This window comes from Zingiber officinale, chromosome 2B (assembly GCF_018446385.1).
Source record: "Zingiber officinale cultivar Zhangliang chromosome 2B, Zo_v1.1, whole genome shotgun sequence".
Lineage (NCBI taxonomy): Eukaryota > Viridiplantae > Streptophyta > Magnoliopsida > Zingiberales > Zingiberaceae > Zingiber > Zingiber officinale.
In genome coordinates this window covers 57,752,073-57,824,161 of record NC_055989.1, presented here as the reverse complement: position 1 = coordinate 57,824,161, position 72,089 = coordinate 57,752,073, and the positions used below count along the sequence as shown (strand labels likewise).

The following is a 72,089-nucleotide window of genomic DNA, read 5'->3' as shown; positions in this document are numbered from 1 at the left end:
TATACAATCCTGTGCACAAGAACTATGCAATTCTAAGTGGTGGATCATGTCTATCACAAGTTCGCCACTAATTTTTTTGACCATTATGCACAGATTGTAGACAAGCATGAAAATAAGCAGAACCATAAATATAAGCGAATAAAGGATACCTTTCAATCTTCGAAATCTTCTTTTCTGGTTGGCCCGTCTCCTTTTCCTCTCTTCTTTTGTTAACTCTGCCTCTTCTTTGATGTTTCCTTTTCCATGAAAAATCTCCTCAGGGGCAAGCATAGCCGCATCTGAGACGGCCAATGGAGCAACCTGCAAAACCATTGTATTTCAGTGACTCGAAACTGTTTTTACCATAAACTAAAAGACAACTCCAAAAGATATTTTTACCTCTTCCATTGCTAGAGCAGGTACATTGACTTGTATAGACATATCCTCAATAACCTACATCATAACTTATGGTCAATCAAGAAATAAATACTAAAAGAATTAAACACTTGATAAGCTTTATTGCTAACTGGCTTTGTAAACGAAAGTCCAAGAATAAAAGGTTGTAAAGATAATTACTTAACACTTCTATTAGATAAAAAAATAGAAATTAATTCCATAAGTTTGCCTAAACATAATGCTAGAGCACCGAGAAATGCACTTCCTAAATGTTGTTAAATTGTAAAATGAGTGATTTTAGCAAATAAACCTACTCCTGACAAACTATATGTATTATCACACATTTTCAGTAAAAATCTTACAACAACTAGCACATTTAATTGCTCTGCTTGCACTATTGTACAGTCACAAAGAATATTCTTCATCAGGCTGAAATCTAACTTTAGAATATCTTAATCATTTTAGTAAGGACTGAAGAGTGAAGAGCATTAGTTGATCATTAGTTGTTTTTGTTGTGTCCAAAAACAATTGGACCAATCACACTGCAAAAATTGTTGTAGAATTTAATATTCATTGGCGTGCTTAGCCATTCAAGGACTTTAATGTTCCATGTTCATACAATAAAAACTTCTGGCATGATGAAATCAAATGTAAAGCAACAATATCTTTATGCCCTTCACAAGCCTAAAGCAACAAACAAGCAAACATATCATCCTTTGGCGCATACTCCATCTTACATTTTATAAGTATAAAGTTGGCAAATTAAGATATGACATACAACGATTGTACACACCAGAAGCTCTACTGATCTGACTAATCATGTCCACTTTATCAGCATCTCTACATGATGATGCATTTAATTAAATTCCAGATTCCACCCTAGTTCAGTAAATATTCTGAAACTTCCTACGTCTACATTATAAATTTTTCTTTCAACATTATAAGAATACTTTATAAATCTGACAACAGATACTTGGAGTAACTTGCACCAAAATACCACTGATTTTGATCAACAAGAATTCTGACAATAGCAGAAGCTTCAACAAATAAATGTTTATATGAGTTAGAAAATACTAGCGCCCTGCTGGATAAAAGTTTCAACAAGGAAAAGGGACATGGAAACACTAGACAGTGGATGCTATTATAAACACAATGTTCCAGATTGGGCCAATAGAAATTATATTAAGAAGATGGCAGTAACTTACATAATGTCTGTCTTCTGAATGTTGAGAATTCAGAGGTTCACAAAACTAGTAATCGTATTAGATAGCTCTCCTTGACATGGCAATGAAATAAGGAAACATTGGTGTATCAATTTACAAGGGAATATTAATGAAGATAATCTAAAATTTCCTTCATTCACATCTAAAACTAGTCTGCTATTGTTATGAATTCAAATAGCATTAAATGTCATCACTCTGAGAGAAATAGCATAACATATCAAACCACGCAAAATTCCTTCTGTCAAACAACCAAACAATATTAAGATGCAATATTAAATGAACCAGGTTTGTACCAAATTCTAACTCAATGTATGAAATTGAACTCACAGTAACTTGCAGCTCACGACTTACCTTCATTTAATACCTGAGCTTGATAATAAATAGATTAATAGCATTCAGCTGAATACATTGCAACATATCAAGTTTCTTTCGTGGAAAATGTTGAGTAAGGATGGAATATGTTGAACTGATGCCAATTTACGAGTTATGTCCTTTTTATAAAATTAAAAAAAAAATGGAAAATATTCAACTGAACCTCATTGAGTTATGTCCTTTCATGAAAACATTAATTATCCACCCAAATCAAGATAAAAATCCTGTAGAAACAAGTGCAAAAATGCGAAAAGATCAAACCTTTTTGCAAATCCACGATCTGCAACATTGCGATTACAAAGTGGGCAAGTGATGCTTGATTTAAACCAGTGGCTTCCACCAGTAGTCTACGAATCCCTAACACAGAAGAAGTCAAAGAGGGATAGTAGTTCAACTTCAAAGTAAAATGTGTAGAATTCTTCTACCAATTTAATAGAGCTAGCCATAACCAAAGACTTCGTTGCCATTGTAAATAGTCTCCGACGCTGTGAAATGTATTATGTTGATTTAAATGACACCGACTGCTTGCTCCCCGTCATTCCCCGCTGTTGGAGCGACGACTTCCGCGTAGTCTAGGAAGTCCGAAGTGAATCTGAAAAGATGACTGCTTTTAACAACGCTAGAATCATCAATAAGAAACAACTTAAACAAATAATCAAACTCCAGATGGTTCGGAGATGCCAATTCCATCGTAGTGAATGATTCCAAAAACCCTAACAAACGAGATTACAACCCCAAAAACAAAGACATTAGAGAATAGGGAGAAATCAGGATCAAATGAGACATCAATCCACTGCAAGAAAAGCTTCATCCAAACCTTAAAAGTACATAATCGGGAGGAGGAACTTGATATCTCGGGCTTCCCTCTTCCTTGCTTGCTGTAGAGAGAGAAGAAACCTTACTGGTATAGAGAGGAAAGAAAGAAGGTGGTGCTGTGGAGAGGGAAGAACCCTTGCTGCCGTGGATAGGAAAGAAAGAAGGCGGCGTTATAGAGACAGAAGAGGGCGGCGAGGAAGGAGGCAGCGAAGAGGGTGGTGAGGAGGGAGGAGGCGAAGAGGGCGGTGAGGAGGGAGCCGGCGAAGAAGGCGATGAAGAGGGTGGTGAGGAGGGAGGCGACGAAGAGGGCAGTGAGGAGGAGTCGGCGAAGAGTAGGGTTTTGGGAAAGAGACAGAAAAAACAAGGCGTAAAACAGACAAATGACGAAAGAGAAAAAGTAGCGAAAGAAAAAACAATTGCATTTAACAACACTTAATAGACAACGATTTTTAAAAACCGTTGTCGTAATCCCAAAAAAGCGCACATAGACAACAGTTTTAAAAAACTGTTGTCGTACCCTTTAAAAACCGTTGTTGTATCCCCAAAAAAATATAAATAGACAACAGTTTTTAAAAACCGTTGTCATAGGCCAAAAAAATTACTAAAAGACAACAGTTTTTGTTAAAACCGTTGTTAAAAGGCAAAAAGACAACGGTTTGGTATAAAACCGTTGTCGTTTGAGTGTTGTTGAATGACGTTTTTCTTGTAGTGTGCATACTTTTATGCTATGCTATGTGACTAAATGATGCATTTTTATACATGCTACTTTACTTTGCAAGGCTTGTACCAAGGGTGGACTCCTAATCAGTCTATAGGCCTTGCTTTGTGATCTAGGCCAATAAGGGATGAGCTCCTTAGTACGCCCCTAAGCCTTGCTTTGTGATCTAGGCTAATAAGGGATGGGCTCCTTAGTACGTCCCTAGGCCTTGCTTTGTGATCTAGGCTGATAAGGGATGGACTCTTTAAGTATGCCCCTAGGCCATGCTTTGTGATCTTGACCTAGTTCCTAGAATGATTCAAGACTTGCTACCTTGGATATACTTAGGACGCGCGCATTTATGTTATGTATGTATGGTACAAGCCGGGGCCCTGAATATGTTGATATTATGTTCAAGTATATATGTAAGAAGAAATGGTTTAAAGATCATAAGACATACACATGTTTTCGGATACATGTTTTCAAAATCATATTGCATATACTTTATGATCATGTTGTGATGATGCTATGATTTATGATATGCCATGATTAGATATGACTATGATATGGTTCATGTATGCTTTAAGAGATGATATGCCATGATTAGATATGATTATGTTATGTTTCATGCTATGCTTTAAGAGATGATATGCCATGACTAGTTATGATTTTGTTATGTTGCATGATATGCTTAAAGAGTATGATATGTTATGCCATGACTAGTTGAGATTATGTTATGTTGATATATTCTTTGATTATGTAATGATTTTTGGTTTTAGTGAGTAGGAAAGGAACTTACTGAGTCATGAGTGCTCATAGCTTACCTTCCTTGTACCACAGATAAAGGAAAAAGCTGGATGAGCTAAAGGAGCAGCAGGAGAGGCAAGGAGATGTGTGTGGCGGTGGCTAGGCAACCAAATAAGAACCTGCTTTAAGAACTTTTAAGAATTACACTTTGGTTTCATATATTGTAGTACTATATGGTTGACTTGATGTTATGTTTTTATTTAACTTGTTATCATGTTATGGAAACCATATTAGTGTAGTTCGGTTTTTATTAAACCAAGAAAAATGTTTTTAAGTCTTCCGCTGTAATATGTACGTAGAGTATCGTAACCCCATCCCTTAGGGTTAGCAGGGAGGGAGGGCGTTACATATAATCTAAATTAGACTCATTGAACACATGAATCAAGTTGAGTCCAACTCAATTAGCCCAATTAGGATTACTCTTAATTCAATTTGATTCATCACATGAATCTAATTCTCTTGGTTCATCATATGAACCTAATCTCCATCTAATTATCCTTTGTGTGTGACCCAATAGGTTCTTATAACGTTGGCAATGCTCCTAAACCCATTTAGAAGCATAACTAATGAGCGGTATCTAGCAACACATCATTACTACCCAAGTTACAAGAATGTTGAGATCCAACATCACCTTGTGACTACTAATTGTGACTCCTCACAATATATGACAAGTGTCCTTCTATCCTAGACATCTAGATTGATCAATATGAGACATAGACCGTGTCATCCTCTAATCAATCTAAATCTTGAACTCTAAGTAGACTCACTCAATCAAATGAGCTCAATATCTCATATTGACTCATTTGGGCATGGCCATGCACTTCGTGGTCTCACTCTATCAAGAATATCGATGTCGCTCCCGTAATATAGGAGGGATAGATCCCATCTACATCACTCACATTCCTCTGCATAATTCGTTACATACCCAGTAATCGCCTTTATAGTCCACCCAGTTATGGGTGACGTTTGACGAAGCCAAAGTATGTAACTACTTATGTAGGGATCCATGGTGACTTCAGGTCCAAGGACTAGTAGACATACTAATAGCCACATGAGAAAGTATATGACACTCATATAACGATCCATGATACTTTCTTATGGCGGGTCATTCAGTATACATTCTCCAATGCATACTCATGTGTCAATTTGATATCTCTATATCCATGACTTGTGAGATCATGTCATCGAGTTGACCTACATGCTAATCTCGTCGCATTAACATTGTCCCTGAATGTTAATACTCGACTAGGAATGATTAAGAGTAGTGTTCCCTATATCATCTCATTATCGGTTCAACTAACCGATTGATATAGGTAAGAACCCTCTACTCAAGGACGCTATTATACTTAGTTTATTTTGCACCAATACAAGTAATCATAATAACCAAAAAAACAAATGCCTTTATATATGAGAATTTGATACAATGAGTCCATACAACAATCATCAAATGATTGGCTCTAGGGCTTTAACTAACAAGATGAGCCCACCTCTTATCAGGAAGCTGTGATGAGACCAGATTCCGAGAAATGGCTAGAAGCCATGAGATCCGAGATGGAATCCATGTACACTAACCAAGTATGGACTTTAGTTGATCCACCTGAAGGGGTCAAACCCATTGGGTGTAAGTGGGTCTTTAAGAGAAAAACTGACATGGATGGACTTATTTATAAGGGTCGCTTGGTAGCTAAAGGTTTCAAGCAAATTCATGGTATTGACTATGATGAAACCTTTTCTCCAGTAGCGATGTTTATGTAACACCCACGAATTTCTTAAGCTAAGTAGGTGAAGATTTATTTTAGAATAAAAGAAAATAAGATAGAAAAAAATATAGATATATATATATATATAAAAAGAATTAGTCAAGGATTGAACCTTGTACCTTCTTAAGCTAAGAATTATAGAATTACCACTAGACCATCATGAGTTATTGTTAAACAGAGGATGGATATTGTAGATAAAGGTAAGACCATGATTAAGAGAAGAAAGCAAGAAAAAGACAAATTGTCTTCTTCTTCTTCTTTTCATTTTCGTGGATAACAAGAGAGAAGGAGAGGAGAGGAAGTAGGGGGATGAATGAAGACATTTCTTCATCATTAAGAGACTAAAAGATGAGTTAAGAAGAGGGGAAAGGAAAGCCTCTTTTTGCTTCTTACTTCCACCTAGCATAAAGGGAAAAATCAAGAAGAGACTTCATTTTTTCTTCCCTTCCCTCACCTTGCCGTGACCTAGAGCCCCCTCTTTTCTTTCCCAAAAATCTAACTAAGGTTTTCTCCCTAAGAAAACCAAACTACAAGGAGGAACCCTCAAGATCTACCTCTCACAAGCAAGAAAAACACAAAGGAGCACTAGGAGGAGGAGCTCTCTTCTTTCTTTTCACCAAGGGTACCTTCTCTTAGGAAAAGACCAAGCAAGAGGAAGTGAGTATCCCCTCACATGTGGTACAAGTGGTTCTATGGCTTTCATTTGAGTTTATATGAAATTTTAACCTAGAGCTCTCCTTTAGAAATTTCGGTTATGATGCTTGTGAAGTTATGGAAGCTTAAAAACCAAAATCCATAAGTTTAAGTTTTCCTCATGATATGTTATGAATATAACCCTGATATTTCATGCTTGTATAAGGCTTAGGGTTAGGTAATACCCTACCTTAGGGTTCGGCCATGAAGAGGTTTAAAAACCTAGGAAAGCTCAAGTTAAAAACTAACATGTCTATGACCTATTCTATGATGTTATATGAATATTTTCTTGATGTTTGTACTTGTATGTTGCTTAGAACTAGTAGACCCCTACTTTAAGGTTTCGGCCATGAAGGGACTTAATACCTTAAGGAGGTTAAACCTCAAATTTAGCTTGCTTATGTTTCTCTTTATGAAGAGATATGAAAAATGACATAAAGCACTTGGGATTCATGTTGTTTAGGGTTAGGTTTTACTTGATAACCTTTCGGCCAACATGAAATGTAAGGCTTAAACAAGCCTAAATTCAACCCTAACATGTTTATGTTCCTCCCCATGATATGCTATGAAATTCATAAGGTACTCACATGCTTGTAAATTCTAGAAGAGGTATTAAGTATGAAGTTTTTCACCATATGTTGTTAATGTTCTCTTGTTGTTTATAACTTGTATGTTGCTTAGAACTAGGAGGACCCTATCACAAGGTTTCGGCCATGTAGGGATTTAAATACCTTAGTGAGGCTCAACCTCAAATCTAGCTTGCTTATGTTTTACCTTATGAAAAGATATGAAGATAACATTATGCACTTGAGTTTTCAAGTTGCTTAGGGTTATGTTTTTCACATGTTAAACATTCGGCCACCATGAAATGTAGGGCTTAGGCAAGCCTAAATTCAACCCTAACATGTTTTTGTTCCTCTCCATGTATGCTATGAAATTTATGAGTACCCACATGTCTAGAATCCATGCTTTGGTGGCATTCGGCCACTTACATTGGTGAACTTAGGAAGCTTGAACTTTAACCTAATATGCTCATGTGAATGCCTATGATAAATGCATGGAAAAATTTACTTAGAATCACATGCTTACATGCTATATGTAACCTAGTTGGAACCTTGTATGTTTCGGCCAAGGTGGGTTTAAAACCCTAGGAAGCATAGAACTTAAAATCACATATGCTTATGATGTTCCCTATGTTAAATGTTATGGAAATGAATGTGGGTTCATTTGCTTTTATGATTTCATGAAACCTAAGTGAGCCTATGCATGTTTCGGCCACCCTTAGTGGGTTGAGAATTTAGACTAAGTTATGACTCAATATGTACTTCCCTTGCCATGACATGAATTAGAAGAAGTTAACTTGTGAACCATGCATGATTATGTTTTCTTTTTGTGTCATATTGCTCATTTGAATATGCTTATGAACCATGCATGAGAATGATATCTAAAAATGGCTATGTGCCCAAATATGATGGCTATGTGCCCAAGACAAGTATGATGGCTCTGTGCCCAAGTATGCATGGCTATGTGCCCATTTATGCATACCTTATGAATGACATATGTTAACATGATTATGATATGCTATGAATGACATGAATATGATATGTTATGAATGACATGAACATGATATGCTATGAATGACATGAACATGATATGCTATGAATGACATGAATAAGATATGCTATGAACGACATAATTATGTTATTAAATGATAGAGATATGATATGGCATGTATTTTACTTTGAATGGCTTGTACCAAAAGGGTGGGCTCCTCATGCGCCCCTAGGTCGAATTACGGGCCTAGTAAAGGGTGGGCTCCTTACGTGCCCCTAGGTCGAGCTACGGGCCTAGTTTCCTAGTAGGTTCAAGACTAGCTACCTTGGGTCTACTTAGGATGCGCGCATTATGTATGTATGTGGTACTAAGCCAGGGCCCCTTTCATGTTGAGATTATTTTCAAGTACTATATGATATTCTTTTAAGACATCCCACCCATGACATAAATCATGTTTTGAAAGGCATATTGTACATGACATTTCTCATGTTTTAAAGGACATCTTGCATCCATGCTCATGATATGATGATTTACTTATGCTATGATGTACACTTTTGTTATGATATGATCTATACCATGATACGATGATTTACTCATGCTATGATGTACACTTATGTTATGATATGATTTATACCATGATATGATGATTTACTCATGCTATGATGTACCCTTATGTTATCATATGATCTATACCATGATACGATGATTTACTCATGCTATGATGTACACTTATGTTATGATATGATCTATACCATGATACGATGATTTACTCATGCTATGATGTACACTTATGTTATGATATGATCTGTACCATGATACGATGATTTACTCATGCTATGATGTACACTTATGTTATGATATGATCTATACCATGATATGATGATTTTCTTATGTTATGTTAGTGCCTCCATGCTATGATATGAACTATACCATGATATGATGATTTCTTATGTTGTGATGTGATTCATGCTAGGATATGATGTTACATGTATTATGATAAGATTTATGCCATAATATGTTGTCTACCTTACTGTAACACCCATGAATTTTTGTTATATAAATACATAGGTATTATTCTCATTAAGAGCATGAAATAAATAAAAAGGATAAGAGAAAAAGAAGAGTAAGAAACAAAATAAAAATAAGAGGTAAGAGGTGGAGGACAAGGATTGAACCTTGAACCTCCCACCAATAATGGAGAAAGATTAATAGCATGATCACCACTAGGATAGAAAGTAACATATGCATAGGAAGGAATAAAAATATTAGTTAAAGGAGAGAAGAAAAATAAAACAAGGAGCAAGAGAAAACCAAATCGCTCACCTCTTCTCCCTCTTGATTAAGAGAAGGAATAAGAAGAAGCAAGTTGTTTTCCTCACCCTTCCCTCTCCTCATTCTTTTCATGGGAATCAAGAGAAGAATAATGGATGAATTAAAGGGAAAATTAATGAGGGCATAAATTTCTCTCATGATGAATAAATAGAAAAAAAATGAGAAGTAAACCTCTCATTTTCCTCATTTTTCCTCCTCCTTCCTTCTTTTCTTTCTTCACCGAGACTAGGAGATCCACCCACTCCTTGATCCGAGCACTAAGTCAAGTTATTCTCCAAGGAAGCCAATTTTCAAGAAGAAACCTTCAAGTTCTAGCCTCCCCAAGCAAAGGAAATCAAAGGAGGCACAAGAGGAAGAAACTTCTCCCTTCCTTAACAACTAGAACACTTTCCTCCTTAAGAAAAATCACAAGCGAAAGGATGTAAGTTCCCCTCACCTGTGGTACAATAGCTATATGTTTGTTATGAAAAATATTGCTTAAAAACCTATGGTTATTTCATAAGGGTTTCGGCCAAACAAAGAAAAAAAAAGAGAGAGTTTAAAGAACCTTGAGAACCAACTAGGATATGTTCATGATTTTTGCTTATGTTATGTACCTTATGGTAGGGGAGATAAACTAATATTTTCATGCTAGAATGTTTGGCTAGATCATAAATTTATGAACTTTGATTTTCGGCATAGAAGGGACAAAAGAGTTAGAAGAGCTCTAAACCTAAACCAAGCATGCTACCTTGTTTTTATGATATGTACCTAATGATAAGTGGTGTTGTTGATGTTTTTCCCAACTTGTAAGTCAATTTAAACATGATTCCATATTCATGTATATTCGGCCAAGATAGAGTTGAGAGCCTAGAAGGGCTTTAAACCTAAAAATTTAAGCATGCTATGATTCTTATAAGACAAGATATGAAGCTAATGTGACATGCCATGATCTTAGGTTAAGTTGAACAATATTTCTTATATATGATGGTTCGGCCATTTCAAGACTTGAACCCTAGGAAGGTTTAAATCAAGTCTAAGATACTTATGCTCTACTTGATGAAGAGATATGAAATAAATTAATGTTCACATGATGCTTGAAACTTCAACTCTTGTTCTTTAGTATTCGGCCACAATTGTTTTTAAGACCTAGGATACTTAAATTTCTAAACTAAGTGGTCCATGTTTATCTTTGAAATGAATGCTAGGAAAGTTCTTATGGTCTTCATGCTAATATGCCACTAGGAACTTAATACCCATGCTTGCAAGATTCGGCCTCATTAGATTAAAAGGCTTGAGAATCTTGGAACTTAGACTAAATGTACTTATGGTGATTCTCATGATATGTATTGATATGTTAGTATAAAGTTTAACCTTTTCATGTTGCTTGTAACCTAGAAACATGTTGCTAGGGTTTCGGCCATGTTAGGATTGAAGGCTTGGAAAACTTGGAACCTAAATCAAATATGTTTAAGTGGTTTCTTATGGAATATGATATGAAAATTGTTAAGGTTGTTCATGCTTATATGTTGTTAATAACCCAAAAGGAGGCTTAATAAGTTTAGGCCAGGTTATGAAAAGGGACCTAGAAAGCTTGGAACATATACCTAACATGCTTAAGATGCCTCTTATGTCATAAGAAATGATAGATGTTTAGGGTTCACATGTTCTTTTGTTGCTTGATAACCTAAACCACCTCTATATGTTTCGGCGACCACTTGTCACTAAGGATAGAGACCTAATTTTGTGTTCTTCCATGAACTTCACATGCAATGCTTTATGATATGTGGAGAGTATGACATGTTGTGAGGTTCATTTATATATGTTAGGTCCTATTCATGATATGCTGTGTGCTAAGTTTCATGATATGCTATGTGCTTATTTTTATGATATGCTGTGTGCTAAATTTCATGAAATGCTATGTGCTCGAGTCTATGATATGTTGTGTGCTAAATTTCATGATATGCTATGTGCTCAAGTTCATGATATGCTGTGTGCTTAAACTCATGATATGCTAAGTACTCAAACTCATGATATGATATGTGCCTAAACTCATGATATGCTATGTGCTCAAGTTCATGATATGCTGTGTGCTTAAGATCATGAAAGGTTGTATGCTTAATTATGCATGTGTTCATGATATGCTGTGTGCTAAAAACCATGATATGCTGTGTGCTCAATTATACATGCTTTAAGCTATGCCTAAAAGAGTTGCTTCCCTATAAGTGGGATCAAGAGCACTCTTCATGACATGAATATGACATGAGTGATATGGATTATGTAAATATGACATGCTATTTTACTTTTAAGGCTTGTACCAAGGGTGGGCTCCATAAGCGCCCCGGGGTCGATGGACTAAGAAACGAGCCTCGTTAGGGATGGGCTCCTAAGTGCCCCTAGGTCGATGGACTAAGAAACGGGCCTAGTATATGCCTTGTAGGGTTCAAGACTTACTACCTTGGACCTAGTAGGACGCGCGCATGTATGTACGTGGTACAAGCCGGGATCCCCTTATGTTGAGATTATGTTTAAGTATCTATGCTATACGTTTTAAAAAGTCATGATGCATGTTTTAAAAGTTCACCTTGCATATGCTTTATGAATATGTCATGATATATACGATGATCATGTTATGATATGCCATGCTACCTTGTGTTTATGCCATGATTATGCCATGATATCTATGATTGTTCTCATGATATATATGATGATCATGTTATGATATGCCATGCTACCTTGTGTTTATGCCATGATTATGCCATGATATCTATGATTGTGCTCATGATATATATGATGATCATGTTATGATATGTCATGCTACCTTGTGTTTATACCATGATTATGCCATGATATCTATGATTGTGCTCATGATATATATGATGATCATGTATGATATGCTATGATACTTTATGCTTTGATATATGCTTTGTGATTGTTGACATGATATACGGATTTTGTGAGTAGGAAAGGAACTTACTGAGCCATGAGTGCTCACAGCTTACTTTCTTGTACCACAGATAAGGGCAAAGGTTGGATGGACTAGGGGAGCAGCAGGAGGGGCTAGCAGGATGTGTGTGGTAGTGACTGGCTAAAGAAGAAAAGACCTGCTTTCATTATATATGAGTTATGCTTGTTTGATATTTTTATGATTGTAACTCCATGACATTTATCATGTTAGTTTCTATATGTTTTGAAATAATGTAAGGTATGACATATGGATTCTATGTTTCAAAAATTTACAAGTAAGACTTTCGCTGTAATAAGTTAATAAGTTGTTAAGTAGGGTAAAGTAACCCCCGTGGCCTTAGCAGGAGGGGCGGGGCGTTACAGTATGGTATCAGAGCCAGGTTAGCCTCTCACTACACACATGTCAAGCCTTCCTCCTGCCGTTCCAAGTAAGAATTTATATGTTTAAGTTAAATTCTTTTATTATGATGCTTTAATATTATGCATGTTTACTTATTCTGTTTAATTATGATAGTCACAAGTTTAGGATAGGAATGCATGCTGGTAGAATAAGAATGTTAACGAACTTATGTTAAATTGGAGAGAAATAATGATAATTTATTGTCATTAAATGAAGATAAGCATGGCTAGGAGACGCACTGCTCGAGCTAACGAGACAGCGACTCCACCGGATCTGACCCAGGTAGTTACTGACCTCCAGCGCCAGATCACGGAGCAACAACAGCTGATCACGACTTTAATGGGACAGCAAGAAAATCCTGTCACCCCGCCAGTGAATCAGAACGCAGTGCCCATTATTCCAATAGTTGCACCAGTACCACCGATAGCCCCTATTCCGGTAGTCCGACAGGAGACCTACCTAATCCAGTGGCTAAGGTTAAAACCGGAGAATTTCTCAGGTGCTTGCGAGCCATGGGACGCTCAGGCATGGTTCAAGACAGTAGAAAGCATAGTAGAGCTATTGGACTGGCCTGTACCGGAGAAGATCAAATGTGTATCGTTCTGTTTTTCCGGAGACGCAAGGATGTGGTGGGAAAGAGTAAAGGCAAAGAGACAGATTAATCTGATGACCTGGACAGACTTCGAGACAGAGTTCCTTGAGGAGTTCTTCCATATGCAAGTGACGAACCGACACTATGACGAGTTCACCGAGTTTCGGCAAGGTGACCTATCAGTGCACGAGGCAGTTAAACGCTTCTACCGATTTGCACGGCTATGTCCGGAGTTGGTTCGCACAGAAAGGGAAAGGGTCAGACTGATGCTGAAAATGCTCCGACCTGAGATAGCACTGAACGTAGCTGGCGGAGTTCATAGACCGCAGACTACAGAGGAACTAGTCAGCAGTGCCCTGATCACGGAGCACTATCAGAAAGCAATGAACGAGAATAAGAGTCAGTCCCGAACAGACGGACAGAGAACCTCAGGCAGCAAGACAAACTAGAAGGGGACCTCTACCGGAAAAAGGAAACAATGGGACAATGTTAAAGGTGGCCCAATGAATAATCAACCGAGATACCCCCAGTGACTATTTGCGGGAAGCTGCATCCCGAAATATGTCAAAAGGGTTCAAGGAAGTGCTATAATTGCGGAGGGGAAGGACATCTGGCTAGAGATTACACCAACCGAGTTCAAGCGCCACCCCAGTAGAATAACCAGAACAGGAGTGCCCCTCCACAACTACACCAGATGCAAACTGCAATAGAAGGGACTTCAATCAGCCAAGGAAGATTGGAAGCCCCGCCAGCGACGACAAATGCCAGGGTTTTCTCGCTCACTAAGGAGGATGTGGCAAACGCCTCTACTGTCGTTACAGGTCAGCTGCCTATTTTCAGTCAGTATGCTTTAGTATTGTTTGATACAGGGGCGACACACTCGTTCATCTCGGCATCATTTACCAAGAGACTAGACATACCACCCCAGACACTGGATATCACATTCTTAACAACCTTACCTTTCGGGGAAGTTATGCCATCAGATCATATGCTGCGGGCCGTACCTATCCGGATCGCAAACAGGAAACTTTACAGTAATCTGATAATACTCGACATGCGGGACTATGACATTATATTAGGCATGGATTTCCTGAGCAAGTACGGTGGCTCAATCGAGTGTCGTAAGAAGAAAGTAGTTTTCCGACCTGAAGCTGAACCAATGTTTGAATTTATTGGGGAATCTGGGAAGGAAATTGAAGGATTCTTATCAGCTATAAAGGCACAGAGAATGTTAGACGAAGGGTATGCTGGATTTCTAGCACACGTGGTTGATGCAAGACAAACCGGGAGCCAGAAGCTAGAAGAGGTCAGAGTAGTATGCAACTATCCGGAAGTATTTCCTGATGAACTACCAGGACTAGCACCCGATAGAGAAGTAGAGTTTACGATTGAGCTAGTTCCGGGTACTAAACCAATCTCCAAAGCACCCTACCGGATGGCACCAACTGAATTGAAGGAACTTCAAGAACAACTACAGGAGTTACTCGACAAGGGACTTATCTGGCCTAGTCACTCTCCATGGGGAGCTCCGGTACTGTTTGTGAAAAAGAAGGATGGATCTATGCGAATGTGTATAGACTATCGAACGCTGAACAACGCAACAATTAAGAACAGATACCCTCTTCCACGAATCGACGATTTGTTCGACCAATTGAAGGGAGCAACTGTTTTCTCGAAGATTGACCTAAGGTCCTGCTATCATCAAGTGAAAGTGAAACAAGATGATATACCCAAGACATCCTTCCGAACAAGATACGGACACTATGAGTTCGTAGTTATGCCCTTCGGAGTAACAAATGCCCCTGCAGTATTCATGGATTTGATGAATCGGGTATTTGCAGCATATCTTGATAAATGTGTGATAGTCTTCATTGACGATATCCTCATCTAGTCAAGAACCCAGGAGGAACATGCTGAACATCTGAATATTATACTACAGATTCTCCGAGAGAAACAACTGTATGCAAAATTTTCCAAGTGCGAGTTCTGGTTAGATCAAGTAGTATTCCGGGGTCATGTCATCTCCAAAAATGGAGTCATGGTAGACCCAAGCAAGATCGAAGCCGTAAGTAACTGGGACAGACCAAAGAATGCAAGCGAAATCAGAAGTTTTCTGGGATTAGCAGGCTACTACAGGAAGTTCGTAGAAGGTTTTTCAAAAATTGCAGCCCCTATGACGAGTCTTACCAAGAAAAACAAAAAGTACGAATGGACAGATGACTGCGAGAGGAGTTTTACGGAACTAAAACGGAGACTGACCAGCGCTCCGATCCTTACTCTTCCGGAAAGTAACAAAGGCTTTGATATGTATAGCGATGCTTCCTTACTAGGTCTTGGAGCGGTACTCATGCAAGATGGCAGAGTCATCGCCTATGCCTCTAGACAACTCAAAGAACATGAAAGGAATTATCTCATTCATGATTTAGAACTAGCAGCGGTGGTTTTCGCACTGAAAACATGGAGACATTATTTATATGGAGCCCAGTGCAAAATTTATACAGACCATCAGAGCCTAAAGTATTTCTTCACGCAGAAAGACCTAAATATGAGGCAACGTAAATGGCTCGAGTTAGTCAAGGACTACGATTGCGAAATCTTGTATCATCTGGGAAAAGCAAACAAGGTAGCCGATGCACTCAGTAGAAAGTCCGGCACCACTTGATATCGCTATTCTAAGTTCGAGGACGAACTTTCTATGAGGTATGGGGTACTGTAACACCCATAAATTTTTATTATATAAATACATAGGTATTATTCTCATTAAGAGCATGAAATAAATAAAAAGGATAAGAGAAAAAGAAGAGTAAGAAACAAAATAAAAATAAGAGGTAAGAGGTGGAGGCCAAGGATTGAACCTTGAACCTCCCACCAATAATGGAGAAAGATTAATAGCATGATCACCACTAGGATAGAAAGTAACATATGCATAGGAAGGAATAAAAATATTAGTTAAAGGAGAGAAGAAAAATAAAACAAGGAGCAAGAGAAAACCAAATCGCTCACCTCTTCTCCCTGTTGATTAAGAGAAGGAATAAGAAGAAGCAAGTTGTTTTCCTCACCCTTCCCTCTCCTTATTCTTTTCATGGGAATCAAGAGAAGAATAATGGATGAATTAAAGGGAAAATTAATTAGGGCATAAATTTCTCTCATGATGAATAAATAGAAAAAAATGAGAAGTAAACCTCTCATTTTCCTTATTCTTCCTCCTCCTTCCTTCTTTTCTTTCTTCACCGATACTAGGAGATCCACCCACTCCTTGATCCGAGCACTAAGTCAAGTTCTTCTCCAAGGAAGCCAATTTTCAAGAAGAAACCTTCAAGTTCTAGCCTCCCCAAGCAAAGGAAATCAAAGGAGGCACAAGAGGAAGAAACTTCTCCCTTCCTTAACAACTAGAACACTTTCCTCAAGAATAATCACAAGCGAAAGGATGTAAGTTCCCCTCACCTGTGGTACAATAGCTATATGTTTGTTATGAAAAATATTGCTTAAAAACCTATGGTTATTTCATAAGGGTTTCGGCCAAACAAAGAAAAAAAAAAGAGAGAGTTTAAAGAACCTTGAGAACCAACTAGGATATGTTCATGATTTTTACTTATGTTATGTACCTTATGGTAGGGGAGATAAACTAATATTTTCATGCTAGAATGTTTGGCTAGAACATAAATTTATGAACTTGGATTTTCGGCATAGAAGGAACAAAAGAGTTAGAAGAGCTCTAAACCTAAACCAAGCATGCTACCTTGTTTTTATGATATGTACCTAATGATAAGTGGTGTTGTTGATGTTTTTCCCCACTTGTAAGTCAATTTAAACTTGATTCCATATTCATGTATATTCGGCCAAGATAGAGTTGAGAGCCTAGAAGGGCTTTAAACCTAAAAATTTAAGCATGCTATGATTCTTATAAGACAAGATATGAAGCTAATGTGACATGCCATGATCTTAGGTTAAGTTGAACAATATTTCTTATATATGATGGTTCGGCCATTTCAAGACTTGAACCCTAGGAAGGTTTAAATCAAGTCTAAGATACTTATGCTCTACTTGATGAAGAGATATGAAATAAATTAATGTTCACATGTTGCTTGAAACTTGAACTCTTGTTCTTTAGTATTCGGCCACAATTGTTTTTAAGACCTAAGATACTTAAATTTCTAAACTAAGTGGTCCATGTTTATCTTTGAAATGAATGCTAGGAAAGTTCTTATGGTCTTCATGCTAATATGCCACTAGGAACTTAATACCCATGCTTGCAAGATTCGGCCTCATTAGATTAAAAGGCTTGAGAAGCTTGGAACCAAGACTAAATGTACTTATGGTGATTCTCATGATATGTATTGATATGTTAGTATAGAGTTTAACCTTTTCATGTTGCTTGTAACCTAGAAACATGTTGCTAGGGTTTCGGCCATGTTAGGGTTGAAGGCTTGGAAAACTTGGAACCTAAATCAAATATGTTCAAGTGGTTTCTTATGGAATATGATATGAAAATTGTTAAGGTTGTTCATGCTTATATGTTGTTAATAACCCAAAAAGAGGCTTAATAAGTTTCGCCCAGTTTATGAAAAGGGACCTAGAAAGCTTGGAACCTATACCTAACATGCTTAAGATGCCTCTTATGTCATAAGAAATGATAGATGTTTAGGGTTCACATGTTCTTTTGTTGCTTGATAACCTAAACCACCTCTATATGTTTCGGCCACCACTTGTCACTAGGGATAGAGACCTAATTTTGTGTTCTTCCATGAACTTCACATGCAATGCTTTATGATATGTGGAGAGTATGACATGCTGTGAGGTTCATTTATATATGTTAGGCCCTATTCATGATATGCTGTGTGCTAAGTTTCATGATATACTATGTGCTTATTTTTATGATATGCTATGTGCTAAATTTCATGAAATGCTATGTGCTCGAGTCTATGATATGCTGTGTGCTAAATTTCATGATATGCTATGTGCTCAAGTTCATGATATGCTGTGCGCTTAAACTCATGATATGCTAAGTACTCAAACTCATGATATGATATATGCCTAAACTCATGATATGCTATGTGCTCAAGTTCATGATATGCTGTGTGCTTAAGATCATGAAAGGTTGTATGCTTAATTATGCATGTGTTCATGATATGCTGTGTGCTCAAAATCATGATATGCTGTTTGCTCAATTATACATGCTTTAAGCTATGCCTAAAAGAGTTGCTTCCCTATAAGTGGGATCAAGAGAACTCTTCATGACATGAATATGACATGAGTGATATGGATTATGTAAATATGACATGCTATTTTACTTTTAAGGCTTGTACCAAGGGTGGGCTCCATAAGCGCCCCGGGGTTGATGGACTAAGAAACGGGCCTCGTTAGGGATGGGCTCCTAAGTGCCCCTAGGTCGATGGACTAAGAAACGGGCCTAGTATATGCCTTGTAGGGTTCAAGACTTGCTACCTTGGACCTACTAGGACGCGCGCATGTATGTACGTGGTACAAGCCGGGATCCCCTTATGTTGAGATTATGTTTAAGTATCTATGCTATACGTTTTAAAAAGTCATGATGCATGTTTTAAAAGTTCACCTTCCATATGCTTTATGAATATGTCATGATATATATGATGATCATGTTATGATATGCCATGCTACCTTGTGTTTATGCCATGATTATGCCATGATATCTATGATTGTGCTCATGATATATATGATGATCATGTTATGATATGCCATGCTACCTTGTGTTTATGCCATGATTATGCCATGATATCTATGATTGTGCTCATGATATATATGATGATCATGTTATGATATGCCATGCTACCTTGTGTTTATACCATGATTATGCCATGATATATATGATTGTGCTCATGATATATATGATGATCATGTATGATATGCTATGATACTTTATGCTTTGATATATGCTTTGTGATTGTTGACATGATATACGGATTTTGTGAGTAGGAAAGGAACTTACTGAGCCATGAGTGCTCACAGCTTACTTTCTTGTACCACAGATAAGGGCAAAGGTTGGATGGACTAGGGAAGCAGCAAGAGGGGCTAGCAGGATGTGTGTGGTAGTGACTGGCTAAAGAAGAAAAGACCTGCTTTCATTATATATGAGTTATGCTTGTTTGATATTTTTATGATTGTAACTCCATGACATTTATCATGTTAGTTTCTATATGTTTTGAAATAATGTAAGGTATGACATATGGATTCTATGTTTCAAAAATTTACAAGTAAGACGTCCGCTGTAATAAGTTAATAAGTTGTTAAGTAGGGTAAAGTAACCCCCGTGGCCTTAGCAGGAGGGGCGGGGCGTTACACTTACGTTATGTTATTATTGAGATTCATGCCATGATATGATATGTTTTAATTTCATGATGAGATGAGCATCAATTACTCTAATGTATGATTTGATGATGTTGCATGATTTCGTTGGTTTTTGTGAGTAGGAAAGGATCTCACTAAGCCTTGAGTGCTTACAGATACTTTTCCTTGTACCACAGATAAAGGTAAAAGAATGGAGAAACTAGAGGAGCAGCAGGAAGGGGCAAGAGATGTGTGAGGGTGACTTGGCTAAAGAAATAAAATGACCTTCTGAAATGAACTTAGAATATTATGTTATGTTATGTGATGTCTTTTATGATTCCTTATGCATGTGCTAGAAATGGATACTATGACTATTTAAATTGAACCATGTTATTTTATATTCATATGCTTGGTATGTCTTCCGCTGTATGTATGTATGAATGTTTAAATTTACTAAGTCTAAGGGTAAGAAAGTAACCCCGCCCTCACTAGGCAGGAGTGGTAGTAGTATAAAGGGGCGGGCGTTACAGTTTAAGTCCATTTGGATCATGCTTGCTATTGCAGCATACCATGACTATAAGATATGGCATATGGATGTCAAAATCGTGTTTCTGAATGGAAACCTGCTTGAGGATGTGTACATGACATAACCTGAGGGTTTTGAAGATCCACAACATACTGGCAGAGTATGCAAGATGCATAGGTCCATTTATGGACTAAAGCAAGCTTCTCGGAGCTGGAATCTTCTATTCGATGATGTAATCAAACAGTTTGGTTTCATCAAGAATGAAGATGAACCTTATGTCTACAAGAAGCTTGTAGGGGACATAGTTGTCTTCCTCATATTGTATGTGGATGACATACTACTCATTAGAAAAGACATCCCTTTGCTAAAGTCTGTCAAGACTTGGCTAGGGACATATTTCTCAATGAAGGACTTCGGTGAAGCATCCCGCATTCTAGGCATACAGATCTATAGAGATAGATCTAAGAGGTTGCTTGGCCTAAGTCAGAGTACATATATTGACAAGGTACTCCTTCGGTTTGCCATGCAGAACTCCAAGAAGGGATTTCTGCCGATGTCACATGGTGTGAGTCTTTCGAAGACTCAAGGTCCCTCTTCAAGAGAGAAGAGAGAACGCATGGATCAGATCCCTTATGCCTCAGGCATAGAATCTACCATGTACGCCATGCTATGCACTCGTCCTGATGTCTCGTATACTTTGAGCATGACGAGCAGATACCAGTCAGATCCATGTGAAAGTCACTGGATAGCGGTCAAGAATATTCTTAAGTACTTAAGGACTAAAGAATATTTCTTGATATATGGAGGCGATGACGAGCTAGCTGTAAAGGGTTACAGTGATGCCATCTTCCAGACCGACCAGGATGATTATCGATCACAGTTAGGGTTCGTATTTTGCATTAATGGTGGTGCTGTGAGTTGGAAGAGTTCGAAGCAGGACAGAGTAGATGATTCTACGACAGAGGCCTAGTATATTGCTGCATCAGAAGCAGCAAAGGAGGAAGTTTGGATCCACAATTCATCACTGAACATAGGGTGGTTCCTAGCATTGTTGACCCTATTGAGCTCTATTGTGACAACAATGGAGCAATTGCGCAGGCTAAGGAACCTCGCTCACACCAGCGGACCAAACACATTCTACGGCGCTTCCATTTCATTCGAGAGATCATCGATAGAGGAGATGTGAAGATTTGTAGAGTACCCACAGAGGCTAACTTCGCAGATCCCTTGACCAAGGCTTTGGCACAGAGAAAGCATGATGGTCACACTAGGTCATTAGACCTTAGAGCCTACACTGATTGGCACTAGTGCTAGTGGGAGATTGTTAGTTACAGCCCTAGAGCCAATCATTTGATGATTGTTGTATGGACTCATTGTATCATATTCTTCTATATATAAATAAAGGCATTTGTTTTAGTTATTATACTTACTTGTATTGGTGCCAAATAACTAAGTATAATAGCGTCCTTGAGTAGAAGGTTCTTACCTATATCAATCGATTGGTTGAATCGATAGTGAGATGATATAGGGAACACTACTCTTATTCATTCCTAGTCGAGTATTAATATTCAGGGACAATGTTAATGCGACGAGACTAGCATGTAGGTTAACTAGATGACTTGATCTCACAAGTCATGGATATAGAGATATCAAGATGACACATGGGTATGCATTGGAGAATGTATACTGAATGGCCTGCCATGAGAAAGTATCATGGATCGTTATATGAGTGTCATATACTTTCTCATATGGCTATTAGTATGACTACTAGTCCTTGGACCTGAAGTCACCATGGTTCCCTACATAAGGAGTTACGTACTTTGGCTTCGTCAAACGTCACCCGTAACTAGGTGGACTATAAAGGTGATTACTGGGTATGTAACAAATTAAACGGAGGGATGTGAGTGATGTAGATGGGATCTATCCCTCCTATATGACGGGAGTGACATCGATATTCTTGATTGAGTGAGACCACGAAGTGCATGGCCATGCACAAATGAGTCAATATGAGATATTGAGCTCATTTGATTGAGTGAGTCTACTTGGAGTTCAAGATTTAGATTGATTAGAGGATGACACAGTCTATGCCTCTTATGTGCGTAGATTTTATATACTTTTATGCATGTTTTGACGCACATTTACATACTTTGAGCATGCTTCATCTATGCATTTTTGTACTTCTAATTTTTTTTTTAGCATATTTACTATTTTTGTTCGGAGATATGCTTTTGTGCATTTTCTGTATACATGAGTCGAATTCGGTGAAGATTCCGCATTCTAGGACAAAACTTATGAGCTAAGCACGCGAGAAGGCACCTGGTCGTGTACCAGACACGGCCCTACATTGGTAGGGAGCTCTGGCCGTGTGGAGTTCAGAGGTCGTGTGGAAACAACAGTAAAGGAAGAAGGCCTGGCCGTGTGAACCTCACACGGCCGTGCCAAGTTTTGAAGCAAATCAGAGTTCAATCCTTACATGGTCGTGTGGATCTACACGACCGTGCTTGGAGGTTTTAATGGGAGTTGTCCACGGTCGTGTACCACACACAGCCGTGTATAGATGGCAGAGAGGGGAAAGGCTCTGGTCGTCTGAACCTCACACGGCCATGCCTCGGGGCCGTGTGGCGCCCAAAAGCCTCCCTCTATTTAAAGCCTCCTTGGAGATTTGAAAGGGGATCTTCTCCCCTTTGGGAGAAAGCAAGATTTGGTGGATTCCTCCCATTCTTGGGAGGATTTTTGGGCAATCTAAAGGGAGATCTTGGCGAATTCGACTCCGGAAGCGAGGATTGGATCCGAAGATGGAGCTATATTATAGATAAGCTTTCTTTCTTTCCTCTTCTTAGATTGGGATTGAAGAATGCTTGTAATCTTCTTATCTTTGGTTTTCTTCATTCGTTTTATGGAGTAGATCTATTTGTTATAGGATGAAGGGAAAATTTGTGAGATAAATTGATGTAAACTCTTGTGGATTTGTCGTTTCTTTGTTTCTATGATGTTGCTAGTTTGTATTGATTGGATCTTGAATAATTATTTGTGATTAGGGCTTAATTCTCATTCTTGATTGATTGTTTGGATATCTTATAGACTTTGTAGAGATTAACTCTCACTCGATTTTCCGAGGGATCCACGTGACAGGTGCAAGCCCGTGTAAGGCGTTTGAGAGATAACCTTGAAGGGGAAATAAGAATATTCAAGAGGGTAGGATATATTTTATGATTCAATCCTTGTATCTTCATGGGTTAAGAAGCTATGAACTTCTATGTTGGTATCTGAGGGAAGCATAGTAATAGGTGCAATCCTATGTAAGGACAACGTAGGTTCATATCTAATTGATCACATTTAGGTACATTTTTAGTCCTAAGCCGGTTATCTATTGCAAGAGAGAGCCGGCAACCTTCTACGAATATTAGACAATTGAGAAATAAGAATTGGTAAACCATATACATTCAAGAGATCTTACAAAGAAACTGAAACTCCTAGAACCTCCCTTTATCATAACTCAAACCCCCAAACTCTTGTTTGTTAATCTTTCATTTTAGATTTGTTTTTCATCCTTAACATTTGAAACCAATTGATTAGTTGTTTAGTTAATTCGCTTTGAGATATTTCTAGTGCTTATTCCAGTCCCTGTGGATACGATAATCTTTTATATTACTTGCGACATTTCCGTTCACTTGCGGAGAGCGAACAAGTTTTTGGCGTCGTTGCCGGGGACTGCGCTATAACATTGGAGATTATCAATTGAGTTAGACTAAACATAACATTTCTATTTCTTTTCATTTGCATATTTGTAACTAATCTCTAGTTTTCTGTTTTCATTTTCCTGTATACTTTTTAACTTCTTGGAAATTCTTTTGTAGCAATTTTTAATTCTACATTTCTTTTGTTTTCTAACATTCCAATCTTACCTTTCTCTATTTTTAATTTCTTTGTTTGATTTAGTTTCTATTGCAATCTTGTTCTTGTGTATGCGAAGATCTAACTTTATAGGAGAAATTTTCCTATTGACCCTGAAATTGATAGAACATTTCATAGAAGAAGAATTCTGTAGAGACAAATTGAAGAACAAGAGCATTTGAACATAGCTAATAGACCACTAAAGGATTATGCAGCACCTTATGCTAGGGGTTTTCTATCTAGTATTTCAAGACCCTAAGTAGAGGCAAATAATTTTGAGATCAAACCTGCAATTATTTCCATGGTGCAGTAAAATCAATTTGGTGGAGGACCACATGAAGACCCTAATCAACATTTAGAGGTCTTTTATGAAATATGTGGGACAATGAAAATGAATGGTGTTCCTTCAGAAGCAGTGCGATTATTATTATTTAGGTTTTCTTTGAGAGATAGGGCCAAGCAATGGTTGAATTCTTTGGCTCCCAACAGTATCACCACTTGGGAACAATGTGAGCAACAATTCCTTGATAAATTATATCCCCCAAGTAAACTGCTCATATGAGGAATTTGATTGCAAGTTTCAAACAAGCTGACTCAGAATCTCTATTTGAAGCTTGGGATAGATACAATAGTATGCTCAGACAATGCCCTCACCACGGTTTGGAGAGATGGTTAGTGTTGCATACTTTCTATAATGGTATTAATTATCATACCAAAGTGTCCCTTGATTCAGCTGCTGGAGGGGCACTCATGAATAAAAATTTAGATGAAGCTGAGGAAATCATAGAGAGTGTGGCACAAAATCATCATCAATGGGCAAATGAAAGAAGTGGTAGTCATCCTTCAATAAACCCAATAACAAAAGCATCAGGAAAGTTTGATGTTGATGCAGTGACTTTATTGGCTGCAAAACTTGATGCTCTTACCAAAAAATTTGAGAATATGGGGACTAGTTCAAATATGGTAAATGTCATTGCCATATCTTGTGAAGTATGTGGGAGTTCAGAACATTCAAATGACTCATGTCCATTGGGAGCTATCACTGCACAAATTAATCAATTGGAGCAATGCGATGCAATCATGGGTTTCAATCAAAGACAGAACAACCCATACACAAATACTTACAACCCTGGATGGAAAAATCATCCAAATTTCTCTTACAGAAATAATCAGGATCAAGGACCATCCATGGGGGCAAGACCAAATTTTCAATCTGGGCAACAAAATTTTCAGCAACAATCTTTTCAAGGCTTTCCTACATCTAAAATTGAAAAGATGCTTGAAGAAATTATCTCCAATCAAAATGAAATGAAGCAGGATCTATTGAAGCTTACTCAGAGAATGGATAACTCTAAAAAGCATCTTTTCAAAAAGGGATGCAGAATGAAGAAGAGCTCTCTCCTCCTACACCTAGTCAGATTTTTGATAATGACGAGAATACCATTAAGGTTGAAGAGACTCTTCCACTGAACCATCAGAGCAAGGTTATCCCTTTTCCCCAAAGACTCAATATGCTTAAAAAGGATGAAGAATTTGGCAAATTTTTGGAGAAGGTTAAAGAGATATGCGTTGAAGTTCCTCTTATAGATGCTATTCTTCAAATGCCAAAGTTTTCCAAATTTTTGAAGGACATCAAGTCAAATAAAAGAAAGAGAGGAGATGTAGAGATCATTGCACTAACTGAGAAATGCAGCACTCTTTTGGTGAAGAACACTTCCCCGAAATTGAAGGATCCAGGGTGCTTTTATATTCCTTGCAATATAGGAACAGAATTCATTGAAAAAGCTTTTTGTGATTTGGAGGCAAGTGTTAGCCTCATTCCCTATTCAATTTGTAATAAGTTAGGTCTCAAAAATATTAAACTTACTACTATGGCACTACAACTTGCTGATCATTCCTGCAGGTACCCTATGGGTATTATTGAAGATGTGCCAGTAGAAGTTGGTGGGAGTATTATTCCCATAGATTTTGTTGTGTTGGACATGGAAGAGGACCCAAAAATTCCTATCATATTAGGAAGACCATTCCTTGCTACAGCTGGAGCAATTATTGATGTTAAAAATCATAAGTAGGCATTGGTAATTGGTAAGGAACGGTTGGAGTATGATTTATCTAATGTCTCTAACCGTGTTTCTTCTCTTTTAAATGCTTGTAGCAGGGCAAGCATTTACAAACTTGAGGAATGGACTTTTCCATCCTCATGGAAGGCCACCTAATGAAAAGAACAATTTAGTGGAGGATGTTGGGAGGAGAACTCCCAACAAAAATGAAAAATATGTCTGCCCTCCGAGGGCAAGGAAACGAGAAGAATAAGTTGGATTGGTCTAGCTAAAGACCCTAAACAAGCGCTTCTTGGGAGGCAACCCAAGGGTTCTTTTTGTTAGTTGTATTTTGTATTTTCATCTTTATTTTGTTTTCACTATGTTTTAGTTTTATTTTCAGGTTGAAATCTACTTCCATGAGATGGCCATGACTTCTTCATGGGCATGGAAGTATTGGAGAAGTGGATTAGGAGAATAAACATCAAATGGAGTAAAACAGGGCATGGTCATGTACTGTACACGGCCAAGCAAAGGATGCAGAGAAGGAAAAGGATCTGGCCGTGTCTACCAGACACGGCCGTCTGAAGTCTGCAGAGAAGGAAGGGAGCATGGCCGTGTACCAGACACGGTCGTGCAATAGAATCCAGAGAAGGAGAGTTCTTTGGCCGTGTTCCAGACATGGCCATGTGGAGAAATCAAAGCAAAAGATTGCATCGGCCGTGTACCAAACACGACCATGTGCCAAATCCAGAGAAGAGAACTTAGAAGTCCGTGTTCCAGACACGGCCGTGTGAGGAAAGCCAAGAAGAAGGAAGTTGTGGCCGTGTCCCAGACACGACCATGTAAAGAATTCCAGAAAAGAAGATGGGTATGGCCGTGTCCCAGACACGGCCGTGTGATGGGGCATGAATAAGGCCGTGTAATGAAACAGGGCCCAGTCTATACCCTTTAAAAGGGTTAGGGCGAAGGGTGTGGGCGGTACATCCTCTTCTTTATCCTCTTTTCTCATTTTGCTATTTCTAAGGTTTCAAACTACTTCTTCTAACTTTTCTTTCTCATTCTTCTTGAAAAGATTGAATCGTTTCTTCATGGCAAATGTGATTAAGGAGTCTTCAACCACGGGAAAAGGAAAAGAGAAGATGGTTGCAATAAAAGGGAGGAACTCTTGTTTTAAAGGTATCTCTAATAACTTTAATATCATTTTCTCTAGTGAAGAGCAACAACTTAGATATACTTCTTTATGTAAACGTCCTCTTGTGAGCACTAAGTTTATTGATGAAGTAACTTTATAAACTCTAGGGTTTAGGGATGATTTGAATTAGTTATTTGAAAGAATAGGTTGGAATGGTTTAATGAATATGAAATACCCTACCTACCCTAGAATTGTTTTTGAAATTTTAAGCTCTATAGTGGTTGATAATGTTCAAGGTGGGGGAAAACTAAGTTTTTGACTGTTTAATGATGATTATGAATGGACATTAAGCGATTTTAACACTTGTTATGAGTTGCCTCAAAATGATTTGTGTACAATTTTACCTCAGTTTAAAAGTTCACATTTTTGGCAATACATTTCTGAACAATCACATTTTAACCCTCATAATTCCAGAGCTCTTCACATTATTAACCTGATTTTTAAATATGCTTATTTGGTCATGAAGAATACCATATTTGGAAGAGAAGATAAAGAGGGATCGGTAAGACTTATGGATTTGTATTGCTTATGGGCAATGGTTGAAAGTGCACCAATTAATTCTGGTTTTTCTTTCTTAAACATTTGGTGAAATTAGGAAAATTGGATTCTACTACACCCATTGTTCTAGGAGGATTACTTACTCAAGTGTCTTTAATATTAGGGTGTGATTTAAGCGAATTGGAAATGGTTGAAAATTCTTGTGGATTGGATTTAGATTCATGTTTAGCAATTAAAATGATTAAGCGTGAAGAACATGGATTTAGTCTAATTATTAAAAATGGGTTTCCTTTGAAATTTCCAAATCATGATCTTACTACCATCCATGATAAAGAAAATTGGTGTTTGAAATTAGCTAGGCAACAATCTAGAACATTGTCATCTTTTACCCCAAGGAATGTTCCCAAGGCTAGTTAAGATGTCCATAGTTTCATTTTCCAAGAACTTCACTCTGTTTTGAAAAATATTCATAATGATTTAGACTCGACTAATGAATTCTTTATAAGTAAGGAACACATGGAAGAGGAACAATTTAAAAAGTTACAAGATTGTTTTAGGAGTGAGAGGGAATTGTGTGAAATGATTTCTCAATTTATGAATTCCTATAGGACCCATTTTGATTATAATGAAGATTTTCGAGGGTATATGAGGTTTTTCCAAGATGATGTTGACAAACTTTTCGAATATCATATGTTTGTTAGAAATGAAGTAAGGTGGTTTAAAGATTATTTTCCTTTTATTCTGCCTGAATTTCCTGATCTTCCTCCACCTCCACCATACTGAATGTCCTCCTCCACCTCCACCTCCACCATATTGATTTCATCGGGACGATGAAAAGTTTAAGTCTGGGGGGGGGGGGGGGTGTCAAACCTGAATTCTTTTTGTTTCAATTTTTGATTGTTTTCTTGTCTTCTGCATGTGTAGTTTTTATTTTGCATTCTGTTTTGATTGTCTTGCTTGAGTGAATGTTTTGATAGTCATTTGATTATCTTTTGAAATAATTTTGGCAAACATCTTGAGAACATCAATCTTCACTTTTATGCTTTCTTGTCTTCAAGATAAAATGTTAGCACGTTCATTATCTAGATTCATCATGTTGTAAATGATGCTAGTAGTAAGCTTTATGTATTTCTTTTCTCTATCTTGGGTAGCATGAAATAAGCTAAGAATCATATGGAGATAAGCTTTAGTCTTGGCTTGACCTTAAGAATCTTACTTTCGCTACACTTTGACTTGATGCTTGAATGGTTGATATCATTGAAATATTCATGATTCATCTTGTTTGCTTAGTACTTGGTTTCCATGGTGATTTTTCAAACTTCATTTTGGTTACTAGATGAGGCTCAACTCATGAAAGCTCATTTGGAAAAATCAAAATATCCCAACATTTGTGCTAAAAGTACACTTGTGTAATAAGATTTGCACAATGCAAATGCTTATGAAAAAAAAATTGAAAAAAAGCAATGAACAAAAAGTGAATATGGGATATAAAAAAACAGTTGTCGTGAGTGGAATCTAGCAAGTCACTCCTTTGAGACTGAGTTAGGTTACTGGGGAAATGACTGCTTAACTTCTCTTGAGATTGAGCACACCTTTGAGACCTTGGGTTGGTTGAGAAATATAAATCAAGTGAGTGGCAAGTAAGTCCCTATCACTGGTTACTTGTCTTTCACCGGAAACATTAGGAATTCAAATTTGATGACGACTTAACTAGGACATAGATTGAAACTTGAAGGGTTTTTGAGTTACTTTTACACTGTGCACAGGATACTTAAGCTTAAGTCATACTTGATTTGTTTCCATGATTAAGCTTGTTAGTGGAACTCTTTGACAGAGTTAGGAAAGTGCATTAGGGTTTATGAATGCATTGTAGAATATATGAATTTAGATTGCAGCATTTTTCTTGAGGGCAACCAAAGGTTTAAGTCTGGGGTGTGATGTGCGTAGATTTTATATACTTTTATGCATGTTTTGACGCACATTTACATACTTTGAGCATGCTTCATCTATGCATTTTTGTACTTCTAGTTTTTTTTTTAGCATATTTACTATTTTTTTTCGGAGATATGCTTTTATGCATTTTCTGTACACAGGAGTCGAATTCGGTGAAGATTCTGCATTCTTGGACAAAACTTATGAGCTAAGCAAGCGAGAAGGCACCTGGCCGTGTACCAGACATGTCCCTGCATTGGTAGGGAGCTCTGGCCGTGTGGAGTTCAGAGGCCGTGTGGCAACAACAGCAAAGGAAGAAGGCCTGGCCGTGTGAACCTCACACGGCCGTGCCAAGTTTTGAAGCAAATCAGAGTTCAATCCTTACATGGCCGTGTGGATCTACACGGCCGTGCTTGGAGGTTTTGATGGGAGTTGTCCACGGTCGTGTACCACACACGGCCGTGTATAGATGGCAGAGAGGGGAAAGGCTCTGGCCGTGTGAACCTCACACGGCCATGCCTCGGGGCCGTGTGGCGCCCAAAAGCCTCCCTCTATTTAAAGCCTCCTTGGAGATTTGAAAGGAGATCTTCTCCCCTTTGGGAGAAAGCAAGATTTGATGGATTCCTCCCATTCTTGGGAGAATTTTTTGGCAATCTAAAGGGAGATCTTGGCGAATTCGATTCCGGAAGCGAGGATTGGATCCGAAGATGAAGCTATATTGTAGATAAGTTTTCTTTCTTTCCTCTTCTTAGATTGGGATTGAAGAATGCTTGTAATCTTCTTATCTTTGGTTTTCTTCATTCGTTTTATGGAGTAGATCTATTTGTTCTAGGATGAAGGGAGTATTTGTGAGATAAATTGATGTAAACTCTTGTGGATTTGTCGTTTCTTTGTTTCTATGATGTTGCCTAGTTTGTATCGATTGGATCTTGAATGATTAATTATGATTAGGGCTTAATTCTCATTCTTGATTGATTGTTTGGATATCTTATAGACTTTGTAGAGATTAACTCTCACTCGATTTTTCGTGGGATCCACGTGACAGGTGGAAGCCCGTGTAAGGACGTTTAAGAGATAACCTTGAAGGGGAAATAAGAATATTCAAGAGGATAGGATAGATTTTATGATTCAATCCTTGTATCTTCATGGGTTAAGAAGCTATGAACTTCTATGTTGGTATCCGAGGGAAGCATAGTAATAGGTGCAATCCTGTGTAAGGATAATGTAGGTTCATATCTAATTGATCACATTTAGGTACATTTTCAGTCCTAAGCCGGTTATCTATTGCAAGAGAGAGTTGACAACCTTCTACGAATATTAGACAATTGAGAAATAAGAATTGGTAAACCATATACATTCAAGAGATCTTACAAAGAAACCAAAACTCCTAGAACCTCCCTTTATCATAACTCAAACCCCCAAACTCTTGTTTGTTAATCTTTCATTTAAGATTTGTTTTTCATCCTTAACATTTGAAACCAATTGATTAGTTGTTTAGCTAATTCGCTTTGAGATATTTCTAGTGCTTATTCCAGTCCCTGTGGATACGATAATCTTTTATATTACTTGCGACATTTCCGTACACTTGCGGAGAGCGAACAACCTCATATTGATCAATCTAGATGTGTAGGATAGAAGAACAATGTCATATATTATGAGGAGTCACAATTAGTAGTCATAAGGTGATGTTGGATCTCAACATTCTTGTAACTTGGGTAGTAATGATGTGTTGCTAGATACTGTTCATTACTTATGCTTCTAAATGGGTTTAGGATCATTGACAACGTTACAAGAACCTATAGGGTCACACACAAAGGGCAATTAGATGGAGATTAGGTTCATTTGATGAACCTAAAGGATTAGGTTCATGTGATGAACCAAATTGGATTAAGAGTAATCCAAATTGAGCTAATTGAGTTGGACTCAATTTGGTTCATGTGTTATGTGAGTCTAATTTCGACTTAGACTCATTTAATTAATTTAATTCAATGAATAGAGATTCATTAAATTAAAATTGACTTGAACCAATGGTTAGATTAGATCAACCAAGGGAGAGAAGTGGTCAAGTTTGACTTGACACAAGTAGGAAGATGAAGAGTCAAGTTTTGACTTGACCAATGCCACATCATCAAGGCTTCTTCATTTGGTCAAGTTTGACTTGACCAAATGCCACCTCATGGGAGTTACCAAGAGTGGTGACTCTTGATATTCCATGGGGGTTACATGCCTTGAAGAGGCCGGCCACTTAAAGATGAAATTGAGTGCATTTGTGTGCTAATTGATTTCATCTTCTTCCTCCTCTCAAGCTCTCATCTTCTTCTCCCTCTCCTCCACCTCCTTGGCCGACACTTCTAAGGGTGCTAGCACATCTTTTAGTTGTTTTCTCCATCATTTGTTCGTGTGGATACACATAGAGGAGTATCTACTTTGATACTCTCGAGATCCGGCGAACCTTGGACGAGCTGGATACGCGAAGGGCATCGTATCAAGGGTAAACTCCTCTCCTTTGTCGATCTAGTGTAGATCTAGGTTAGAAAACTCATACTCGAAGTTTTACAAAATTTTAATCTTCGCACGGATCCGTGGCATGGGAATTTCGGGGTTTCCGCAACGCAAAAAGCGGTTTTTGCGGCCCGAAAAACCCAACAGTTACCACCCCCTATGACCTAGGGTTACCACCCCCTAGGGGTTTCCACCTGCCTAACCGTAGCTAGGACTTTTCTGAAACACTCAATTAATTATGTTAGATGATAAGGTAACTTAACTTTGGATTCCTTTGCCATTATCAAAACAACGGTCGATCGTCGGATGCTTCCCTCACCAACAATCTCCTCCTTTTTTATTATGGCAACTGAAATTCAAAGCTAAGTAAAATAGATACATAAAGTTTAAGTAAGCAAGCTTAATAGATTTTAAATGCACGCGTGGTTAAGCTAAAGACTTAAACTTCGTCAATTTCCCCCTTAATTAAGGCATTCTTAAAAAAAACAATTATATTTAACCTTTCTTTTGAATTTGCCTACTCTCCTCCTTTGCCATTCATCAAAAAATAAGCACGTTTGAAAAAAAAATCTTAAGTCTTTGTGAAGATTTTTAGGAAAGAGAAGAAAATCTAAACTTTTTAAAAGCAACATTTCTTGTACATCAAATTCACTAAGTTAAAACAGTTTAAGCTCGAAGTTTGGTTTTCAGATTAAATTTTGCTAGAGATAGAGTTTTCTTTTGTAGTATAGCAAAAAAAATTTTAGTTTTAAGCAATTTAGTTAGGATTTTGAAACATTTGGCTTTTAATAAGGGACAAGGTATTTTGGTAACACTTGGTTTTGTATAATATTCTTTAGCTAAGTGAAACCAAGTTTTAAAGAGCAATTTTTCTTTCAAAAAACTAAAAAGTTGACTTTGAAAAGTACTTAGTTAAATTTTCAAAATACTTTAGCTTTTTAAAATGGCCAAAATTTTGAAAGCTTAGTCTAAAAATACTTAGCCAGAATTTTCAAAAAAGTACGCAAAGATGATTCGTAAGTTAGAGGTTTTGAAAACTTAGCTTAAAGTTTAAATTTGAAAGAATTTTTCTTTTAGTCAAATGATTAATTTAAGGATTTTGAGGGCAAGGGAGGAACTTTAATCCTTAATGTCCAAGCATGAGTTGAGTTAGATTGATTGTTAATTAGTTAATTTCGCTTTAATTAAGGTATCAGAGCCCTAATGTTCATGCTAGAAAAAAGGTTTAAAAATCAAGCACTTGGGTTCGCGGCCACATGTCTAACCAGTTAGCTACTAGCTGATTACCTAGAGGGTAATAGCTTTCACTTGGTTAGTCAAGTTAAGTCACTAGATCCAGTTAGATTTGACTAGTGCTGGAAGACTTGACTTGAATACTGTTGACTAGGTGTTTAACGCCCAGACTCATATTGATGCACGGATATAAGCATTCTTGAGTCCAGGCTGTACCCTATGCATCTCACTCCATTCTATATTTTTCAAACACAAGCAAGATAAGCCTAGGTGTTTGTGAGATGCTCTGACTGAATTCTAGGGGAGCAAGATTTCTAGGATAGAGCCTAAGCTAATTCCATATTTTTGAAAGTCTAGTAAAATTAGAATTTTAAAAGCAATATTTTCCTAGATTTTTAAAAACATACGATGATTTTGAAACTGTACGAAGCAGATTTGAAAATCAGAAGCTATTCTACCCAGCACATACCTATTTCAGTAAACAACTAAAAACTAATAAACATGAGTATGTAGAAGTCAACCAAATACTAATACAATCTGAGAAGACAAATAGGTGTCTGCCCAAGATACATCAAGTGATAGCCTCAAAAGGCAGAATCATCAAGAGCGGGATCATCAGCTGGAGGGTCGTCAGCTGGAGGTGGTGCAAGAGGCTGCTCGGGTGCCGGCTGAGGCTGTCCCTAGCACCGTATCTCACCTCGGAGAGACGCGAACCCTGCAGCTATCTCGGATCGGAGAGATCGGAGAAAGCGATGGCTATCTAGCACAACCCATCGCATCTGAATGGATTGGATCTCGAGCTGAGTAAGTCTGTCCTCGACGGAAGGAGGAGCCGAAGTCGAAGGCCCGGCTGATGTGGAGGGTCCGGCAGAGGTGGAAGGATCTGCGAAAAACTCCTCTGCCAGGAATTCGGGTCACTCCTCACACTCACCTGGTACGTCCTCAGCCTTTGGAGCACCAGGAGCAGTGACTGGCGGTGGTCGGCCCTTCCAGGCCAAAATCCCCTCGGTAGTGACCTCTACACCCGCTAATCTAAAACTACGCTGACCAAACTCATCATATATAGTAAGTGGGATGAGTGTCCCTCTGGAGTGTCTATCCTAGAGGTGGAGAATATCTCGGTCAGGATATGACAGTAAGGCATATGGATCACTTCAGATGTAACTATACTAGATGCATGAATGATGTTATGAAACAAATGCAGTGCTATGTCTATATCAAGGCACTGACTAAGAGCGTACAAAAAGAATGAGTGGGATGATCTCATCTTCGAGATGTCTTGAGATGTGATGGGCAGGATGCATGTTGTCAGGACTCTGTACATAACATAGTCCTGAACTCGAAGAAGAATAGACCTGAACTCAGTCAGGCCAAAGGGTCTCTCCTCCCCAAAAAAATGCATGTAGATGTCATCTGAGGTAATGTGGGAATAGGGATCACCGTAAGGTAGCTCCCTACTCGGGTAACACAAAAATGTACACTGAGACTCCCTAAGCTCTAAGCTAGTGCGAAGCAGGGAGGGAGTAAACTGAAGGTCAGTGCCACAAACTCTGGTGGAATAGGTGCTATCATCAACCTTTTCAAGGTTGTGATAAAACTGGGCACACACGTCTTGATTTACTATGGTATTGCAGTCAACCAGTTTTCTTAAATGATAAAAATCTATCATTTGGACTGCAGGGATACAAAATTGGGCAAAAAATGTCTACCTATATATCTAGGTTTAATGGACTCAAAGGTAAACCTAGCAAAATCTATCCTATTCTGTTTCGAGGGGAATATAGGGTCCGTGGAAGGGGCCCTAGCTGGTGTAGGATCAATAATGCGACGTTTCCTATTTTTAACAATATAAGAAAAAAATGCAGAATAATTACAAATAAAAACAATAGGGAGGTGTAAGATATACCTAGGAGGCATTGTAGAGGGGGTGAGGGAGTTGCAAAGGGTTGAAGGCGCCTTAGGGGAGGATTTCGCACGTTTTGGAGAGGAATCGCGAAGAGAAAGAACGAACATAAAGGCTTCTGTTCGTTTCTGAAATCTCGGGTTGGAGGCGCCTTATATGGTTCTTAAGGCACCTCGGAGACCATCCGAGGCGCCTTTGATTAAGGCGGCGGGAAATTTCCCGCCATGATTAAGGGCGCCTCCCTCGTGTGGGAGGCGCCTCCACTGGGCGCCTCCCTAGTGTGGGAGGCGCCTCCACTGGGCGCCTATGTGACCCCTCTTTTTTTTTTTAAAGTTAGTTTAAAAGTTAGGTTTGAGTAAGAGAACACAAAAAAAGTTAATTGATTTGAAAAATAATTTAAGTTAATTAATAAGTTAATTAATTTTAAAAATAATTTAAGTTAATTAATTTTAAAAATAATTTAAGTTAATTAATTTTAAAAATAATTTAAGTTAATTAATTTTAAAAATAATTTAAGTTAATTAATTAATAAATATTTTAAGTTAATTAATTTGAAAAATAATTTAACTTAATTAATTTTGAAAATTTAAGTTTGAAAATAATTTAAGTTAATTAATTTGAAAATAATTTAAGTTAATTAATTTTGAAAAATAATTTAAGTTAATTAATTTTGAAAAATAATTTAACTTAATTAATTTTGAAAAATAAGTTAAGTTTATTAATTTTGAAAATAATTTAAGTTAATTAAATTTGAAAAATAAGTTAAGTTAATTAATTTTGAAAATAATTTAAGTTAATTAATTTTGAAAATTAATTACGAGTTTAATTTTGAATTATTTTTAATTACGAATTTAATTTTTAATTAATTTTAATTACGAATTTAATTTTGAATTATTTTTAATTACGAATTTAATTTTTTTTTTTTATTTCTTAGTCATCTCACCCAACTCCGCCCATGATGATCGGTCATGGCCAGTCCCAAACCCGGATAAAGGAGGAGGGTTGCATTAGGTTGCCAGCCAGCGTCAAACTATGACAAATTCAATGAATGAATCCATTAAACTATTGTGCTAATGCTAGGTTGTTCCCCGGAAGGAACGCGTTGCAGAGTCCGACTGTAATGTCTCGGCAAGGACCGCTACATCTCCAGAACTCGGGTGTAGTGATAAATATGCAAGAGTTCGTGTTACAGGGTCCGACTATAACGTCTCAGCAAAGACCGCTACATCTCCATGAGAACTTGGGTGTAGTGTTAAATAGGCAAGAGTTCTCATTCCATAGGTTAGATAAGAACAAATATGATAGGAAAACTAATAATCTAAGATTTGGAACATGGAACATAGGAACTCTCACTGGTAAATCAATGGAGGTAGTAGATATGATGATTAGGAGAAAAATTAATATTTTGTGTGTACAAGAGACAAAATGGACAGGTGAGAAGGCAAGGATGATAGAAAACTCGGGTTTTAAGTTATGGTACACTGGAAAGAGTAAAGCAAGAAATGGAGTGAGTATTATTGTAGATAGTTTGTTAAAGGATGAAGTTGTAGGAGTAGTTAGAAAAGGGGATAGAATTATAGCCCTTAAAATAATAGTGGTGAAAGAAACTATGAATATAATTAGCGTATATGCACCACAAGTAGGATTAGATGAAGCTACCAAATCAAGGTTTTGGGAGGACTTAGATGAAATATTACAAAATATTCCACCAAATGAAATGATTTTAATAGGAGGTGATCTAAATGGGCATGTTGGAGTGAAAAATGAGGAATATGAGAGAGTACATGGGAGTTATGGATTTGGAACAATGAATGAGGAAGGGAAAACTATATTAGATTTTGCGATAGCATATGACCTTATATTAGCTAATACGTTTTTTAAGAAAAGATAAGAACACTTAGTCACATTCAAAAGTGGGAATAATAAATCGCAAATTGACTTTCTTATAGTTCGGAAGAAAGATAGAAAGATTTGTAAAGATTGCAAAGTCATCCCTGGAGAAAGCTTAACTACCCAACATAGGGTAGTAGTGTTAGATATACGCCTCAAACATAGTATCATTAGAAAGAAAATATATACAATTCCTAAAATTAAGTGGTGGAAGTTAAAAGATGGGAAGCAACATATATTTAAGGAGAAGGTAGGAGTACAAGCATTAGGTGAAATATACAATGACTCTAATACAACATGGGATAAGATGATATCAAAATTGAAAATAGTAGCTAAGAGTGTACTTGGTGAGTCAAAGGGACATGCACCACTAAGCAAAGAATCTTGGTGGTGGAATGAGAAAGTACAAGAGAAAGTGAAGGAAAAACGAATAGCTTATAAGGAATTATATATTTGTAAGAACGAGGAAAACTTTAAAAAATATACAATAGCCAAGAAAGAAGCTAAGAAAGTAGTGAGTGAAGCAAAAAATGAAACTTTTGAACGGTTATATCAAAAATTGGATACAAAAGAAGGGGAAAGAGACATTTATAGAATAGCTAAAGTGAGAGAAAGAAAAATAAGAGATCTTAGCCAAATAAAATGTATTAAAGATGAATGTAATAGGGTATTAGTAGACGATGGAGAAATAAAAGTGTGGTGGAAGAGGTATTTTCATCAACTTTTTAATGAAGGTTTAGGTGACCAACTTAACTTAGGTAATTTAATTAGGTCAAATGAGCAGAGAGAATTTTAATTTTTATCGTAGAATTCAAACTTCAGAAGTAAAACAAACTTTAAGTGAGATGCATAATGGAAAAGCCGTTGGACCAGATGATATTCCGATAGAGGTATGGAAGTGCTTAGGGAAACAAGGTATTGAATGACTTACAAAATTATTTAACATGATATTGAAAATGAAATAAATGTCTGATCAATGGAGGATAAGTACTCTAGTTCCCTTATATAAGAATAAGGGAGACGTACAAAATTGTACAAACTATAGGGGTATTAAACTAATGAGTCATACTATGAAACTTTGGGAAAAAGTAATAGAAAAAAGATTAAGGAAGGAGACCACAGTGACAGAAAATCAATTTAGGTTCATGCCTGGAAGGTCGACAATAGAAGTTATACATCTTCTTAGACAATTAATTGAAAAATATCGGGAGCAAAAACAAGATCTACACATGGTATTCATTGACTCAGAAAAAGCTTATGATAGACTCCTAAGAGAAATTATATGGAGAATTTTAGAAAAAAGAGGTGTTAGCATAACATATATTGAACTAATTAAGGATATGTATGAGGATGTAACGACCAGAGTAAAGACTTCAGGCGGAGTAACTGAAGCATTTCCAATAAAGATAGGGTTACATCAGGGGATCAGCTCTAAGTCCCTATCTTTTTACACTAATTATGGACGAACTCACTGCGTACATTCAAGACACAGTACTGTGGTGCATGTTGTTTGCAGATGATATTATTTTGGTAGATGAGACACGTGAAGGAGTAAATGTTAAGCTAGAATCTTGGAGGGAAACACTAGAAGGAAAAGGTTTTAAACTTAGTAGATTAAAGACAGAATATATGGAATTTAAGTTTAGTAATATTAGAAGTAATTAAACAACTGTTAAGATAGGAGAGGACGAGTTGCCCGGAACCGAGAGATTTAAATATTTAGGATCATTTGTACAAAATGATGGAGGGATTGAGAGAGATGTCTTACATAGAATACAAGCAGGATGGGTGAAATGGAGGGGAGCGTCAAGTGTTTTATGTGACCGTAAAGTACCCCTTAAACTTAAAGGTAAGTTCTATAAAACCGCAGTTAGACCTGCTATGTTATATGGAGCTGAATGTTGGGCTATGACTCGAACACATGAGCAAAAGATGAGAGTTGCAGAGATGAGGATGTTAAGGTGGATGTGTGGACATACGAAGATGGATAAAATAAGAAATGAGAGCATTAGAGAGAAAGTCGGAGTTGCATCTATTAAGGAAAAACTTCGAGAGACACGTTTAAGATGGTACGGACATGTACTTAGACGACCAATAAATGCTCCAGTTAGGTGATGTGAATCTATGATAAACATGCATATCAAACGAGGAAGAGGAAGACCAAAAAAGACTTGGTTAGCAACAATAAAACAAGATAAAATTGATTTAAATATAGATGATCATATAATAGGAGATAGAGCTCAATGGCGTAAAAGGATTCATACAGCCGACCCCACCTAGTGGGAAAAGGTTTGGTTGTTGTTGTTGTTGTTGTTAGTCATCTCACCCGATCTAAATTTTCAATCAGGTAATCCTACAATATATGTGAGATGAATTAAGTTCAATTTTAGGGTTTAGTTTAACTTTGTGTTATATTTAGGTTTAGCTTTGGGTTCAATAAGTGGGTATTCTTTGGATAAACTTTTGGGCTATGGTGAGTCACAAGGACATCATTAAAGTAACCATGCCTTTGAGGTTTTTCAAATAGTCCTACCCATTGAACTTAGTACAAAACATTGGTTTAACTGGTTAGGATCCATAGAGGGTAGCTTCGGTCAGTTCCACTTAGCCAAATGCACCAGGTCAAAGCCATATCTTCCTAGATATGTGATGACTAAGTTTCCCCAACGTACTATCATCCAATACTTCACCAGTACCGTGGGTCAAGTTAAACCTAGCCCATTTTAATCTAACCTTAATTACCCGGCTGGGTAGTCTACTCTTGTTTACTTTTATCGGGTGGATTAATTTCGGAGGTGCCTGCTATTCTAGAGCCTTCCTTTGGATTTTGATTTAGTTTGAATTTAATTTATTTTATTTGATTTTAATTTTACTTTTATTATTTTTCTTTTAGCTCCCCCTGGATTATAGCCTCGATATGGTTTATCGAAGTAATGTATTTGATCCTTAGGGACCCAATATTATCCAAGTCCAACTTAATTGATCAGGTTGGACTTGGGGACCCATGCTTGGACCATTTTTCTATTTGTTCTTTGCATAAGTGATAGATATGATTTATATTTCTTTTTCGATTTGAATCCTAGTCCAGTTTTATTGTAAATTGCCCTTTGTGTTCCAAGAAATAGGTCAAGGTTCTTGGAACCCAAAGAGAATCGTTCTAATGTTTTCTCCAGATCCTTGACCTGTGTTTTTAGGCTGGAATTCTCTTCCTCAAGTTTTTGGACTTGACTCGAGTTTCCAATCTGAACTGGTTCAGTCAAAGATTCGGAGTTAGTCACTTCTTTAAGGACAGCTACTTCCAATAGAAGTGACTTAATTCTAAGATTAGACTTAGCTAATTTTCGTAACAAATAATTAACTAGGTTGTTAAGTCGAGGGATACTCACATAGGGATCGGGACCTTCGGAAACGGATACGGATCCGTGGCTTCTTTCCGATTCTGCTTCTGACTCACTCTCGCTCTCGCTCTCTGACACATCGATCTGGTCTCGGGCCATCAGGGCAAGAAGCTCGTCTGTACGAGCTCGTCGTCGGTATCCTCTTCTGAAGATTCTTCAAAGGTTGCGTTAAGTATCTTCTTCTTTCTTTGCTTCTTTGCATCCTTTTGATTAGGGAAGTTGGCCTTGATATGCCCCTTCTGGTTGCATCCGTAGCAGGTCACCTCAAACTTGACCCTCGAGCTCGGTTGACCCTCCTTTGATTGGACTGTCTTCTTTAGATCTTTCTTGTTGAAGCCCTTCTTTTTCTTGTAGAGTTTCTTTACCAAGTTCACGAGTTCGGTTGTTAGTTCGTCGTCTTCATCGTCTGAGTCTGGTTCTGGTTCTAACTCAGCTCGGTTCTCCGTCGTGATCTTGGTTCGCGTGTTCTACTGGTACCTGCAAGCAAAGCTACACCTTTCTCGGGTGGTTGTGTATTAGTCTGCTCATGAAGTTGAAATTCAGAAAATAATTCATCTAATCTAATTGAAGATAAATCCTTGGAGACTTTGTAGGCATCTACCATTGATGCCCAAAATGTTCTCCTCAGAAAAGCATTAAGTGTGTACCTTATGATGTCCCTGTTCTCGACCTTTTGCCCGATCGCGTGGAGGGAGTTTAGTATGTCTTGTATACGAGCGTGAAGTTGGCTGGCCCTCTCGTCTTCCTGTATTTTTAAATTATATAATTTATTGAACAAGAGATCTCTTTTGCTTACCTTAGTGTCGGAGGTGCCCTCGTGGGGTTCGATCAGCTTCTCCAAAAGCTCTTTTGCATTGGAGAATGGTCCAACTCTGTTGAGTTCCTCCTTGGTCAGTCCGCACTGGAGGGTGCAAGTTGCTTTAGCATCAGCTTCCACCTTCTTGATTAGGGTTGGTTCCCATTTTTCGCAGGGTGTCAGCTTGTCGTCTTCGTCGGATGGCAGTTGTAGTCCAGTCTTGATAATCATCCACGTGTCGAACTGTGTCTTGAGAAAGTTTCCATTCGCCCCTTCTAATATCCGAAGTCTTCTCCGAAGAAATGTGGGGGGCGAACGGTGCTGAAACCTTCTTGTTGGGCCATTAGCGATATGCAACAACAAAAAAAGATAGGAATATCCCAAGACTAGGTCTTGGATTAGCAGTGCAGGAAATAAAGTTAAGAATTTGCGAACTCGAGTGGTGTTGCACCAGACTCGAGCAAAAACCGATTTGAAAAATTAATTAGAATATAGCTATTAAGCTAATTCTAATTAACTCCGTAAAAACTAAAAATACCACGAAAAAAAAACTGCGTGATTGGTGGTTGCACCAGATCAACGCGACCCAGCTCTGACACCAATTGTTGGATCGAAAGCGCTAGAGGGGGGTGAATAGCGCTCGTTGTTTCACTTTTTTCGAATTCGTAAAACTATCGAGTTATAAAGTAGCGGAATAAAATAAAGAACACACACAAAAGCACACCAAGATTTACTTGGTTCGGAGCCTAGGCCGACTCCTACTCCAAGGCCCATGCTCGTTGAGCATTTATGTTGGGCAACAACTATAATCATGAAAAAGTATTACAAACTAAGTACACTTATAAACTGAAATAAACTTTATACCGACAACAACTAGATTGAAACTGAAGCTCCGGGTCGTCGGGATGTCGTTGTAGCACTTTGGGATCGTCTCGTATGCAGCTTGTGGCGTAAGGATTGCTTAGAATTCATTGTTTCAAGCTGCTGGTCGAAGTCCCCTTTTAAACAGTGTTGGAGGCGCCTCCAAGCCTGTCCGAGGTGCCTCCAAGCCGCCGAGTCGCATGCATGGATCAGCTCTGATCTGGTCACACCTTATCCCACTGAAGGCGCCTCCAAGCTACTCCAAGGCGCCTCCAACGCCTGGTCCAAGGCGCCTCTAGTGACCTCTGAGGCGCCTCCAGCGTCTCGGGACAACTAGCTTCGACTAGCACCCGAGGCGCCTCCAAGCCCCATGGAGGCGCCTCGGACACTGTTCATCCGAGGTTAAAGATGCTCCTTTGTTCCTGCAAATTGTGTTAGTCCCAAACACAAACCCTGTAAAATAAAGTTAGTACATGGATAATATGATAAATATATTTGACAGTCGTCGGACTGTCCGGGCCTGAGTTTGAATTTCCAACCGGAAACCCTAGGTCGACCGGACGCCTACTGTTCCCTCTATGGGGAACGCGTGCTCACCTACTCCACTCAGGAGATTTACCTAATGCCAGTGCGATCCTCTAGATCGACTGAGCTTTTGCTCAGCGTTCGAAGCTTCCGGACTTTCTGCTGGACTTCTGCTTCCCGGTTGGTCCAGTCTTTCACCTAGTTCGCGACACCAGGACTTTCCACCTAGGGCTACCCCCCCTAGGACTTTTGCCTAAAGCTCTCGACCCGCCAAGACTTTCCACATAGGGTTACCACCCCCTATGACCTAGGGTTACCACCCCCTAGGATTTTCCACCTGCCTAACCACAGCTAGGACTTTTCTGAAACACTCAATTAAGTATGTTAGATCACAAGGCAACTTAACTTTGGATTCCTTTGCCATTATCAAAACAACGGTCGATCGTCAGATACTTGCTGCACCAACACCTATAACCTTGCCGGCATATGTGTACCCTTGAGGAGAGATCTTGCCATGGCCATCATGGTGCGATTACGATGCTCCACAACACCATTTTGTTGGGGTGTGTAGGGAGCCGTGAGATGTCGCTTGATTCCTTCATTTTCATAGAACTGAGTGAACTCTGTGGATAGAAACTCGTCGCCCTGGTCTATCCGAAGTGTTTTGATCTTGTATTCAGTCTTCTTCTCCATCAAAAATTTGAACTTCTTGAATGCTCGAAATGCATCATTCTTTGTTGCCAATATAAACACCCACACCCACCTTGTAAAATCATCAACAATCAAAAGAAAGTACTTGTTACCGACTAGTGTACATAGTAAGATTGGCCCGCAAATATTAGCATGGAGAAGTTCCAACGTCTTCTCCGCTCTACAATTTGCTTGGCACGGGAATGGCGACCTTGCATGCTTGGCGATCACACACACCTCGCAAAGCTTGTTCAGCTGTGCCAATGGAGGCACATCAACCACCAATTTCTTCTCCCCTAATAGCTTCAAGTCATGAAAATTTACATGTTCGAGCCTTATATGTCATAACCAGGTTGGGTCTTCTAGGCTTGCTAGGAGACAGACTTGCTTGAATGTCTTCAAGGTTATCTTGTACAAGAGATTTTGTGTTCGCTTTACCAGCATCAAGAGCTTTCCACTCCTATCAATCACCTTCATGGTATCTCTTTCCATGTGCACCTCATTCCCAGTTTCTGTCAATTGACTGAGACTTATGATATTACTACAATGTTTTGAAATGTAGTATACCTCATGGAGAGCCTTCTGATCGTCATTCTTGCATTCGAACACAACCGTCCCCTTGCCCATGATCTCAATGGTTGATCCATCACTAAACCTCACGCTCCTAGTGATGGTTTCATCTAGTTCTTGAAACTTCTCACGATGGCCAATCATGTGGTTGCTGGCACCGTTGTCAAGGTACCAGACGTCTTTATCTCCTTTATTAACGCCACGGTACATCTCCAGTAGCAACCTATCTTCACTGGGCAGAATGGTATCCTGCCGCTCATGCCTAGTGTCAGGCTCCTAGTGGGACATGGTCATCATCAGTGTTGGCTCTTCATCGGTGGTGCAAGTGAGGTGAGCCTCATCATCACGACGCTTGTTGTAGCATTCAGACGCATAATGCCCCATTTTCTCACAATTGAAACACTTTATACGGCTCTTGTCACGAGTGCCTGTACCGTTGCTGCTAGTGCCTCCTGCACTGTCTTGGCTCGGCGTACCACGGCCACGACTGCACCCCCGCCCATGGCCACGCCATTTGCCATGACTAGGGCTGCTGGACCCACGTCCCTTGCCTCCTGACGAAGTGTCCACGTTGCTCCCCTTCTGTCGCATTTGCATTGTGGCATGAGCTCACCTTTAGTGTCGTTGGTGTTATCACATAATCGTAGTGTTCATTTCTCGTACGCCTTCAGTCACCCAATAGTCTCCTCAAATGGTATCGTCTCAAGATGAGGAAACTGCTCAATACCAGCAACAATAGAGAAGAACTTATTAGGGACAGAATCAAGCAACTTCTTTACCAAAGAGGAATCTTCAAGCATGGCACCAAGAGTGGAGAAATTGCTGCTCATAACGCTGAGTTTGCCAGCAAACTCATCAATCGTCTCGGTCTCTTTCATCCGAAGGGCGTCAAACTCGCTCTTCAACGTTTGTACGTGTGCCTTCTTCACCTGATCACTACCAAGGTACCTCGTTTTGAGGTTCTCCCAGACTTCCTTCGTCGTCTTTTTTTTTTGCAATCTAGAGAAGGATGTCTTCGGGGATACATTGCAAGATGCATGCACGCGCCTTTTTGTCTTTCTCTGTATCTACTTGGGCTCCTTCCACTGGCTCCACCGCCTCCCAGACTCCCTGGGCATCAAGAATCACCTCTGTCTTTATTGCCCACCATGTGTAATTATGAGGGCTTAGCATCAGATAAGGAAATGACACTCCGTCGTTCTCCTTCGTAGCAACTTATGGCATGTCAGATATTTTTGTGGAATAGTGGATTCTTGGGTGTTCTATACTGCCAAAGCTCTGATACCAGATGTTAGCTTAGAATCGATGAATAGCACACCCAAAGCACACAGCGCACAGGAATATATAAGAAGAATAGGACAAATAGAAACTTAACTTATGAAAGAAAACCTTACATCGAGATACCTTCTACATGCCTCTACGACCCTTTAAATACACCACAAATGATAAGAGCAAAGTCTACGAGATCCATAAAAATAGGATCGGTTAACACTAGATCCATAAAAATAGGATCGGTTGAGTAATAAGAAATTATCAAGAAAATAAATAAATAAAACAAACTAATGACGTGGGGACTTAAACTTATCATGTCTGGAATATTTTCTCACATCCTCCAAGCTGCCCAGGAAAACCAGGATTACAGGGGTCCGAAACTAGGTTTTTCACCCATTAAATCATGTTTTCTCATGATTCACCCTGAACCAAAGTTCTAGATCTTCAAATTAGCTTCAATATAATACTTGGATCGAGCCCTGGCTCGAACCGAGCTGAAAGTTATGGTGGTTCAAAGTTTGGTCTGCAATCTGGATAGAGGTCCAGTTGAACCCACGGTTGGGAGGCACGGTCGTGCCATTTAGCAAGGGTAGACAGTGCTTTCTCTCTGTTAGATCTGAAGAAAAGTTATAGATCTTGAAGTCAGCTATGTTTCGGTATAAAGAACAGCCTGAATCTCAAATGGAGCACAAGGTTATAGCCAAATTATGATCGGTCTGCAATCTATTGGATCGAAAGCGCTATAGGGGGGTGAATAGTGATCGTGGCTTTCACTAATTTCGATTCAGAAATCTTTAATAACGTTTGAGTAAATGCAGCAGAATTAAGTAAAGAAAAGAGCAACACACGAACACAAGCTATTTACTTGGTTCGGAGCCTTGAGCGACTCCTACTCCAAGGCCCACGCTCGTTGAGCGTTTACGGTGGGCAACAACTATTTTTCATAAAATCTATTACAAGCTAAGTACAAATAAACTGTAAGTAAACTTTATACCGACAACAGAAAAATGGAAACTGAAACTTCGGATCATCGGTAAGTTGTTGCAGCACTTCGGGATCGTCTCGTAGGCAGCTTGCAGCGTAAAGATTGCTTGGAATTCGTTATTGGAAGCTGCTGCTCGAGTCCCTCTTTTAAACAGTGCTGGAGGCGCCTCCAAGCCTGTCCAAGGCGCCTCCAGACTGCCGAGTCACACGGGTGGATCAGCGCAAACCTGGTCGCACTTTATCCTAATGAAGGCGCCTCCAAGCTGCACCAAGGCGCCTCCAATGCCTGGTCCAAGGCGCCTCCAGCGTCTCTGGACAGCTGGCTTCGGCTAGCTCTCGAGGCGCCTCCAAGCCCCATGGAGGCGCCTCAGACACTGTTCATCCAAGGTCTAAGTTGCTCGTTTGTTCATGCAAATTGTGTTAGTCCCAAACACAAACTGTGCAAAACAAAGTTAGCACAGAAACAGTATGATAGATATACTTGACAGTCATCGGACTATCCAAATCTGACTTCGAATTTCCAACCGGAAACCCTAGGTCGACCCGACGCCTACTGTTCCCTCTACGGGGAGCACATCCTCACCTACTCCACATAGGAGATTTACCTGTTGCCAGTGTGATCCTCCAGATCAACTGGACTTTTGCTCAGCGTTCGAAGCTTCCAGACTTTTTGCTGGACTTCCGCTTTCCGGCTGGTGCAGTCTTTCACCGGTTCGCGACACCAGGACTTTCCACCTAGGGTTACCCCCCCAGGACTTTTGCCTGAAGCTCTCGACCTGCCAAGACTTTCCGCATAGGGTTACCACCCCCTATGGTTTTCCACCTACCTAATCGCATCTAGGACTATCCTGAAACACTCAATTAAGTGCATTAGATCACAAAACAACTTAACTTTGAATTCCTTTGCCATTATCAAAACAACGGTCGATCGTCAGATACTTCCCGTACCAGCAATCTCCCCCTTTTTGATTATGGCAACTGAAATTCAAAGCTAAGTAAAATAGATGCATAAAGTTTAAGTAAGCAAGCTTAATAGATTTTAAATGCACACATGGTTAAGCTAAAACTTAAACTTCGTCAGGCTCCCCCTTAATAAAGGCTTTCTTTATAAATTTTCTTTATTAACCTTTCTTTTGAATTTCCCTACTCTCCCCCTTTGCCATTCATCAAAAAATAAGCATGTTTGAAAAAAAAATCTTAACTTTCTAAAAGCAACATTTCTTGTAAATCAAATTCACTAAGTAAAATAGTTTGAGCTCGAAGTTTTATTTTCTAAAACTTTATCTATTTATTTTGCTAGAGAAAAGAATTTTCATAGTAGAAATTGTAGTTTCAAAAAAAAAATTCTTTAAAAGTTCCTTAGAACACTTAGCTTCTTATAATTCATTCTAAAAGTCTTAGCTAAGTGAAATCAAGGTCTAAAGATCAATTATTTTTTCAACTTAGTTAAAAAGGCTAATAAAAAGTTGACTTTGAAATATAGCTTTAGCCAATTTTGAAACCTAGTTGAGGTGTTTTTGAAAGTTTTAGCTAAATTTTGTGAATCTGTTAGAAAATACTTAGCTAAATTTTCAAAAATACTTAAGGGAAAGTGTGTTTTGAAGAGATTAGAAAGACTTAGACAAAATTGAAAAAGCTTTGTTAAAAATTATTTCAAATAGACTTTTAATAACGGCTAAGGCTAAAACAGAAAAAATAATTTTTGAAAAGATTCTGCAGTTACTTGACCAGAATATTGAAAGTTTAGTACAAAAATGACTTTTTGAAAGTTAGAGTTTTGAAAACTTAGCTAAATTTGAAAGGCTTTTTCTTTTAGATAAATAACCAATTTAAAGTTTTTGAGGGCAAGGGAGGAGCTTAAATCCTTAATGTCCAAGCATGAGTTAAGTTAGATTAATTGTAAGTTAGCCAATTTCTCTTTAAGTAAGGTATCAGAGCCCTAATGTTCATGCCTGAGTGAACAAAAAGGTTTAAAAATCAAGCACGTAGGTTCGCGACCACATGTCTAACCATTTAGCTACTTTCTTATTACCTAGAGGGCAACAACTTTCACTTGGTTAGTCAAGTTAAATCAATAGATCCAGTTAGATTTGACTAGGGCTGGAAGACTTGACTTGATTACTGTTAATTAGGTGTTTAATGCTCAGACTCATATTGATGCACAGATATAAGCATCCTTGAGTCCAGGTTGTACCCTATGCATCTCACGTCGTTCTATGTTTTTCAAACACAAGCAAGATAAGCCTAGGTGTTTGTGAGATGCTTTATCTAAATTCTAGGAGAGTAGGTTTTCTAGGGTAGAACCTAAGCTAATTCCATATTTTGAAAATCTAGTAAAATTGGAATTTGAAAATAATATTTTCGTAGAATTTTAAGCCATAAGATTATTTTGAAAAGAAGTAAGAGAATGTAGGAAACTGATTTGAAAATCAAAAACTATTCTACCCAACACGTTACCATTTGTGCATATTGTAAACAACTAAAACTAATAAACATAAATAAGTAGAGGTCATCCAAATACTACTACAATCAGAGAAGACAAATAGGTGTCCGTCCAAGATACATCAAGTGATAGTGTCAAAAGGCAGGATCATCGAGAGCCGAATCATCAGCTGGAGGTGGTGCAAGAGGTTGCTCGGGTGCAGGCTGAGGCTGTCCCTGGCGCCGTATCTCGCCTCGGAGAGACGCAAACCCTGCAGCTATCTCAGATCGGAGAGATTGGAGGAAGTGATGGCTATCTAGCACAGCCCGTCATGTCTGAATAGCCTAGATCTCAAGCCGAGCGAGTCTGTCCTCGATGGAAGGAGGTGCCAAAGTCGAAGGCCCGGCTGATGTGGAGGGCCCAACAGACGTGGAAGGATCTGCGAAAAACTCCTCTGCCAAGAAGTTGGGTCACTCCTCAACCTCACCTAGTACGTCCTCGGCCTCTGGAGCACCAGGAGCAGTGACTGGCGGTGGCCGACCTTTCCAGGCCAGAATCCCCTCAGCAGTGACCTCTACACCCGCTAATCTAAGACTACGCTGACCTAACTCATCATATATGGTAAGTGGGATGAGTGTCCCTCTGGTAGTGTCTATCCTAGAAGTGGAGAATATCTGGGTCAGGATATGGCAGTAGGGCATATGGATCACTCCAGACGTGACTGTACTAGATGCATGAATGATGTTATGAAACATATGCAGTGCTATGTCTATATCTAGGCGCTGACTAAGAGCGAACAAAAAGAATGAGTGGGATGATCGCATCTTCGAGACGTCTCGAGATGTGATGGGCAGGATGCATGCTGTCAGGACTCTGTACATAACATAGTCCTGAACTATAAGAAGGGTGGACCTGAACTTAGTCAAACTAAAAGGTCTCACCTCCCCAAAAAAGTGCATATAGATGTCATCTAAAGTAATATGGGAGTAGGGATCACCGAATGGTAGCTCCCTACTCTGGTAACATAAAAATGTACACTGAGACTCCCTAAGCTCTAAGCTAGTGCGAAGCAGGGAGGGAGTAAACTGAATGTCAGTTCCACCAACTCTGGTGGAATAGGTACTATCATCAACCTTTTCAAGGTTGTGATAGAACTGGGCATACAAGTCTTGATTTACTGTGGTGTTGCAGTCAACCAGTTTCTTAGGTGATAAAAATCTATCATCTGGACTGCAGGGATACAAAATTGGGCAAAAAAATGCCCTACCTATATACCTAGGTTTAATGGACTCAAAGGTAAACCTAGCAAAATCTATCCTATGCTGTTCCGAGGGGAATCTAGGGTTCGTAGAAGGGGCCCTAGCCGGTGTAGAATCCACAATGCGACGCTTCCTATTTTTGACAATATGTATAAAAAGATGCATAGTAACTACAAATAAGGACAATAGGGAGGTTTGAGATATACGTAGGAGGCATTGCTAGGAGTAAAGGAGAAAGATGTGGGTCGAAGGCGCCTTTGAGGATGAAATCGCGTTTTGGAGAGACAACCGCGGAGAGAAAGAACGAACAGAAAAGCTTCTGTTCATTTCTGAAATCTCAGGTTGGAGGCGCCATATACGGTGCTTAAGGCGCCTCCATGGCGAAGTTAGAGGCGCCTCGAAGACCATCCGAGATGCCTTTGGTTAAGGCGGTGGGAAATTTCCAGCCATGATTAAGGACGCCTCCCTCGTGTGGGAGGCGCCTACGCTGGGCGCTTACGTGTCCTTTATTATTATTATTATTATTATTATTATTATTATTATTATTAAGTTGATTTGTTTTAAAAGCTAGGTTTAATTAAGAAATAAGTTAATTGATTTTAAGTTAATTAAAATTTTGAAATTAAATTTTAAGTTAATTAATTTTTGAAAAAAGAATAATTTTAAGTTAATTAAGTTTTTGAAATTAAATTTTAAGTAAAAAAAATATTTTATAAGTTAAAAAGAATAATTTTAAGTTACTTAAATTTTTGAAAAATAATTTAGGTTAATTAATTTTAGAAAAATATTTTAAGTTAATTAATTTTTGAAAAATAATTTAAGTTAATTAATTTTAGAAAAATAATTTAAGTTAATAAATTTTAGAAAAATAATTTAAGTTAATTAATTTTTGAAAAATAATTTAAGTTAATTAATTTTATAAAAATAATTTAAGTTAATTAAATTTAGAAAAATAATTTAAGTTAATTAATTTTTGAAAAATAATTTAAGTTAATTAATTTAAGAAAAATAATTTAAGTTAATAAATTTTATAAAAAAAATTTAAGTTAATTAAATTTTAGAAAAATAATTTAAGTTAATTAATTTTTGAAAAATAATTTAAGTTAATAAATTTAAGAAAAATAATTTTACTTAATTAATTTTATAAAAATAATTTAAGTTAATTAATTTTAGAAAAATAATTTAAGTTAATTAATTTTTGAAAAATAATTTAAGTTAATTAATTTTAGAAAAATCATTTAAGTTAATTAATTTTAGAAAAATAATTTAAGTTAATTAAATTTTAGAAAATAATTTAAGTTAATTAATTTTAGAAAAATAATTTAAGTTAATTAATTTTAGAAAAATAATTTAAGTTAATTAATTTTAGAAAAATAATTTAATTTAATTAAATTTTTGAAAGATAATTTAAGTTATTTAAATTTTTGAAAGATAATTTAAGTTAATTAATTTTAGAAAAATAATTTAAGTTAATTAAATTTTTGAAAGATAATTTAAGTTAATTAATTTTAAAAAAATAATTTAAGTTAATTAAATTTTTGAAAGATAATTTAAGTTAATTAATTTTAGAAAAATAATTTAAGTTAATTAATTTTAGAAAATTAATTTAAGTTAATTAAAATTTTGAAAGATAATTTAAGTTAATTAATTTTAGAACTGTGAAGTATGTCATCCACATACAATATAAGGAAGATAACTGTATTCTCTACAACCTTTTTATAGACACAAGGTTCATCTTCATTTTTGATGAAACCAAACTATTTGATTGCATCATAGAATCGAAGATTCCAGCTCCGAGAAGCTTGCTTTAGTCCATAAATAGACCTATGCAGCTTGCATACTCTACTAGTATGTTGTGGATCTACAAAACCCTCAGGTTGTGTCATGTACACATCCTCGAGCAGGTTTCCATTCAGAAACGCGGTTTTGACATCCATCTGCCATATCTCATAGTCATGGTATGCTACAATAGCAAGCATGATCCGAATGTACTTAAACATCGCTATTGGAGAAAAGGTTTCATCATAGTCAATACCATGAATCTGCTTGAAACCTTTAGCTACCAAGTGACCCTTATAGATAAGTCCATCCATGTCAGTCTTTCTCTTCAAGACCCACTTACACCCAATGGGTTTTACCCCTTCAGGTGGATCAACAAAATTCCATACTTGGTTGGTGAACATGGATTCCATTTCGGATCTCATGGCCTCTAGCCATTTCTCGAAATCTGGTCTCATCATAGTTTCCTGATAGGTGGTAGGCTCATCCTCTATGAGCACAACGTCATCATGGTCAGACAAGAGAAATGAGTATCTCTCAGGCTGACAATGTACCCTATCAGACCTATGAAGAGGTATGTCTACTTGAACTGGTTGTTGTTCCTCAACACTTTGTGGAACAACATCATCCATAACACTTTGTGGTTCCAGTTCAACTTCCATCGAGGCTTCAGTGCTATCGTCTGCATCTTGAACTTCTTCAAGATCGAACGTACTCCCACTAGTCTTTCTAGAAACAAAGTCCCTTTCTAGAAAGACCCCAGTCTTTGCCACAACTACCTTGTGCTGACTGGGAATGTAGAAGTAATATCCCTTAGTTTCCTTGGGATATCCAATAAAGTAGCACTTGTCAGATTTGTGTCCTAATTTGTCTGAGACTTGACATTGAATGTAAGCCTCACAACCCCAAATCCTCATAAAAGACACCTGGCCATCTCTCTCAGTCCATATTCTATATGGTGTCTTTATCACGGCCTTGGATGGAACTCGGTTGAGTATAAAAGCTGCCGTGTCTAGAGCATAGCCCCAAAGAAATATAGGAAGATCTGTGTGACTCATCATAGACCATACCATATCTAATAAGGTACGATTCCTCCTTTCGGATACACCATTCCACTGTGGTGTTCCAGGAGTGAGTTGGGATAGAATCCCATACTCAGCTAGATAGTCACGGAACTCATGGCTAAGGTATTCACCACCTCGATCTGATCGAAGTATCTTAATACTCTTGCCAAGCTGGTTTTGTAATTCATTCTTGAATTATTTAAACTTTTCAAAGGATTCAGACTTATGTGTCATCAAGTACACATAACCATATCTACTGAAGTCATCAGTAAATGTAATGAAGTACCTATAACCACCTCTAGCAACGACATTGAAAGGGCCACATACATCACTATGTATAAGACCTAACAAGTCAGTCGCTCTCTCACTGTGCCCACTAAAGGGAATCTTGGTCATCTTGCCTAGTAGGCATGACTCGCACGTCTCATAAGATTCAAAATCAAATGAGACAGCAAACCATCCTTATGGAGCTAGGATAAGCGCTTGTCATTTATATGACCTAAGCGACAGTGCCAGAGATAGGTTTGGTTCACGTCATTTGACTTGAACCTCTTGGTATTTATGTTATAGATAGGGCTCTCAAGGTTTAGAATATAGAGTACGTTCATCAAAGGTGTACTACAATAGAACATATCTTTTAAATAAACAGAACAACATTTGCCCTTTATTATAAAAGAGAAACTTTTCTTGTCCAAACAAGAAACTGAAATTATGTTCTTAGTTAAAGCAGACACATAACAACATTCATCTAATTCTAATACAAGCCTAGAGGACAGAGATAGTGTTGGGTTTTTCGGGCCGCGAAAATTACTTTTTCGCGTCGCGGAAACCCCGAATCACCCAAAGCCGTAGATCCGTGCAAGGAAAACCGAACAAAATACGAGTACGAGTTTCAAAAAATTTTAGATCTACTCCTAGATCTATGTGTTGAGAGTTTTACCTTTGAAGCGTGCCCTCGCAAAATCCCGCTTGTCCAAGTACGTGTCGGATCTCCAAAGTATCAAGGTAGATACTTCTCTAGTGATATCCACACAAACAAGGAGTGCTCTCTAGCACTCAAGGATGGAGAAGAGAGACCCCAAGTGTGCTAGCACTTTCTAGGGCTCTCGGATGGGAATGGAAGAAGAAAGGAGATCAAAGAAGAGAGGATAAAAACCAAGAACACTCTTCTATGTGACCTTCACTTACCCTTTCTACTTTTGGGAACTCAAATCACCCTCTCCACTCTTGGAACCTCACGGCAACAGCACCATGGAGAGAAGAGAGACCACCCAAGGAGGAAGAAGAAGGAGTTAATCACAAATTAAATGAAAAACATCAATTTCCTTCATTTTGAGTGGCCGGCCACAATGAGAGTAATTTCTCTCATTAATGTGGCCGGCCACATTAAAACAAAGAAGGAAGTGTAACTTCCATTAGGTGGCATAATCATGTATTAACTATGATGATGTGGCACATCATCATTGGCCACTTAATGCCAAGTCACACATATGATGTGGCAAAGTCAAGTCAAACTTGACTTTTTCCTCTTCCTCTCAAGTCAAGTCAAACTTGACTTAATCTCTCTCATGGTTGATCTAATCTAACCATTTGATTCAAGCCAACTTAATATAATGAATCTAATTCATTAAATTAAATTGATCTAATGAGTCATAATCTAAATTAGACTCATTAAATACATGAATCAACTTGAGTCTAACTCAATTAGCCCAATTTGGATTACTCTTAATCCAATTTGATTCATCAAATGAATCTAATCCTCTTGGTTCATCATATGAACCTAATCTCCATCCACATGTTCTTTGTGTGTGACCCAATAGGTTCTTGTAACGTTGGCAATGCCCCTAAACTCATTTAGAAGCATAAATAATGAGCGGTATCTAGCAATACATCATTACTATCCAAATTACAAGAATGTTGAGATCCAACATCACCTTGTGACTACTAATTGTGACTCCTCACAATATGTGACATTGTCCTTCTATCCTAGACATCTAGATTGATCAATATGAGGCATAAACCATGTCATCCTCTAATCAATCTAAATCTTGAACTCCAAGTAGACTCACTCGATCAAATGAGCTCAACATCTCATGTTGACTCATTTGGGCATGGCCATGCACTTAGTGGTCTCACTCTATCAAGAATATTGATGTCGCTCCCGTCATATAGGAGGGATAGATCCCATCTACATCACTCACATCCCTCTGCATAATTTGTTACATACCCGGTAATCGCCTTTATAGTCCACCCAGTTATGGGTGACGTTTGACAAAACCAAAGTACATAACTCCTTATGTAGGGAACCATGGTGACTTCAGGTCTAAGGACCAATAGTCATACTAATAGTCACATGAGAAAGTATATGACACTCATATAACGATCCATGATACTTTCTCATGGCGGGTCATTCAGTATACATTCTCTAATGCATACCCATGTGTCAGCTTGATATCTCTATATCCATGACTTGTGAGATCAAGTCATCGAGTTGACCTACATGCTAGTCTTATTGTATTAACATTGTCCCTGAATGTTAATACTCGACTAGGAATGATTTAGAGTAGTGTTCCCTATAACATCTCACTATCGATTCAACCAATCGATTGATATAGGTAAGAACGCTCTACTCAGGGACGTTATTATACTTAGTTTATTTGGCACTAATACAAGTAAGTATAATAACCAAAATCAAATGCCTTTATTAATATACAAGAATATGATACAATGAGTCCATACAATCATCAAATGATTGGCTCTAGGGCTCTAACTAACAATCTCCCACTAGCACTAGTGCCAATCAGTATAGGCTCTAAGGCCTAATGACCTAGTGTGACCATCTTGCTTTCTCTGTGCCAAAGCCTTGGTTAAGGGATCTGCGATGTTAGCCTCTGTAGGTACTCTGCAAATCTTCACATCTCCTCTATCGATAATCTCTCGAATGAGATGGAAGCGCCGTAGTATGTGCTTGGTCCGCTGGTGTGAGCGAGGTTCCTTCGCCTGTGCTATAGCTCCATTGTTGTCACAATAGAGCTCAACTGGGTCAGCGATGCTAGGAACCACCCCAAGTTCAGTGATGAACTTGCGGATCCAAACTGCCTCCTTTGCTGCCTCTGATGCAGCAATATACTCGGCTTCTGTTGTAGAATCAGCTACTGTATCCTGCTTCGAACTCTTCCAGCTGACAGCATCACCATTAATGCAAAATACGAACCCCGACTGCGATCTATAGTCATCCTGGTCGGTCTGGAAGCTAGCATCACTATAACCCTTTATAGCTGGTGTTGGTGTAATTAGCACTAACGATTTAACCCAGGTTTTGATGAATGACAAATAGGTTAAGTTAGTTTTGTTGTTGTCTGACACTTTGATCGAGTGTGCAGGAGAAGTCCAGACAGGTCGACGGGCTGACCGAATGTCTGGCACGAAGTCCAGCTAGGTCGACGGGCTGACCGGATAGCTGGCGAGAAGTCCAAGCGGGTCGACGGGCTGACCGGACGCTTGGCGAGAAGTCCAGACCGGTCGACGGGCTGACCAGACGTCTAGCAGGTAAGTGAGGTAAGTCACTAGAGGGGAGTGACTGCGAGGACGCGTTCCCGGGAAGGGAACATTAGGCGTCGATCCGGCTTAGATCCATTTCGGATATCTAAGTTGAGATCGTGACTAGATTCCGGTCTCGGAAAGACGGAATCTAAGTCATACTAACTTGTGCTAATTCATACTATTATAAAATGTGCTAATAATCTATGTTGTAGGTTATATATTGCCTCGGACTAACTTTGTTTTGTAGGAAAAGGGAGTTTTCTGGAACAAGGTGGTCCGGGCGCCCGGAGGGGATCCGAGCGCCCGGAGGGGATCCGAGCGCCCGGAGGTCCGGGCGCCCGGAAGGCAAATTATATCCAGCCGAGTCGTCGCCACGTGGAGAATCACGGTTTGTGCAGCTACGTCACATTCAGATCAATCATAAATCTGAGAACTCTCCTATTGCTGGTCTTGCTGCTCTACGTTCCTGCGACGCCGACAAAGCTCCGACAAAGTGCTCCTTCGGTTTTTAGTTAATTTCCTTGTCGGTATTACTTTGTTTCATTAGCTTTTCCTGTATTCATCTTGTAATCATATTCGAATTGCTAGTGATTGCCCAACGAAAGTGGTCAAGGACCACGGGCCTTCGAGTAGGAGTCGTCACAGGCTCCGAACGAAGTAAAAAACAACTGTGTTCATTTACTTTTCCGCTGCGCTTATACTCGGTGTTTTTTCGAATCGATATTCACCCCCCCCCTCTATCGAATCTAACGGTCCTACAAGTGGTATCAGAGCAGGTACCGCTCTGATTTGGTGCAACCACCAATCCGACTGGGGTGAAATTTTTTTGTTCTTTTTTTTTGTTTTCAGTTCGACGCTTAATTCTAAAACTGGTGTATCATTACTTTAATATTTTTTTTAATTAGTATAAATTGGTGCAACACGAATTTTTTTTACTACTTATCTTGTTAGTACGAGCCCTAGAGCCAATCATTTGATGATTGTATGGACTCATGTATATCATATTCTTGTATATTAATAAAGGCATTTGTTTGGTTATTATACTTAATTGTATTAGTGTCAAATAGACTAAGTATAATAGCGTCCTTAAGTAGAAGGTTCATACCTATATCAATCGATTAGTTGAATCGATAGTGAGATGATATAGAGAACACTAATCTAAATCATTCTAGTCGAGTATTAACATTCAGGGACAATGTTAATGCAATAAGACTAGCATGTAGGTCAGCTCGATGACTTGATCTCACAAGTCATGGATATGGAGATATCAAGTTGACACATGGGTATGCATTGGAGAATGTATACTGAATGACCCGCCATGAGAAAGTATCATGGATCGTTATATGAGTGTCATATACTTTCTCATGTGGCTATTAGTATGACTATTAGTCCTTAGACCTGAAGTCACCATGGATCCCTACATAAGGAGTTATGTACTTTGGTTTCGTCAAACGTCACCCGTAACTGGGTGGACTATAAAGGCAATTACTGGGTATATAACGAATTATGTAGAGGGATGTGAGTGATGTAGATGGGATCTATCCCTCCCATATGACGGGAGCGACATCGGTATTCTTGATAGAGTGAGACCACTAAGTGCATGGCTATGCCCAAATGAGTCAACATTAGATGTTGAGCTCATTTGATCGAGTGAGTCTACTTGGAGTTCAAGATTTAGATTGATTAGAGGATGACACGATCTATGCCTCACATTGATCAATCTAGATGTCTAGGATAGAAGGACAATGTCACATATTTTGTGAGGAGTCACAATTGGTAGTCACAAGGTGATGTCGGATCTCGACATTCTTGTAACTTGGGTAGTAATGATGTGTTGCTAGATACCGCTCCTAAATGGGTTTAGGGCATTGCCAACGTTACAAGAACCTATAGGGTCACACACTTAGGACAATTAGATGGAGATTTGGTTCATATGATGAACCAAGAGGATTAGATTCATTTGATGAATCATATTGGATTAAGAGTAATCCAAATTGGGCTAATTGAGTTAGACTCAAGTTGATTCATGTATTTAATGAGTCTAATTTAGATTATGACTCATTAAATCAACTTAATTTAATGAATTAGATTCATTATATTAAGTTGGCTTAAATCATAAGGTTGGATTAGATCAACCATGAGAGAGATTTGATCAAGTGTGACTTGATTTGAGAGGAAGAGAAAAAGTCATGTTTGACTTGACTTTTTGCCACATCACTAGTGAGTTGGCAAGATGTGAACCAATAGGATTGCTCCACATCATCAATGTGTGCCACCTCATGGAGGTTACAAGCCTCCATAGCATTTAATGTGGCCGGCCCACATTAAATGAGGAGGTTACACATGTTGCCATGTCATTTAGTGAGGTGGCAATATGTGGACCAATGGTGTTGATCTGCATCATCCTAGAGTGCCACCTCATGGGGGTTACAACTCTTAATGGATTCATATTAATTGCAATTAATGCAATTAATTTGGTGGTTTTACCATGGAGAGTGGCCGGCCACTTTGTTTGTGAATGAGAACTTTGATTTTTCATTCAAGTGGTGCATCTTCTTCCTCCTTCCTCTCAAGCTCTCCCTCTCCCTCTCCTCCTTACTTGGCCGAACCTTACCAAGGTGCTAGCACACCTTTGTGTGAGGTTTTCTCCACCTAGGTTGTCCGTGTGGATACTTCTAGAGGACCGGCGCTTGACGGTCTTGAGATCCGGCAACACCTTGGAAGAGCGGGATTCGCGTAGGGCGCGCATCAAGGGTAAACACTTTTTCTCGTAGATCTAAGTAGTAGATCAGTTTTTGAACTCGTACAAGAAATAGTTTTTCGAATTTTGTATACGAATCTTTGCACGGATCTACCGCTTTGGGTCCTTCGGGGTTTCCGCGACGCGAAAAAGCGGTTTTCGCGGCTCGAAGAACCCAACAATGGTATCAGAGCCACGTGCAAAGACTTGTACGAGTTAGTTTTTGGTTTTTGGAAAACAAAAAACTTCTGTGATTTTCTGTAAAAATTCAATTTTTATGTTTTTATGGGTAATTTTTCCTTATAGGCGAAGCACAAGTGTCTCGGCACTTGTAAGCTTCGGTCATCGGGAAGAATTTTCCCAAACGGCTTCGTTTCGACCCAAAATCTTTTGGGACAGCGGACTCAGGTGCCTTTAGATCGCAACGGAGCAACTCACGATGGTTATATCGTGGGTAGGGGCGCTGCCCCTAACCCCGCAAGGGGATTTGCTCCGCGATCGCACCCAAAATCGCTAAAAACGAACCCGTCGGGAAGATTTTTCCGAAATGGTAATGTCTCGGCCCAAATCGTTTTGGGACAGCGGGTTTAGGCGCTGTTGGATAGCAATGGGACCCTCGCGATGGTTAGATCGCGGGTAGGGGCGCTGCCCCTGGGCCCCGCTAATCGGGACCGCCGGGAAATTTTACTTGTAAAATTGTAAAAAAAAAATTAGTTTTAAAATTACAGAAAATAAGAAAATATATAATTTTGAATTATATATTAATTTTGTGATAGTCATGGCCCAAAACCCAATATGATTGGTTGTTGTATTTAGGGTTTAGGATGTGTTTTCGCGTGTTGTATTTATTTTATTATTCGCGACCTGCGCGTCGTGCCTCGTCTTTTATTCTTGTTGTAAATTAGATTTAGACTCGAATGTAACTCGAGTTTCAAATTGTAATGTACAAATTGGAGCAGTGGAGGGTCCACACGAGACGGAGTTCCGAGGCGGGCACGAGCAACACAAGGTGGTCAAAGGGAGGAGCTTGGAGAAGCTGTTGACCCTAGGTTGACCATTCGATCTTCTCATTGGCTTGAGAAGATCGTAGTAGGGCCATGACTAAATGACAAATAGATTAATTAATTAATTATTATGTATCTGATGCATGTTTAATAGTTAATTAATTAATTAGTGCCTTAACGATTAGATTAGATCTAAGTCGTGCACATGATGCACCCTTGCGATTAGATTAGATCTAAGTCGTGCACAAGATGCATCCTTCTCGATTAGATTAGATCTTGATCGAACCAACTCTAAATCCCTAACCGTGCCGTGATACCTATCACTACCTCGATCACATGTATTGTTGAATCTGCCAAAGCAGAGCAATACATATTATCTTGGTAGGGTACGGAGGGACAATCTTGATCCCGCCTATCAATGCATGGGTGAATACAAACTCAATTAGATTGAGTATTCCTAATTACTCGGTTGGATCGAGTCAACTATAGGCATTATTCCAACGGTTGGAAAAGATAGGTCAAAATCACATCTATATTAACTCTCGGGCGTATTAGCCAAAGCTAACTCGAGTTTTAATATAAATACATATATTGATTCTATAAACAAGAGTTGCATAGAGATGTAATTGGTAATCGTTGTTAGGACCAAAAGTAGCTAGAGGGGGGGGGTGAATAGCTCGTCGCGTTCGCTTGGTGCGCTTCGTTGCTTGGCGTTGCTTGTTTCTTCTTGGATGTGCAGCGGAAAATACAGAAACAAACATAAAACGCTAACACTAGGATTTTACTTGGTATCCACCTCACAAGAGGTGACTAATCCAAGGATCCACACCAACGCACACACCCTCCACTAAATAAAACCTCCTTTGTGGTAACTACCAAGGGCGGAGAAGCCCTACAAGACTCAATACAAGAAGAAAGGGAAGGAGTACAAGAAATAGAAGCTTACAAGCTTTACAATGAGTACAAACCCTAACCCTAGCTTCTCTTCTTGGCTTTGATCCGCCTCTTGACTTGGAGAGCTTCCAAGATCCTTCAAGAACTGGCGATCTGAGCTTTGTGAGTGCTGTGGAGGAGCTGGCGAGAATCTGAGAAGTTGTCGTTAAAGTTCTGCCGAAGACCACGCTCGCCTGCGGCTTTAAACCCGACGCAACGGTCGGATCCCGATCGATTCGAATGTTCCGAATCGATCGGGGAGGCTTTGGATCGATCCACGGATCGATCCAGAGCGCCTCTGTGCTCTGGAAACGCGCCTGGATCGATCCACGGATCGATCCAGCGCTTATCGCGCGAAGCAGCATCGTCCCGATCGATCGGCTGATCGATCGGGACCTCTGGATCGATCCACGGATCGATCCAGAAGCTTTCTGTTCGCTGGGAAGAATCTGGATCGATCCACTGATCGATCCACATCCTGGATCGATCCACGGATCGATCCAGCACTTGGTTTTTGCCCAAAACCAAGTCCCAAACCTCCCTCACCAACATCCGGTCAACCTTGACCTGTTGGTACATCATGCCTCGCATCTGGTCACTCCCTTGACCTGCTAGGACTCCCCACCAAGTGTCCGGTCAATCCTTTGACCCACTTGGACTTTTACTCGTCGTGCCAAGTATCCGGTCACTCCATTGACCTACTTGGACTTCCACTAGATGTCTGGTCAACCTTGACCCATCTGGACTTCCTTCCTTGCCAAGTATCCAGTCAATCCCTTTGACCTACTTGGACTTCCCAACACCAGATGTCCGATCATCCTTGATCCATCTGGATTTCCTTCCTTGCCAAGTATCCAGTCAATCCCTTTGACCTACTTGGACTTCCCAACACCAGATGTCCGATCATCCTTGATCCATCTGGATTTCCTTCCTTGTCTGGCTTCACTCACCAGGACTTTCACCTAGCTTCACTCACTAGGGTTTTCCATCTGCCTAGTTTCACTCACTAGGACTTTCACCTGGCTTCACTCACCAGGACTTTCCCCTAGCTTCACTCACTAGGACTTTCACCTGGCTTCACTCACCAGGACTTTCACCTAGCTTCACTCACTAGGGTTTTCATTCTGCCTAGCTTCACTCACTAGGACTTTCACCTGGCTTCACTTACCAGGATTTCCTTCTGCCTAGCTTCACTCACTAGGACTTTCACCTGGCTTCACTCACCAGGATTTCCTTCTGCCTAGCTTCACTCACTAGGACTTTCACCTGGCTTCACTCACCAGGATTTCCTTCTGCCTAGTTTCACTCACTAGGACTTCCTTCTGCCTAACATGCCAGTTAGGACTTCCCAGTCAAGTATCCGGTCAACCTTGACCTACTTGACTCTTCTTTGATTGATATCTTATTGTCAAACATCTAAACCCTAACCAAGACTCAGCTTGGTTAACCAGGTCACCCTTGACCTGAGAGATATTGCACCAACAATCTCCCCCTTTTTGATGTTTGACAATACCACAATAACACTTACAATCCCACATGTAAGTTAGGCTAAACCTATAGCCTCCTTCTTCATGCCACTAGGTAATGAACCCATAAATTAAGCTTTCCATTCTCCCCCTAAGAGGGCAAACTCCTCCCTCTAGGTAAGGAAAACCTAACTTACTTCCTTTCATTCTCCCCCTATTGGCACACATCAACCCCCTACAAAAAAAACATCAACCCGTCTTTGGACACACATCAACCTATGCTCCAATTTTGGGCACACTTCAACAACTCCATTTGTTGAAGACTCTCCCCCTGAAGAATTGCTCATCGTGATCACACTTTTACTCATTGTGATCAACTCAATATTGAAGGTCCCATACCCTTCATTTAACCTTAACTTCTTCCTCAATGTAGACAAATACCCAACCTTGAGCATTTTCTAACATCTTGAGTTCCCACTTGAAATGATGAGGATATCCACTCCCCATTTATCCCCATTTCAAGTTTAAATGCTCAACCTTGAGCAAGTTCCACACAGAAGGTTAACCACCTTCCAAGGTTCATGAAAAATAATTTTCATGTCTTTAAAGAGTCCCTCCCCCTAAAGACATGGTGGAAACTTCTGTCATTGCACCAACAATGACTTGGAATCCCTAAACCTTTAGGAAACCCAGATTTAGAAGTTTTGAGGTTCAAATGTTCAAAATTTGAAACAAACCTCAACCTAAACTTCAACTTAGCCTTCCTTTACCATTCCATCCTTGTTTTCAACACGAAAACACCCTTTTTATGTATCCAAATGTATTTTAAGGGTTTGGAATGGTTACCTAGACTAAAATAGGTTCAAAGTGCTGAAATCAGGCTTTCCCAGCCAAAATCAGCAACTTGGATCGATTGGAGTTGGGTTCCAATCGATTGAACCTTTCTGAATCGATCCACTGATCGATTCAGACTACCTGGATCGATCGGCTGATCGATCCAGCGAGCTACTGCTCGCGAGATTTGCCTTCTGAATCGATCCACGGATCGATTCAGGAACTCCAATCGATCCATGGATCGATCGGAGTTCTGATAGTTGCTGAAATTCCATTTCAGTCAACTTCAGAAACCCTAGAAAATTCTACAAAAATCCAAAAATTATGAAACTTCGTGTAGACATTGTTTAGGGCATATACTATCAAGGAAAATAGTTTTCTATGAAAATACATCATATTTTCAAAGATTGACACAAACTTGAAAACTTCCAAAAACTTTAGTGTTTTCTTCAAGTTTGTGTCTAACTATTCAATGGTGATTACTATCAAAAGATAGCCTTCACCAAGGTTTTCCAAAATCATTTTGAAAACATTTTCAAAACCAATATCCCACCATATTCCTTGGGCTTAATGCACATGACTTGTACATTAGCTTTCCCAATGATGGGAAAACACATAACTATGTGTTTTGATGAACCTAAAACTCAAAAGAATGCACTAAATCAACATCTTGAGTTTTGTTCATCATCCTAACATCTCACTTGTATCTAATGTGCACTAAAACACATACAAGTCATCTTATAGGTCTTGTGAGATGTAGATTTTGGTTTTGCTCTAATCTAGGGATCATGCATATCTATCTAGGCATTTTAGATATATATTAGACATCCACCAAGGATGTCACTTGTTAATAAGTGTTGTTAAATGCCATTTATCCTTAATTATAAGAAATTAAACTAATGCATGATAATGTTATGGCATACATCAAAAGGAAATAACCTATAACTACATGATGTATGAATGTCATGACATGGTATTTTTGTATTTTTTTTTTTTTTCATAATAAGTCATGAATGCAAAAGTAGACATGATGTCATGACATATGATGGGCAAACAATCATGGCAAGATTTAGCATAAATAAAATATACCTAGATTACCTATCTAAGTATCGTTAATCTTAGCTAATCCTAAAACTTAAACCCTAGATTGCCCAAAGTGCTTCAAGAGAGTGCCAAAACCTAAATGGGCATTTCTAATTCTCTTGATTAATTTATGCCAATTGAAATTAAGCTTATCCTCAAATGTTGGCATATTCCATTTTTCCTCAAGAGTAATCACATAAATCAAGGCCCGGAGTGCCTTAAAATTTATAAGAGAATACCAAAATCCCAACTTGGTATTTCTCTAGGTTTTCCCAATTTATGCCTTTTTAAGATAAAATCAATTTTCCACCATTAGGCACATTTTACTCTTTCAAGGAGTAAATAATAATTCCATTTCATTTTCAAAGGTTAACAAAACCTTGAAAATGCTCCTTGAGTGTCAATTTCCTCAAAGTTGGGTTAACTACCCTTCTAATTGGAGTTGACACTCTCTAACCCATTTATGGGATAGAGAAGATGCTCCTAGGAACCCAACACCTATTGGTGCTCCTTGGATGCTCTAGGTACTCACTAGGGATAACTTCCCTAGATACCTTCCTAGTGACCTTGTTGGGCTTCTTAGAAGCCTTGGTCACATTTTCTAGGTCAACCCTAGGGATAGCCTCCCTTGTGACCTTGTTAGTGACTTTCTTAGACTTCTTAGAAGTCTTAGTCACTTTGGTTGCAAAAATACTCTTAGGGATGACTTCCTAGTATTCTTAACTTGACCTCTAGACCTAGGGTTTATTCCATAACTATATGGAACTCTATGGTAAGAGGGCACATCCTTCTTAGCCTTTGGTTTGTATCCCAAACCTCTATGGCCGTTGGATGACCTTTGTGCTCCTAGACCTAGGCTATGCTCATTTTGCCCTAATAGGATATTTTCCATCCTTTTAGGGTCTTTTCCATTTTATCAAGTCTTGATCTCAAGACTTGATTTTCTATCATTAAATCCTTAGAATTTGGTTTTTCATTAAGTCCATGAGCATTTTGGTTTCTAGGCTTGTATCTAAAATCCTTAGAGTTATTGCCTAGACTTTTACCTACATTCCTAACCTTAGGTGTAGTAGTCTTAGCATGAAGAGCTACATGTTTTTCCTTAATGCTATCATGCTTCCTATGTTCATGGTAAATAGCATTGAAATGATATAAATTTGACCTAGCATGCTTTTTACCATAACGTAAAGGGGTAGGCTCAATAAATGATACCTTCTTCTTTACCTTGGAGGCTCCCCCTTGATTAGTGCCTCCTTGAGCCTTGACCATCTTCTTCCCCTTGGGGCATTGACTACGGTAATGCCCCTTTTGATTGCAAGAGAAACATATGATATGCTCCTTGCTCTTCTTTGTGTTGGAGATGGTCTCCTTGGGCTTCACCTTGCCCTTTTGTGCCACTTGGCCCTTCTTCTTGGCTAATTTAGGGCACTTGCTCTTGTAGTGCCCATGTTCCCTACATTCAAAGCATATAATATGATTTTTATTATTAATTGAAACATTTATACCTTTGCTTGTAGGGGTGGCATCTTTTTCTTTGGATCCGGAGGTAGAAGCTTCCTCTTGATCGGACCTTGATTCTCCTCCATTTGATTTTTCTTGACTTGTGGAGGTAGAAGCTTCTTCCTCCTCTTCTTCTCTTGACCCGGATGTAGAGGCTTCTCCTTCTTCTTGATCCGGTGTCACCAAGGATTGCTCCCCCTCAATCCTAGAGGTGGAGGCTTCATCATCTTGAATATGAAACAAGGAATATGCTCCCTCCTTGTTCCCTTCGTTGCATTCCCTTGAGGATGAAGCTTCTTGGATTTCCTCTTCTTCGGAGGTTGAGCATCTCTCAACCTCGGAATCCTCCTCTTGGTCTTGCTCCACAGAGTCTCCCTCTCTGGATTCTTCTTGATCTCGTACAGTGGAGGGGATCTCTTCATGAAGCTTGGCCAATTTGCTCCAAAGCTCCTTGGCATCTTCGAATTTTCCAACTTGAGCCAAGATGTGGCTAGGCAATAAGTTGACCAAAAGCTTGGTCACTTTGTCATTTGCCTCGCCCCTTTGAATTTGCTCCGAGCTCCATCTGCTTTTCTTTAGAAGCTTGCCCTTGGAGTTTGTTGGAGCTTCGAAGCCTTCCATTAGAGCAAACCATTGCTCTATCTCCATCATAAGAAAGGTTTCGATTCTTGATTTCCAAGAATCGAAGCTTGTGGATGTGTATGGTGGAGCCACCCTTGTGTCAAATCCAAGTCCATCTTGGAATTGCATCTTGAAGTTGAGCTTGATAAAATCTTGAACTTGAAGAATTTGCTCCAACTTCTTCACCCTCTAGCTTTTCTTGATATGCTTGACCCTTCCGGCGATGATTCCGGTGAAGAGCAACCTTGCTCTGATACCACTTGTTAGGACCAAAAGTAGCTAGAGGGTGAATAGCTCGTCGCGTTCGCTCGTTGCTGCGTTGCTTGGCGTTGCTTGTTTCTTCTTGGATGTGCAGCGGAAAATACGAAACAAACATAAAACGCTAACACTAGGATTTTACTTGGTATCCACCTCACAAGAGGTGACTAATCCAAGGATCCACACCAACGCACACACCCTCCACTAAATAAAACCTCCTTTGTGGTAACTACCAAGGGCGGAGAAGCCCTACAAGACTCAATACAAGAAGAAAGGGAAGGAGTACAAGAAATAGAAGCTTACAAGCTTTACAATGAGTACAAACCCTAACCCTAGCTTCTCTTCTTGGCTTTGATCCGCCTCTTGACTTGGAGAGCTTCCAAGATCCTTCAAGAACTGGCGATCTGAGCTTTGTGAGTGCTGTGGAGGAGCTGGCGAGAATCTGAGAAGTTGTCGTTAAAGTTCTGCCGAAGACCACGCTCGCCTGCGGCTTTAAACCCGACGCAACGGTCGGATCCCGATCGATTCGAATGTTCCGAATCGATCGGGGAGGCTTTGGATCGATCCACGGATCGATCCAGAGCGCCTCAGAAGCTCCGATCGATCCACGGATCGATCCGGCGCTTATCGCGCAGCATCGTCCCGATCGATCGGCCGATCGATCGGACCTCGATCGATCCACGGATCGATCCGAAGCTTTCTGCGGGGGAATCGGATCGATCCACCGATCGATCCACATCTGGATCGATCCACGGATCGATCCAAAGATTTTGCCCAAAACCAAGTCCCAAACCTCCTCACCAACATCCGGTCAACCTTGACTGTTGGTACATCATGCCTCGCATCTGGTCACCCTTGACCTGCTAGGACTCCCCACCAAGTGTCCGGTCAATCCTTTGACCCACTTGGACTTTTACTCGTCGTGCCAAGTATCCGGTCACTCCATTGACCTACTTGGACTTCCACTAGATGTCTGGTCAACCTTGACCCATCTGGACTTCCTTCCTTGCCAAGTATCCAGTCAATCCCTTTGACCTACTTGGACTTCCCAACACCAGATGTCCGATCATCCTTGATCCATCTGGATTTCCTTCCTTGCCAAGTATCCAGTCAATCCCTTTGACCTACTTGGACTTCCCAACACCAGATGTCCGATCATCCTTGATCCATCTGGATTTCCTTCCTTGCCTGGCTTCACTCACCAGGACTTTCACCTAGCTTCACTCACTAGGGTTTTCCATCTGCCTAGTTTCACTCACTAGGACTTTCACCTGGCTTCACTCACCAGGACTTTCACCTAGCTTCACTCACTAGGACTTTCACCTGGCTTCACTCACCAGGACTTTCACCTGGCTTCACTCACCAGGACTTTCACCTAGCTTCACTCACTAGGGTTTTCATTCTGCCTAGCTTCACTCACTAGGACTTTCACCTGGCTTCACTTACCAGGATTTCCTTCTGCCTAGCTTCACTCACTAGGACTTTCACCTGGCTTCACTCACCAGGATTTCCTTCTGCCTAGCTTCACTCACTAGGACTTTCACCTGGCTTCACTCACCAGGATTTCCTTCTGCCTAGTTTCACTCACTAGGACTTCCTTCTGCCTAACATGCCAGTTAGGACTTCCCAGTCAAGTATCCGGTCAACCTTGACCTACTTGACTCTTCTTCGATTGATATCTTATTGTCAAACATCTAAACCCTAACCAAGACTCAGCTTGGTTAACCAGGTCACCCTTGACCTGAGAGATATTGCACCAACAATCGTTACCTACCGATCATACTAAGCCTTGGGCGTATTAGCCAAAGCTAACTCAAGGGTTAGTATGAAGTGGATCTTGTCCCACATGAATTAAGGTATTCAGTGGGAGCATCATTTAGTTAAAGGCCTAATTAAATGATTTTAAAAGAATATGATATTTATTTCTGCAAATTTTTGTTGTAGATAACCATGACGTCAAATACGAACACTTTCTCCCTGCGATCTGTCCTTGAGAAGGACAAGCTCAACGGAGCGAATTTCCTGGACTGGTACAGGAACTTGAGAATAGTTCTCACCCAGGAGCGTAAGCTGTACGTTCTGGAGCAGCCCATTCCTGAGGCTCCTCCTGCCAATGCCCTGCGAGCCGACAAAGATGCTTATAAGAAGCATCAAGACGACGCATTAGATGTATCCTGTCTAATGCTCGCGACCATGAACTCAGAGCTTCAGAAGCAACATGAGTTGATGGGCGCTTACGATATGGTTGAGCATCTTCGCCAACTGTATCAGGGACAAGCGAGGCATGAGAGATTTGAGATCTCGAAGGCACTGTTTCAGTGCAAGATGTCAGACGGGGCTCCTGTAGGTCCTTATGTACTCAAGATGATTGGGTACATAGAGAACCTACAAAGACTGGGGTTCCCACTTGGCCAAGAGCTGGCCACTGACTTGATCTTGCAGTCCTTGCCGGATAACTATAGTCAATTCGTTCTCAACTATAACATGAACGAGATTGACAAGCCACTGCCCGAGCTACTTAGTATGTTACGAACTGCTGAGATTAACCTTAAGAAGGTTAAGCCCATTCTGATGACTCAGAAGCACAAGGGAAAGGGCAAGCCCAAAGGTAAGGGAAAGTCCCAAACCAAGGGCAAAGGTAAGGCACTGAAGCCTGAAGGAGGGGTCGCCAAGGATGCTACCTGCTTCCACTGCGGTCAGACCGGGCACTGGAAGAGGAACTGCAAGGTATACTTGGAGGATCTAAAGAAGAAGCGAAGTGAGACTTCTACTTCAGGTATATATGTTATAGAAGTCAATCTATCTATTTCTACATCTTGGGTATTAGATACTGGATGTGCTTCTCACATTTGTATTGATGTGCAGGCGCTGAGAAATAGCAGGGCATTGACAAAGGGCGAGGTGGACCTACGAGAAGGCAATGGAGCACGGGTTGCTGCTGTTGCTGTAGGGATTTACTTTCTATCTCTGCCCTCTGGGCTTGTACTAGAGTTAGTCGATTGTTGTTATGTGCCTGCTCTTACTAAGAACATAGTTTCAGTTTCTTGTTTAGACAAGAAAGGATACTTTTTTATAATAAAAGACAAATATTGTTCTGTTTATTTAAAAGATATGTTCTATTGTAGTGCACCTCTGATGAACGGACTCTATATTCTAGACCTTGAGAGCTCTATCTATAACGTTAGTACCAAGAGGTTCAAATCGAACGATATGAACCACACCTATCTCTGGCACTGTCGCTTAGGTCATATAAATGACAAGCGCTTATCCCAGCTCCATAAGGATGGTTTGTTGGACTCATTTGATTTTGAATCATATGAGATATGCGAGTCATGCCTACGAGGCAAGATGACCAAGATGCCCTTTAGTGGGCATAGCGAGAGAGCAACTGATTTGTTAGGACTCATACATAGTGATGTATGTGGCACTTTCAATATTGCTGCTAGAGGCGGTTATAGGTACTTCATCACATTTACTGATGATTTCAGTAGATACGGTTATGTGTACTTGATGACACATAAGTCTGAATCCTTTGAAAAGTTCAAAGAATTCAAGAATGAAGTACAAAACCATCTTGGCAAGAGTATTAAGGTACTTCGATCAGATCGAGGTGGTGAATACTTAAGCCATGAGTTTCGTGACTACTTAGCTGAGTGTGAGATTTTATCTCAACTCACTCCTCCTGGAACACCACAATGGAATGGTGTATCCGAAAGGAGGAATCGTACCTTATTAGATATGGTACGATTTATGATGAGTCACACAGATCTTCCGACATATCTATGGGGTTATGCTCTAGACACGGCAGCTTTCATTCTCAACCGAGTTCCATCCAAGGCCGTGATAAAGACACCATATAGGATATGGACTGGGAGAGATGCCCAGGTGTCTTTCATGAGGATTTGGGGTTGTGAGGCTTACGTACGACGTCAAGTCTCAGACAAATTAGGACCCAAATCCGACAAGTGCTATTTCATCGGATATCCCAAGGAAACTAAGGGATATTACTTCTACATTCCCAGTCAGCACAAGGTAGTTGTGGCAAAGACTGGGGTCTTTCTAGAAAGGGATTTTGTTTCTAGAAAGACTAGTGGGAGCACGTTCGATCTTGAAGAAGTTCAAGATGCGAACAATAGCAATAATGCCTCGATGGAAATTGAACTGGAACCACAAAGTGTTGTGGATGATGTTGTTCCACAAGGAGTTGAGGAACAACAACCAATTCAAGTAGACATACCTCTTCGCAGGTCTGATAGGGTACGTCGTCAGCCTGAGAGATATTCATTTCTCGTGTCTGACCATAATGATGTTGTGCTCATAGAGGATGAGCCTAACACCTATCAGGAAGCTGTGATGAGACCAGATTTCGAGATATGGCGGATGGATATCAAAAACCGCGTTTCTGAATGGAAACATACTCGAGGATGTGTACATGACACAACCTGAGGGTTTTTGTAGTTCCACAGCCATAGGATCTATCATGTATGCCATGTTATGTACTCGACCTGATGTCTCGTATGCTATGAGCATGACGAGCAGATACCAGTCAGATCTATGTGAAAGTCACTGGATAGCGGTCAAGAATATTCTTATGTACTTGAGAAGGACTAAAGAATATTTCTTGATATATGGAGGCGATGATGAGCTAGCTGTAAAGAGTTATAGTGATACTAGCTTCCAGACCAACCAGGATGTTTAAAAAAAACCGCAGTCGAGGTTCGTGTTTTGCTTGAATGGTAGTGCTATGAGCTGGCAGAGTTCACAGTAGTTCTACAACGTTTCCATCTCATTCGAGAGATTATCGATAGAGGAGATGTGAAGATTTGCAGAGTACTTACAGAGGCTAACATTGCAGATCCCTTGACCAAGGCTTTGGCACAGAGAAAGCATGATGGTCACACTAGGTCTTTAGGCTTTAGAGCCTATACTGATTGGCACTAGTGCTATTGGGAGATTGTTAGTTAGAGCCCTAGAGCCAATCATTTGATGATTGTATGGACTCATG

General features: G+C 39.3%; 1 protein-coding gene and 1 non-coding gene across 2 annotated transcripts; both read right to left on the bottom strand.

Annotated features, from left to right (window-relative positions):
* Window positions 1–24,846: 24,846 nt before the first annotated feature.
* On the bottom strand, window positions 24,847–24,952 carry LOC122049989. The gene has a single exon (XR_006131214.1). It is a non-coding gene; the product is annotated as a small nucleolar RNA R71 (small nucleolar RNA).
* An 18,578-nt stretch (window positions 24,953–43,530) lies between these two features.
* LOC122048290 lies at window positions 43,531–45,200 on the bottom strand. The gene is made up of 5 exons (XM_042609883.1): window positions 44,998–45,200; window positions 44,757–44,904; window positions 44,376–44,598; window positions 44,137–44,264; window positions 43,531–44,055 (listed from the first exon to the last, which is right to left on the bottom strand). Exons 1-5 carry the CDS (start codon window positions 45,198–45,200, stop codon window positions 43,531–43,533), a joined length of 1,227 nt encoding a protein of 408 aa, XP_042465817.1.
* Between the last annotated feature and the right edge of the window lie 26,889 nt (window positions 45,201–72,089).

What these genes read in the sequence shown, in the direction of transcription:
- LOC122048290 (XM_042609883.1), bottom strand. Translation starts at nt 45,200, where the DNA reads ATGAAAGAGACCGAGACGATTGATGAGTTTGCTGGCAAACTCAGCGTT. An exon ending in AGGAGGCACTAGCAGCAACG is followed by an intron (nt 44,599 to 44,756) that starts GTACAGGCACTC and finishes ATGTCCCACTAG; the next exon opens with GAGCCTGACACTAGGCATGA. An exon ending in ATCAACCATTGAGATCATGG is followed by an intron (nt 44,265 to 44,375) that starts GCAAGGGGACGG and finishes GTCAATTGACAG; the next exon opens with AAACTGGGAATGAGGTGCAC.